The following is a 72,089-nucleotide window of genomic DNA, read 5'->3' as shown; positions in this document are numbered from 1 at the left end:
CGTAAAACTCTTCTTTTGCAACCCCCAATCAAATTTGGACAACTCAATTATACACAACAAATAAAAAATGTATGAAAACATCGGAACCAAACTCACTCATCGACAAAAGTACTCATTGACACACTATTGGAGGCTTTGGAGCCATCGCCCTGCCTCCTCCGCTCCTCCGCTAGATGATAGGTAATTTCTAATGAAAGTGATGAATAGTGGATGAATGTGGAAATGAGAATGGAAATAGTATTGATAATGAACTCCAATTAGGGTTGAAGACAGACCACAAGTGAATCCAATTGGAGCTCGATACATACGTCGTCTTTAAATAGAAATACAAGTAGATAAAGTTTAAAGGGATAACACCTAAAGTTGTAATATTCAAATTCAAAAAAACTCTAATTCTAATGACCTAATCTTAATATTAATTTAAATAATCTAATCCTAATTGAATTGAAATTGCATTCCAATTCAGCTATTATTTTATCTAATCATAACTTTATACTATCACTAGACCCCAACCCCAAATATTCCTATCACTAGACCCCAACGCCAAATATTCCTCCGCTGAACGCAACCTCTGTTCCACCCCCACTAGTCTCTATACTAAGCAAATTTCAGATTTTTAATGAGTGAAAAAAAACCCATCTTCCCAACCCATTCATACACAAAAGAAAATCGTCAAAAAAATCCCAACCCATATTCTCATCATATAACCGTTTTTGGTGAGTAGATGGATGTAGCACGCATTCTCCTAAAGAAGATGAGCATATTAATTCCATGCTATCATAGAGGGGTTGATGATTATTGGAGACTTTTATATACAGAAGATGATCAGATCCATCTCTTGATTTATTGCGTTATATATATATATATATATATATATATTGTTGTTTCTTTCACATGTATATATATGTGGGGTAACTCCATATATAGTGGAAATATAAATTAAATTTTATAATCATCGGCCACACAGCATTTCCTTCATGTGACAAAACATGCATGAATTATTTACATGTTTTTTTTACTATATAGTTTTCCAGGTAAATTATACAACAGTAAAATTTGGTGTTTGCTACACATATTCTCATTTTTACATCTAATTTTGTAATTTTTAAAACCACAATTGAATTTGTGATGAACTTGTATTGATTTTAATCTGATGGTAGCTTTAAAAGCCACATATATTGCAAAAGATCACTTGCTTTATTTCATTTCGGAGAGAAGTGTTTGTATAAAGATCATACTTACCAATTGATCATTTATTATTGTTGTAGCACGCACTAAGAGATTTTCCATTAATTAAATGTGCCATCTTATATAGTTGTAGACAGCTTAAACTTATTGGAGGTTTGTATTACATAATTTTATATAAAGTTTTACTGTTTCAAATAATACAGGTGGAGCTTAATTTATTCTCATTTAATTTGTTGTAAAAGATGAAAAGGGATACAGGGTAATATTAGACAACCTCTAGGTACCTTTATAGGATATAAAAGTTAATATGCCTTTTCATGTAGGATATTGAGATATGTTCTGAACTTTAGAAAGAAGTCGGTCGATCTCCTTGTGTGTTGTTTCATGTGGTTGGTTCATTCAGGAAGGAATTAGGTTTTGTTTGGCAAGCCATTTTCCACTTTCTCTTAAAGACTTAACTCTTTTTTTTTTTTTTTTTTTTTTTTTTTTACAAAAAAATTTTAAACTTATTGTTTTTTTTTTAAAAAAGTAAGTCCCTCCTATCATAATATGGTGTAAAATTATATTTTACTGATACATTAGGTAAAAATACCAAATATATGTTATATTATTTTTTGGTATTTCAAATGAGATGCCTTCTTCTTATTGAGTGTGCAAAACACCCGATTTACACCATGACCTGATTGAAGTTATTCTCTTCTACTTTATATCAAATCAATCAATTTTTTCATCATTTCTCTGCTCAAAATCATTTACCAAACACACCCGACTCTCAAGTCTAAAAATATAAACTTACTATCAATTTGAGTATATATATATATATATATATTCTTATACTTCTTTTCAAGAATGCCAAAGAAAAATGGACGAGTTGCTTGGCAGATTCGAGAGCACTTTAGCGGAAATAAAAAATGAACACCTATGTGAGCAGCAACAAACGATGTTGCGGGTGCAAAAGACGCATGCCCCACACCGCCACTACCAGCACGACAACGCCAAAACTCAGCCGTCATGTTCAAAAATCCGACCACACCACCATCATCACATCGAAATTCTACCACCAAAAATTTATTTGCACAATTCAGTCTACCAGCGAACACAATTTCACCATACCAAATCGGTCTTTAGTGGGACGAACCCGAACTTTTTGTTTGAAATTTTCTTTTGATTACATGCATGGAGTGGTTGGTGAACACTTTAGCAGTACTTACAAGAAAGATGATGAAGATGATGACGAAAATCCCAAAGAAAAGTTGTACCCTCTTGAAAAAATTTCAATATAAATGATGGTAGAGATTTGAACACCCTTGAAGAATTATTTTCTGTTTGAGGAAAACCTGCTCTTGATCATAGGCTGGTCAAATGAAATTCTTTCTTGCACGTGATTGCTTAGGTTGATTTTTTTTTCTGAGAATAGGTTGTGTTGATTTTGATAGCAAGTGACATGACATGCATACAATAAATTTATTTTCTCTTTTAATCAGCATACAATAAATTTATTGGTGCTTTGAGTAGTGATTTTTGGCACACAGATATGCTTGAACGCCGGTGTTAAAATATTATTCAAATAATATTTGAACAATAAAAAAAATAAAAAAAAATAATATTTTAACACCGGCATGCTTACTGTTCAAGCACGCCGGTGTGCCAAAAATTACCACTATGGTGCTTTTAATAAAGCATCCATGTATTTATTTTATCTTCTTTTTTTTTGGATATGTATTTATTTTATCTTTAGCATGTGCCAATAAATTTATTGGCACTTACGATAAAGTCCCAATTAAAATTAAACATATATGACACTATTTTAAAGACCCAAATTATTGGAGTTAAGGAAAATTAAAGATAATTTATATCAGCGCTTATTTAAAGCGTGAGCAAAATGGGCCATTAAAAGCGTCTTTTTATTTATTTATTTTTTAAAAAATAGTGATATTTTTGAGTATTGGTTCCTCCATCCTTCACGAATATTGTTGAGTGTAAGTGGGTTTTCAAGATAAAGTGTCATGTGAATGATATTTTTGATTGTTACAAGGTAGGTTTGTAGGCTAAAAGCTTCGCACAGTAGCCTTTTGGGGATACTTATAGTCGGGTACTTAAACCCTAGACAATTTGGTACGCATTAAGGTGGACATTAATTCAAATGCATTTTTACATGAATTTCTCTTTGAATTAGTTTATATGGTTCAATTTCCATATTTTGTGTACTCTCAATTTCCAACTCATATTTATAAGTTACAAAAAGTAATTTAATTATAGAGTTTAAAACAGGCTCTTGGAGCCTAGTTTGCAAGCATAAGCACACGCCTTCTTGAAATTGGTTTCCTGCATGGCTTCTAAGTTCTGATGAAGCTGATGATTATTCTCTGTTTATATATGATCAATTATCATAAGCAATTGATTTTCTGTTGTTACAAAAAGAAAGGATTAATTAATTTAATCAATATTTTAATAATAGGCAAGAGCTCCAAGCCTACAAGGACAGTTTTTTATTTATTTATTTGCATATTGTCGTATCTAGAAATTAATGATGGTCGCAATATTATTGCCGTTTATCTACAATTACAACTTATAAGCATATCGTTCTCGAGGGCTACCTCAATCGGCTGTGAACCACGTCTAATGAAGTGGAGGTCATTAGTTTGAATCCTCCCTCCTCTTTCCTTTGTATGGACATGTAAAAAAGAAAAGAAAAAAAAAAAAAAAAAAAAAAAAAAAAAACATATCCAATAGAATTTTTCGGTGAACAAAGTTTGGCTACATTCTATTGTTTTTTGCTTATGACGAGTGCCAGATATTCGAGGAAGATGCCGGTCGTAGTTAAAAATGTGTAAGATTACTTATCAAACAAAAACAAAAAAGAAGTCAGATTTGGCTTCTTTAATGTTAAAGTGTCTAACTTGGCTTCTTTGTTTAAGTGTCTAACTTGGCTTCTTTAATGCTAAAGTGTCTAAATTGGCTTCTTTAATTATTGCTTTCCCATCTTTCTGCAGTACTTCTAATTCCGATTTGAATTTTGTACTCTTCAGTACAAAATTGATTCCCTGGCTTTTTTTTATTTATTTTTATCTCCGCTACTAGTATTTATCAATCGCAATCCCCTTCGCTGTCACTACCATAATGACAATTCTTCTTTATGTCTAATAACTTCTTGATCATTTGTCTATGGCTTGCTCCTAGAAAAGGAACCATAAGAAAACAAAAGACCGATCGGAAACCAATTCCGTTATTCTTAAGGATTCATGAAATCAAAACACAAAAAAATAAATAAAACTTCACCACATAAATCGCTACTAAAATTAAACATATCTAGAGAGAATATATTTTTATTTTAAAAACAACAAAGATACAATAACAAAAACCAATCACACCCTCATGCGTTCCACGCACCACCACCGACCAACCACCCACAGCTAGAAAGCACCCCGAGGACCAATGGTAGAGAGAAAGGGAGTCGGGCACGAGCGCCTGCCCCTACAAAAATTTTAAAAATTTGTTGTTATTATTATTATTATTATTATTATTATTATTTTGTATTTTTAAGCCTTACGAGAGGAAGGATTCGTAACTCCCTTGCCACTCTGCTATGCTTTCTTTGCACAACTCTCTTTTTAAACTATAAGACAATATCTATAAAATTAACCCTTTTATTATTAAATTATTATTATCATTTTAGTAATGATACTCTTCACTTATTTATAACATTCTTTTTATACTCCTAACGTGATTTTTTTTTATGAGTAATGCTAAATACTTAATTTTTGTCCTACTTTTATATAACTGGGATGATGTGGCAGTGCTCATCAATTGTAATTTTTTTTAAAAAAAAATAAAGGCTAATCAAATTACTTATGGGTTATGTATTAACCTAGTTATATGAAAGTAATATGAGAGTTGAGTACGCAGTATTACACTTTTTTAAGTAGTTGATAAAAAAAAAAAATAATAATAATACAAAAAAAAAAGAAAAAAAGTTGGTTAAAAAGTGCCAGGTCGCCAATGCAAATTCCATAATAATGCTAGTCTTCTCACCTATTTATCACACTCATTTTATACTGATGTTGTATGTTTTAAGTAACTTTCTTATCTAAAGTAGTTGACATAAAAACTTATTTAGAACACATCAATTAACCAGAATAGAATAAGTGTAATAGATGAACATGAGTTCAACGATTAATCCAAAAAATTATAATAAAAGGGGTAGAAACAAGATATATATAGTTTCAATTATTTTGTAGACAGAATTTTCTAGTCAAAAAGTCCAAATAGATAAATTTCATTTCGGAAGAAAAACAATATATGAATCATTCGTAGGACCAGCCCCCGGTTCGGTGCATTTGTCGTGCATCTAGAACGTGCGTTATAAATCAACTGGGACTATGACATTCTAATTAAGCCAAAATTGTGATGATCATCAAATAGGTCTATTTATAGATACCATGAATCTGAAGATAGCACATGAGAAAGAGAGAAGGAAATGGAAGGAGCAGATCAAAAGCCTCATGCAGTTTGCGTTGCAGCCCCTTTCCAAAGCCACATAAAGGCCATGCTCAAATTTTCAAAGCTTCTCCACCGCAAAGGTTTTCACATAACCTTTGTGAATACCGAGTTCAACCACCAACGTTTTTTGAGATCAAGAGGCTCCAACTCCTTGGATGGCCTCCCTAACTTCCGATTCTTTACTATTCCCGACAGCCTCCCTCCGTCGGATCTCAACGCCAGCCAAGACGTCCCTTCCCTTTGCGATTCCATTATGAAGAACTTCTCGGCTCCTTTTTCCGACTTGCTCCGGAAACTCCATAACACTGAAAACAATCCTCCGGTGACTTGCATTGTCTCCGATGGTTTCATGCCATTCACTATCACCGCTGCTCTTGAACTTGGAATCCCTATTGCAATGCTCTTCACTATCTCTGCTTGCACCTTAATGGCTTGTATGCATTTTTCTCATCTCAGGGAGAAAGGCTTCACGCCACTAAAAGGTGTAACAAAAAGGACAATTCCCTACTGAAATCTTCCGATTCCCCCCACCCTTCCCCCTTTTTTTAGTCTCTTATTGTTTGTTTTCTATAAAACTTTTTTCTTATTTTTCAGTATTTAGTACCATCGAAAAATGTTTATGTGATCAACAAAAATATTTTCTTTGACCACAAAAACTTTTTTTTAATTTTCGTAAAATGATTTTTCTTTTTTAAAAGCGTAAACCATTTTTCGAGTTTGAACTTCTCCATCTTGCACATGCATTATCTCTCGCAGTTTTCTCATTTTTCTTCACTGAAAATATTTTTCGTTCGAAAACATTTTACGTCTAAACAAACAGAGCCTTAATTGCAATTTGTTGAACTAAAAAACATTATTTGTTTTTGCAGATGAGAGCTATCTCACAAATGGATATCTAGACACAATTATAGACTGGATTCCAGGTATGAGAGATATCCGACTGAGTGATCTCCCGAGCTTTATTCAAACCACAGATCCCAATGATGTTATGTTCAAATTTATCGTTGAAGTAGTAGAGAGAGCTCCCAAAGCTTCGGCAATCATTGTTCAGACATTTGATGCGTTAGAGCATGAAGTTTTGGATGCTCTCTACCCCATGTTTCCTCGGTTATATGTCATTGGCCCTCTCCAACTCCTGCTCGATCACTCACACAATGACCATTTGAAATCAATTGGGTATAATTTATGGGTAGAAGAAACCGAGTGCCTTCATTGGCTCAACTCCAAGGCACCCAACTCAGTATTGTATGTAAATTTTGGTAGCATAACCGTCATGACATCACAACAGCTCACTGAGTTTGGTTGGGGACTTGCAAATAGTAAGTACCCTTTCTTGTGGGTAATTAGACCAGATTTAGTAATCGGTGAATCGGCGATTTTGCCGCCAGAGTTCCATATAGAAACAAAAGAAAGAGGTCTAATAGCTAGTTGGTGCCCTCAAGAGGAAGTGCTGAACCACCCCTCAATTGGAGGATTCTTAACTCATTGCGGGTGGCATTCAACAGTCGAAAGTATGACCGCAGGAGTGCCAATGCTTTGTTGGCCATTCTTTGCAGATCAGCAAACAAACTCCAAGTATACTTGCAATGAATGGGACATTGGCATGGAGATTGATAATCGTGCCAATAGAGATGAAGTGGAGAAGATTGTGAGAGAGTTGATGGAGGGAGACAAGGGTAAGAAAATGCGAAAAAAGGTCATGGAGTGGAAGAAATTGGCCGAGGAGGCCACTGGTCCACTTGGATCTTCATCCATCAACCTAAACAATTTGGTGAATGAAGTGCTTTTATAAAAAGCCTAGAGTTTCGCAATAATAAAGTGTGGTGATGATCATATATATATATATATATATATATATATATATATATATGTGTGTGTGTATGTATGTTTTATTTTTGTTCAATTTGTTTGTTTTGATAATCGGCAAGCTGTTGGACCTACTTAATTATATTACTATTTTTCCACCTTATTGTTGGTGATGATCGAATTGAGTATTTCCTATGACTAACAATGAATTAATTAACATCCATGATAGAAGGAACAAATAATTACAATAATAATAATAATTATTATTATTATTACAAACAAAACTAGAAAAACTAAGGAGCCCGCATTACTTCTTTTAAGAGAAACTTCACTTACTCATTCCCTTGCCCTGGTTTTTCTTATTTGAATTAAAAAAAATAAAATAAAATAAAATAAAAAACTCTTCACTTACATACTCCTCTAATATTTTCTTACTATTGCGATTGCGGTTTTAAACTTTAAAAACTCTAATGTCTGTCGGGTACCAAAGTTTAAAAAGCTTGCAATGTCACATTTCCGTTAGAATTTTTCTTTTAAATCCCAACCAAGGCCACCTCATGTGTGCTGCGTGTGTTTCATGTCTATCTGGAAGGTGGGGGATAAACAAAATTACGAGCGATAACTCCAAAGGTTATGAAATCCATAAAAGAAATTAAAAAAAAAAAAAAAAAGGGTGGAATCCACCAAGAAAATAGAGAAACTCTCAAAGAAAATTTTATTCAATGAAAACATACACCAAAGCATCAAGCATGCCTTTCTATGGGCTACAAATCCTAATAGAAATTAAATTAAGAATTCTAATCCTTAAAGGACAAGAATTCCTACTTATTATAAATGAAGAATCCTGATTTCTAATGAACAAAGGATTCCTAATGGATTTATTTTGAAAAAAGCACCTTTTAAAAAAACTAGCAAAGCATAACAAAATTCATGAAAAGTGGGTCTTTTGTCCTACATCAGTCTCCAGACTCTCCACTTCGCGAAAACTCATCCTTGAGTTTTATCATCTCTCTTGATCTACTGGAATGCCAATTAACAACGTCTATGCTTTTCTTCCTTTTCTCTATCTTCTAACCAAAATCAACATATAACCATGTAGCCTTGTAAAAACTCGTACCTTACCAATTGGATCCCAAAAAATCTTTCTCAACTTTAGACACGAACCAAGCAACATGCTATAATCGTCATCACTAAATCTTTTTCCAAGTACTGGTGAGTTTCAATTCTTGTAATCTTAGAAATTTGTTGTATCGAATAAATTTTTTTCTTGATAAGTAATAACCATTCTTCTTAAAATTGAATCAATATTGCGAAAAAATCCTCTCAACTAAGAAATAACTATCTTTTTTTTTCCAAGAAATATTGCAATGGTCATCTTTTGAAGAAAATAAGGGGTAGTTCAGCAAAATTGTTCTTTGAAGGATTTCATTTAACACTGTAATAGTATTGCAAATTTGAATATTGTCCGTACTCCATACCTTGTGATAGGGAAATTACGTCAAGAATATCCCTGTGGTGAATTAATGTCTTTAACTTATTTGACTATGATTTCTTCATGATCTTCTTTATTTCTTTCTCATTCTCCATTTTCTCTATACAAACTTCCTTCACTTCAACTATGCTCCCTTGGTTCCTCATCATCAGATCCATTGTCGCATGTGATCTGTGGTTGAGATAGAACCTAATTTTCTTGCTTCACATTGCATGAAATGGCTTGATATTGAATATGCTTGTCAATAGGCTGACCACGAGCAATTTATCAGGCACAAAACCTATTGGTGGGTTGATGATAAATAGATCTATCAACAAGTAGGCTGTGAGCTACATCACCAGCGCGTATCCTATTGGTAATGAGACCTCGGTTATCGATGAGTCTAGTGAGCATAAAGCGAATATCTGCCATCTATTGTTTTAGGTCATCAACCTCAATTCTTGAAACTTTGTTCCCACAAGTACCATCGATGGAAAATCTTTTTCTAGCTCCATAATTTGCCATACTTCTCTCTCTGATACCAATTGTTGCAGTGGGAAATAAATTGTGTTATCTATGGAATCCACAAGTAAAAACCAATTGTTGCACGATAACTCCAAACGTTCTAAAACCCTCCAGGAAAATCTATGGAATCCACAAGTAAAAAAGAGAATCTCTCAAAATAAATTTTATTTAATGAACAACAATGATAACAAACACCAAAGCATGCCTTTATATTGGTTACAAATCCAAATCCTAAGAATACTAGAAATCTTGATAAAAATTTAATAAGGACTACTAATCTTTAAGATATAAGAATTCCTAATTATTATTAATAAAAACTCCTAATTCCTAATGAACAATTCCTAATGGATTTACTATGACAAAAGCACATTTTAAAAAGTAACCAAACATAACGAAATTCATGAAAAGTGGGGTTTTTGTCCTATATCACTGACCTATGCACATAGACCACAAATATCATAGCTCCTAATTAGTGAGACTTAACTGTCCATTGATTATTACATACACTCATGTCTGATTCCATTATTTTAAAGAAGTCAAAGCTGGTGACAACATAATTGAGTCTGCATTTGCAGGATTGTTTAGCAATGAATTGTTCTTGTTCTTGGAGCAACAAAGAAGTCATGCTTGTGTTGGACAGTGACATGACTGGTGTGAGAGAGTACATGCTGGTCAATGCCATGTGCATGTTCTGATTTTTTCAATTTTTCAAAATGAGTGTTTTTTTTTTTTTTTTTATGACGGGGAACCCACCTCTGCAGAGTAAACCTCGGACCCGTGCACCGCACCCTCGGAAGTTTTCTTACACGGATTCAGGTAAATCGCTGGCTTCTACACCCTCTAAGGGGAAGTTTGCACCTAGTGAGTCTAGAACTTGAGATCTATGAGGTGATATTCCCTAAGATCACAAACTTCAACCACTAAGCCAACTAGGGGTTTTTTTTCAAAATGAGTGTTATCCCCCGCTGAGTGAGGAATGGTTATAACCATACTTTTTTTTTGTATTGGGGGGGGGGGGGAGGTGGGTTTGGTGGGGGTTGGGGGTTATCCAATAAAATATATATATATATATATATATACATATATATATATATATATATATATATACACATTGATAAATTATAGTGTGCCTAAATATGAGTATTGGCAGACAGGTGCCAATGTGTCCTGATTTTGGAGGAATGTCCTCGTTTCATCAAATTACATCTTGGTTACGAAAATATTGTAAATGCTTTTTGAAAAAAAAAATCCATGTACTAGAATTGAAGGTAAACCTTAACAGATGTCTGCAAAATTTAGTAAATTGTATTATTTCAGCACTAATTATTTCAGAGGAATTCTCTCATGTGCCTGTTGAAGCATGCAATAAACGTTTTGATCTTATTATTAGTGAACTCCAGCCAGGGAATTGGAACAGTGATTGATAATTTTCCAGTAATTCTTCTTTGTTTGGGACAATGGTACATAAAATGAGAACTGAATCAATTTCAAGTCGAACAATGGCTTTCAAGTCGCATAATTGAATCAATTTCAAGTCGCACAATGGCTTTGCTGTTTTGTATTGTTTCTGTTTTGATAAACATTGGTACATACAATGTTTTTTCAGCAACTATAAGCAGGGTAGGTGAGTTGAACCTGACATGGTAACAATACAAAACAATTGAATCTATACTGGAGTCATTCATCAAAACAATTTGACTCATTTACACAGCATTTCTTAACAAATTTCACAAGCACATGTTATGCGTGCCTTGAATTTAGGGGTGGGACCCAACTGGGTTTGTTGTGTTATACAAGGTTTTGAATTCCCTTGCATAGTTGGAGTTGGAGTTCTTTATCCTACACAAAGTGGGTCTTCTTGTTGGACTTTTACTAAGAAAAAAGCACCGACTATGTACTCCTATATAAAGGCAAGTGCTGTGCAGCAATGATGTGTGCAAAAAAAAAATCAAAGCAATATTTGCTTTGGTGTGTCAAAAGCAATTGAGAGAAAGAAAAGGTGAGAGCAAGAAAAAGAAAGAGTGTTTTCTTTTCCCCTTTTGTTATTATTCTCCTTTGGGCAAAGTGAGAATTGGGTGTATTTGGGGCTTTGGGTTTGAGTGGTTTTCTCACCCTGTTACTCTCTTGTACTCATCTTTTGATAGTGAATTTTCTCTGGGTCGTCTCCGCCAGTGGATGTAGGCTTGTTAAGCCGAACCACTTAAATCTTTGTGTCGTGTGTGATTGCCTAATCTTTGTTATTCCGCATTCTTCTTATTTTTTCGCATCTCACGGGTCTTGGGAAATAGGATTAATTTCCTAACAACTGGTATCAGAGCTGTTGGTTCGAGTGGGAGCGATGGCAAGTGAAGAAGGAAAGATGGGAATCGAGAAATTCGATGGCAAAGATTTTGGGTATTGGAAGGTACAGATTGAAGATATTCTTTATGGGAAGGACCTTCATCAACCTCTTCTGGAAGAACAACCCGACGACATGTATGATAGCGAGTGGGCTCTGCTTGATCGTAAAGCCCTAGCAGTTATCAGGTTATCTCTGTCAAAATCAGTTGCACACAACTTTGTAAAGGAGAAGACCACAGCAGGTCTAATGAAGGCTTTGTCAAGCATGTATGAGAAGCCTTCGGCTAACAACAAGGTGCATCTGATGAAGAAATTGTTCAACCTAAAGATGGCGGAAGGAGCTTCGGTGGCACATCATCTCAATGAGTTCAACACCATCACAAATCAATTGTCCTCAGTGAAAATTAATTTTGATGATGAGGTTCGTGCGTTGATCGTCTTGGCATCTTTGCCAAATAGCTGGGAAGCAGTGAGGATGGCTGTGAGTAACTCTGTAGGAAAGAGTAAACTGAGCTATGAAGACGTCAGGGATTTGATTCTCAGTGAAGAGGTTCGCAGAAGAGATGCGGGTGAAGCCTCTTGTTCTGGTGCTGCTTTAAACCTCGAGACTCGGGGAAGAGGACAAGACAGAAACTCTGTGAGGGGCAGATCTAAGTCCAGGAAGGGTAGGAGCAAATCCAAGTTTGGACGACAACCTGAGTGTTGGAACTGTGGCAAGACAGGCCACTTCAAGAAGAACTGCAGAGAGCTGAAGAAGAAGACCGAAAATGACGCCGCAAATGTCGTGGCAACAGAAGAAGTGCACGATGCCCTACTTCTATCTGTTGATAGTTCTCTTGATTCTTGGGTCTTGGACTCAGGAGCTTCTTTTCACACTACACCGATCCGTGAAGTTCTCGAAAATTATGTTGCTGGAAATTTCGGGAAGGTGTACTTGGTTAACGGAACGGCGCTGGATGTTGTGGGTATAGGCAATGTTCGCATTAGAGTCCACAGTGACTCGATATGGAAGCTACAAAATGTCAGGCATATCCCAGAGCTGAAAAAGAACCTGATTTCAGTAGGACAGCTTGATGATGAAGGGCATTCAATTCATTTCCACGGTGGAAAGTGGAAGGTCAGCAAGGGAGTCAGGATTTTGGCTCGTGGTCATAAGACGGGTACTCTCTATATGACGACGAATAGCAGGGATACAATTGCTGTTGCAGATACGGGTGCTGACTCAAAATTATGGCACCTAAGGCTTGGGCACATGAGCGAGAAAGGGATGAAGGTACTTCTGTCAAAGGGAAAACTACCGGAGCTGAAGTCAGTTAAGTCTGATCTGTGTGAAGGCTGCATCTTAGGAAAGCAGAAGAAGGTGAGTTTCGCGAAGGTTGGCAGAACACCAAAGCCGGGAAAGCTGGAGTTGGTACACACAGATTTGTGGGGTCCCGCACCAGTGGCATCTCTTGGAGGCTCGCGGTATTACATCACATTTATTGATGACTCAAGCAGGAAGGTATGGGTTTACTTTTTAAAGCTTAAATCTGATGTATTTGAAGTTTTTAAAAAGTGGAAGGTCATGGTAGAGACAGAAACTGGTCTGAAATTGAAGTGTCTAAGATCAGACAATGGGGGAGAATACGAAGACGGGGGTTTCAAACAGTTTTGTGCAGTGAATGGGATTAGAATGGAAAAGACTATCCCAGGGACACCACAACAGAATGGCGTGGCTGAGCGCATGAACAGGACCCTCAATGAGCGTGCAAGAAGTATGAGGTTGCATGCTGGACTACCGAAAACTTTCTGGGCGGATGCAGTAAGCACTGCTGCTTACTTGATAAACAGAGGACCATCAGTTCCTTTGGGCCATAGACTACCTGAAGAAGTCTGGAGTGGAAAGGAGGTAAATCTTTCTCATTTGAAAGTTTTTGGTTGTGTTTCGTATGTCTATATTGAATCTGATGCTCGTAGCAAGCTAGATGCTAAGTCTAGAAAATGTTATTTCATTGGCTATGGGGATGAGGCATTCGGGTATAGGTTTTGGGATGATCAAAACCGGAAGATCATTAGAAGTAGAAATGTTACTTTTAATGAGATGGCAGTGTATAAGAATAATTCAAGTGCAGAACCAGTAAGTACAGAGTCAGAGGCTGAAAAGCCTGAATTTATCAACCTAGATGGAATTTCTAAAGGTGCAGCTCAGAGAAGGAATTCAGAAGTTGATAAGGATTCAGAAACTGAAGATGGTCTAGAAGTTGAAGAAGCAGTAGATCAAGAGACTGATCAGGGTACACCGACAGTGGCTGTTCGTAGATCTACTAGAACCATTAGATCTCCACAACGTTTTTCACCCTCCCTATTTCATATTTTGTTGACGGATGGCGGTGAGCCAGAGACGTTTGTTGAAGCCTTGAAGGTTGAAGATTCAATCAAGTGGGAGTTAGCCATGAAGGATGAGATGGACTCATTATTGACTAACCAGACCTGGGAGCTGACTGAGTTGCCAGCAGGTAAAAAGGCTTTGCACAACAAATGGGTGTTCAGAATAAAGGGTGAACATGATGGTAGCAAACGCTACAAGGCAAGATTGGTAGTCAAGGGATTCCAGCAGAAAGAAGGAATTGACTACACAGACATATTCTCTCCGGTGGTGAAGATGACAACCATCAGAATTGTGCTGAGTATTGTGGTGGCGGAGAACTTACATCTAGAGCAGTTAGATGTGAAGACGGCGTTCCTTCATGGTGAATTGGAGGAAGAAATTTATATGCAGCAGCCACAGGGATTCGTAGTGCAGGGGAAGGAGAGTTTAGTGTGCAAACTGAGAAAAAGCTTGTATGGTCTGAAACAAGCTCCAAGACAATGGTACAAGAAGTTTGACAGTTTCATGTGCAGTACTTGTAACATCCCCAGCCCGTTAAGGCTGAGTTTGCCACTTTTCTTCTTTTACAACAAAAGTTCTTGCAAAGATTTATAAGGTCTATCAGAGTACTTGATTTTAAAGGATACGAAAAATGTATAAAACATTATTCAAGAGATTTTATTACAAGTGAAATTAGAAAACATTAAACTTTAGTTGCGGAATATCATATTATTACAATCACTGATATGAAAAGACTTTGAAAATTAATAATTATTCCCATCCCCATTCCGGCCTCCTATTCCAGCATCATTTCTACCTGAAAACAAGAAATAAAACTGAATGAGCCCAAAGGGGGCCCAGCAAGTAAAATCCACAACCATAAATAGTTTTACTCCTTGTTCTCAGTTTTAAAAATCATTTTCGCAAATAAATATAATTCTAGCCATAATAATATCTGTATGTACGGTTGCATCTCCCGTAACATATACATACTATTACATCTAGTAATAGATCATCGTTGTAAATCATCTTTATAAATTATCATCATAATGCATCATTATAAATAATCTCTGTAAATCATCATAGCATATCATCGTTGAAAATATAGTATCATTTTCTCATAATAAGGCCCATGTACACTATTACCCCTGTGTACGAGGGTTGCGGGTCCTTGTGACCATGGCACTGAACTGTGGCCACAGCCATGCCCGACCGTCAATTAACTCTTTCTTGGTGCACTCAACGGTCTAGTTGATGGAATACCACCTTCTGGCATAGCCTCCTTCAGTGGTTTCGCCTCCATCCGAGTATCGGTACCGAACTCTCATCTTATCTTATCTTGGGGCCAAAAATACTCTCCTCCATACATGTGCCCTCATTTCATAAACATTTATCTCATCTCTTGTACTTTTCTTTGTACTTCTTTTGATGCATCTTAGGGCAACATGTAGGAGGGTTTATCATCATTTTTCTTTCTTATAATCATCATCATTTCTCAACTTTCTTTTCTTAAAATGAAAACTTTTCCAAATATAAACTTGTTGTGCTTAGAAAGCATTTAAACAAATAGAAACTTTCTAGATAATTCTTTTAGAAATCCTTCATCATGCATGCAACATAACTTCATAATACGTAAATAAAATAATCATTTACAATTTGATACAAGAATATATAAATAGCATGACATGAAGTAATTTTAGAAGGGGTAGTGAATTTACTTACCTCTAGACTGAAGCTAGAAGTGGTATGAAGGAATCTAGTTGCTCCAATATGACTAACACCACTAGTATATCTTTTGAAACTAATTTCTAAAGTCCGCTATCTCTTGTGTTCTTTCTTTCTTGTAGCGCTTGGTCTCGCCCTTTCTCTCTCTGTTCTGAGTAAACACTCTTAGAAAGAAGAAAGACCGAGTAAAAAGCGGAAGAAGGAAGAATATATGCAAGAGATGGGAGAGGAGATGAGTTGTGAAAATTGTGAAGGAGAAGAGCTCTATTTATAGGAGAAAATCAAACACTATTCTACCTTCAATTTACAATTATACCCTCATTTTACTATTTCACCTACCACTTACTATTCTACCTACCACTTACTATTTCACCTACCACTTACTATTTCACCTACCACCTACTATTCCACCTACCACTTACTATTCTACCTACCACTTACTATTTCACCTACCACCTACTATTCCACCTACCACTTACTATTCTACCTACCAATTACTATTATACCTACCATTTACTATTCTACCTACCCTATACTATTCTACCTACCAATTTCCAATTACCATTCATACAATATCATAAATTTCTCAAGAATTAATATCATTGCCTAATATGAAAATTAATATAATCATAGCATCAAATTAATATCTCTAAAATAAGACTTTCAAAATCTGAGGTGCTACATATTTACTATCCTATTATTTCACCAATTACCATTCTCTAATTACCACTCTTATAAATTTCCCAAGAATTAAAATCCTTAGCTACAATGGATATTAAAATAACATCATTATCATAATAATCTATTTAAATAGCTTTGAAAATTCTGGAGCACTACAATCTTCCCTCCTTATTAGAATTTCGTCCTCGAAATTAAAACCTATAATATTATCGTCCAATCTTCAAGTTGAGGGATTCAGATTTAAATAATCCTTTCAATCCTTCATCAAAGCCTACTCTCTTTTATCATATTGAAATTTTATCTCCTTCTACTAGGAGTAAATCTTATTCACAGTCTAAAGTCACGATTTCTGCAATCATTCATCAATTCACACTAAAATCTTACCTCAAAATCTTTTCTATTGTTTCTTTCCAACCTCAATAACAACAATCGAGTTATTCATCAACAGTCTACAATCAAGGTTTAAACATCAAATTAATAAATCATGTGATCAATAGTTCATACCTCCAAACATCATAGTCCTCATTTCAAGCCTGCAATAATTTTCTCGATCTAATTTAATCAATCTTACCAGAAAGGTGTAAAAATCATTCCTGCCTATATTCTATTTAGTATCTCAGTATTCCAAATCATGCATACGAAATTTTAATATGATGCTCTAATAATTATTAACTTCTCACCATCATATACCTGTAAAAGTAAATAGCACCAACATTCAAACATCATTACATGAATATACCTCAGAAGTGACATCATAATTCGATTCATTCTAAATACACAACCGTTTCTATTTTCTCATCCCAAATCTTGCGTCGATGTTACAATATCAGCAAAATCTCTCTGTACTACATCTTTACTTGATAACTCGTAACTCAGCAAAAGAAACTTGAAATTATTAGTCCAACTCAATTTGAAATGCAAGATTCTCATCCATTCTTGACTAATACATGTGGTGCCTTGCTACGCTCTAGAAATTAAATTGATCAGCAAGCAAAGCAAGATATGGGTAAGTTTTCAAGCTGGAAGTTCCAAAGTACACATGCTAAAATCTCTCTCTCTTGGGTCTTGCAAGGTCAAGAAGAGAAAAAGAGAGACTGATAGTCCTGTTGTTTTCCAGAAAAGAAGATTTGATAAGCATTTCAGGACCTGATGTGCATGTGACTCCTTCTGAGACTATCAAAATACCCACATCGGAAGCTCTCTCTCTTCTGTCATGTATGAAGACTTGAAGAAAAGAGAGATGCTTTTCCTGAGAGGCATGATCAAGGATAATCTTGCTTCAATGGTTTACTACTGAGAGTATAAGGAGTTGGGTTTGTGAATCAAGTCGTGAGGCTGCATTTTTCTCTTGAGGGTACGCTCAACTAGGAGAACAGTCGAGCTTTCATTGTGTGGAAGGCTATTAGCAAAAGATTTCAGGTGAAGGGGTATGATCAGAAGGCATGCGTTGCAATGGAGAAAGATGTGTGAATTTATATGAAGGGTTTCTGGATAACGAACGAGCGCGTGGTGCGCGTTGGCATGACATTTCATTCAGTTGCCCACGCATGGTATTCGAAGTCGTTGATTGAACAGTGGGTTTGAAAAATGAGCTCAGTCGAATTATGACAGGAGACAAGATCCTACTTTCACGGGATCTTTTGACAAGATTTCCCTCGCGGCCCGAGGTCGCCTAACGCTTTGTTGTTTACTGTTCATTTCGCTTGAAGTGAAAAAATTTCTTTAAGGCTACTCGTCTGCTGCTTCCAGAATCTTCACAAAAATTCCTTTAGTTCCTAACGCTTAGTCTCTTCTCAGTACTTCATCTCTCCCAAATTCTTCGTATTCTCAACTATCTTCCTTACTCTCCTAAATATGGCAGCATCATTGTCATCCGTTAACAACATCGATTTGAATGCTGCTCCTGCAGCACCACCCAGTGTTATTCCTAATGTGCAACCGGATGTGCTTGCTGTTCCCCCTGAAGTGCCTGCTATTCATCCCGTCGTACCTATTGCACACCCTAATGAACCTGCTACATATCCTAACGTATGGCAGCCAACTTTTGTCTTTGACAATCGTCCTATCACTATTCACGATTCTGTCATGCTCCACGATTCTACTGCTATAGCGGTGGCCAAAGGTTTCGTAATTCCACGGGATCAGACATTGTTAGCTGATAGATCGGATATTGAGGCTATTAACGATTCACTGGCGTTCAGTATCCAAGATGCTGCTTTAGTTTCTGACTTGGCACGACGTTTGCATGTCAGAGCTGATGAGCTGAAAGTCTTAAGAAAACAAATTGGGGTCATACAGCGACTACTCAAATACTACAAACGAAGACACGTGGATTTGAAGCAGGAGAATACTCAGCTGAAAAAGATTGTGTTGTCTTATGCGGAAGACATGGGATCAAAGATGCTAGAAATGGAGAAAAATACCGAACGTCTCCAGCGACAGTACGATAAACTCTGGGTCGATTTTCAGGGGTGTAGCAAGTCTTCCCGCACAGGCACTAGTCGGGTACCTCATTATAAATAAATATTCTCTTTGATAATTCAATTATATAAATATATGTGATTCTGCTCACACTAGGTTTTCTCTATGCAGAAATAATCTTCCTGGAGCAGCTCTGAAGAATCATCCGCTCATCATTACCACATGTCTCTTTATGCAACAAATTTCTCTTTTTTTTTTTTTTTTTTTTTTTTTTTTTTTTTTTTTATGGACACTGGTATGTAATATTATAAGGAGCTTGTTCTCCAAACATTTCTTTTCGTAATTATTCAGTACTCATTCAATATCCATTATATAATCATCCTGTCATTATAATAACTTCCTTTAAACAAACAATCTGTTTAAAAAAAGTTAATCACTCAATAAAACATCTAAGTATGCACCATCACATGTTTTCAACCTCTAAAATACCTTAATATCATTGAACATATATCTTATAAGAGAAATTTAGATCATGTCACTATATTATATCACTGTATTATATTGTCTTTCAACTCTTACCTTTATGCTTCAATTTACCTCAAGAATAATAATCCATTATCTCTACTTAGTAAAAGAAAATTATATCAAAAGCTTTGGCATGTAACTAAAATTTCTCAGAATTTCATATCCACTAATGCCTCAAAATTTAAATATTATCCACAACCTAGGAGCATCAATTCATCCTCAAAACTTTAAGCATCACTTCAATATAATTTACCTCAATTACAGAAAACCTAGCACCTCAAATTCTAAGAATCACCTCAAAGATTTCATGAATTGTACCTTAAAGTCATCACAATCATTTGAAAATATCAAAATCCTTAAACCACAACTTTATATATCAAAATATCTTATAGATTCTATGGTATACCTCATTTGCATTTATCCCTGCAATACTTAGGCATTCACTTCATGCCACTACGTAATTCTTATTCATCAATCCATATATTATAACATCAATCATAGTATCATTATTGTCATCGACCAAACCTTAGCCATTACCAAAAACTCATATAAACTCTTATATCATTAATTTAGTTCAAGAATCATTTCACAATCGACATCCATAAGACCATTCGTTACTAAGTCACTTACACCATTTGTCTCACAACCTAAATCAATAAAACCATTTTGTCACCAAATTAATTTCACAAATTAGCTCGCAACCCAAATCTATAAAATCATCATACGATTTTTAAATCATGATCAATAATCTTTTCTAAATCCTCGAGACACCTTAAAATATACCCTTATCAATCGATACTCTAGAAAACTGCCGCAAATCCAAATAGGCAGATACTATAGATCACAACCTATCTATAAAATAAAAATTCATCTCCGTCATTAACATGATCACAATAATAAAATCCTCTAAATTAATCACACTAAGATGATTTTTTTTTTTTTTTTTTTTTAACAAAAAAAATTAACCATTAGAAAAATGCTCATGCATCATTTATTAGAGACCACACAACAATGCACACTCTACTTGGCCGGAATGTGGCTTCTCATTAACCCCCCCCAAATTATTATTATTATTATTATTATTATTATTATTATTATTTTTTTAATTAAAAAAAATCTGCCAGAACCTTATAACCTTTGCTCTGATACCAAAATTGTAACATCCCCAGCCCGTTAAGGCTGAGTTTGCCACTTTTCTTCTTTTACAACAAAAGTTCTTGCAAAGATTTATAAGGTCTATCAGAGTACTTGATTTTAAAGGATACGAAAAATGTATAAAACATTATTCAAGAGATTTTATTACAAGTGAAATTAGAAAACATTAAACTTTAGTTGCGGAATATCATATTATTACAATCACTGATATGAAAAGACTTTGAAAATTAATAATTATTCCCATCCCCATTCCGGCCTCCTATTCCAGCATCATTTCTACCTGAAAACAAGAAATAAAACTGAATGAGCCCAAAGGGGGCCCAGCAAGTAAAATCCACAACCATAAATAGTTTTACTCCTTGTTCTCAGTTTTAAAAATCATTTTCGCAAATAAATATAATTCTAGCCATAATAATATCTGTATGTACGGTTGCATCTCCCGTAACATATACATACTATTACATCTAGTAATAGATCATCGTTGTAAATCATCTTTATAAATTATCATCATAATGCATCATTATAAATAATCTCTGTAAATCATCATAGCATATCATCGTTGAAAATATAGTATCATTTTCTCATAATAAGGCCCATGTACACTATTACCCCTGTGTACGAGGGTTGCGGGTCCTTGTGACCATGGCACTGAACTGTGGCCACAGCCATGCCCGACCGTCAATTAACTCTTTCTTGGTGCACTCAACGGTCTAGTTGATGGAATACCACCTTCTGGCATAGCCTCCTTCAGTGGTTTCGCCTCCATCCGAGTATCGGTACCGAACTCTCATCTTATCTTATCTTGGGGCCAAAAATACTCTCCTCCATACATGTGCCCTCATTTCATAAACATTTATCTCATCTCTTGTACTTTTCTTTGTACTTCTTTTGATGCATCTTAGGGCAACATGTAGGAGGGTTTATCATCATTTTTCTTTCTTATAATCATCATCATTTCTCAACTTTCTTTTCTTAAAATGAAAACTTTTCCAAATATAAACTTGTTGTGCTTAGAAAGCATTTAAACAAATAGAAACTTTCTAGATAATTCTTTTAGAAATCCTTCATCATGCATGCAACATAACTTCATAATACGTAAATAAAATAATCATTTACAATTTGATACAAGAATATATAAATAGCATGACATGAAGTAATTTTAGAAGGGGTAGTGAATTTACTTACCTCTAGACTGAAGCTAGAAGTGGTATGAAGGAATCTAGTTGCTCCAATATGACTAACACCACTAGTATATCTTTTGAAACTAATTTCTAAAGTCCGCTATCTCTTGTGTTCTTTCTTTCTTGTAGCGCTTGGTCTCGCCCTTTCTCTCTCTGTTCTGAGTAAACACTCTTAGAAAGAAGAAAGACCGAGTAAAAAGCGGAAGAAGGAAGAATATATGCAAGAGATGGGAGAGGAGATGAGTTGTGAAAATTGTGAAGGAGAAGAGCTCTATTTATAGGAGAAAATCAAACACTATTCTACCTTCAATTTACAATTATACCCTCATTTTACTATTTCACCTACCACTTACTATTCTACCTACCACTTACTATTTCACCTACCACTTACTATTTCACCTACCACCTACTATTCCACCTACCACTTACTATTCTACCTACCACTTACTATTTCACCTACCACCTACTATTCCACCTACCACTTACTATTCTACCTACCAATTACTATTATACCTACCATTTACTATTCTACCTACCATATACTATTCTACCTACCAATTTCCAATTACCATTCATACAATATCATAAATTTCTCAAGAATTAATATCATTGCCTAATATGAAAATTAATATAATCATAGCATCAAATTAATATCTCTAAAATAAGACTTTCAAAATCTGAGGTGCTACATATTTACTATCCTATTATTTCACCAATTACCATTCTCTAATTACCACTCTTATAAATTTCCCAAGAATTAAAATCCTTAGCTACAATGGATATTAAAATAACATCATTATCATAATAATCTATTTAAATAGCTTTGAAAATTCTGGAGCACTACAGTACTGGGTTCACGAGATGCAATGCAGATCATTGCTGCTATGTCAAGAGTTTTAAGAACTCTTACATTATTCTACTTCTGTACGTAGATGATATGCTCATTGCAGGGGCCCGTATGGAAGACATCAACAAATTGAAGAACCAGCTGTCAAAGCAGTTTGCAATGAAGGATTTGGGTGCTGCTAAACAAATCCTTGGAATGAGAATCATGAGGGACAGGGCCAATAGTACACTGAAGATTTCACAGACAGAATATGTGAAGAAGATTCTCAACAGATTTAGCATGAATGAAGCTAAGTCAGTGAGCACACCCTTGGGGAGTCACTTTAGACTAACCAAGGATCAGTCACCGAAGACGGATCAAGAGAAAGCATACATGAGCAAGGTACCTTATGCCTCAGCTATCGGAAGTCTGATGTATGCAATGGTCTGTACTAGACCGGATATTGCACATGCAGTAGGAGTTGTGAGCAGGTACATGAGTAATCCAGGGAAGCAGCATTGGGAGGCAGTCAAGTGGATTTTGCGATATCTGAGAGGAACTTCAGATATGTCCCTTTGCTTCATAGGTGCAGAATTGAAGCTGCAGGGCTACGTGGATGCTGATCTAGCGGGTGATGTTGATAGCAGGAAAAGTACTACAGGGTTTGTATATACTCTAGGAGGTACTGCTGTGTGTTGGACCTCAAGGTTACAGAAAATTGTAGCCCTTTCCACTACAGAGGCAGAGTATGTAGCCGTGACAGAAGCTGGAAAGGAGATGGTTTGGCTACAAGGTTTTTTGGATGAGTTGGGAAAGAAGAATGAGAAGGGCGTTCTACACAGTGATAGTCAGAGTGCCATTTTTCTTGCGAAGAACCCAGCGTATCATTCAAGAACAAAGCATATACAGTTGAGGTATCACTTCATTCGATCTCTTCTTGAAAGTGGACAATTGTTACTTGAGAAGATTCGTGGAACTGAGAATCCAGCAGACATGTTGACAAAAGGTGTGACTATTGAGAAACTGAAGCTGTGCGCAGCTTCAGTTGGTCTTCGAGCTTGAAGATAGGTGGAGGAGACATCCGGAGGAGATTCACTGTGTTGCGACTTGGTGGAATTCAAGTCAAGTGGGAGATTGTTATGCGTGCCTTGAATTTAGGGGTGGGACCCAACTGGGTTTGTTGTGTTATACAAGGTTTTGAATTCCCTTGCATAGTTGGAGTTGGAGTTCTTTATCCTACACAAAGTGGGTCTTCTTGTTGGACTTTTACTAAGAAAAAAGCACCGACTATGTACTCCTATATAAAGGCAAGTGCTGTGCAGCAATGATGTGTGCAAAAAAAAAATCAAAGCAATATTTGCTTTGGTGTGTCAAAAGCAATTGAGAGAAAGAAAAGGTGAGAGCAAGAAAAAGAAAGAGTGTTTTCTTTTCCCCTTTTGTTATTATTCTCCTTTGGGCAAAGTGAGAATTGGGTGTATTTGGGGCTTTGGGTTTGAGTGGTTTTCTCACCCTGTTACTCTCTTGTACTCATCTTTTGATAGTGAATTTTCTCTGGGTCGTCTCCGCCAGTGGATGTAGGCTTGTTAAGCCGAACCACTTAAATCTTTGTGTCGTGTGTGATTGCCTAATCTTTGTTATTCCGCATTCTTCTTATTTTTTCGCATCTCACGGGTCTTGGGAAATAGGATTAATTTCCTAACAGCACATTGGTCCACGTACAAAATAATTTGCAACTTCAAACGACACATTCTCTTATTAAAACTCAAAATCAAATCAGAAAAATGGCTAATACATATACATGTAGTTCTTGAAAATCAAATCAAATCCCATCGTTTTCATCCTCCATTCCAGGCACCAGAACACTTGATAGCAAAGAACCTTGCAGACCCCTTCCCTTTGGCTCCTCAAGGAACCTTTTGTCTTCAATGTAGGATTGGATCATGACGACGGTTGCCCTTAACCCGGGCTCTTCACGTGCTTTCAATGCTTCCAGAAAGTCGTTAGAGATGATGCTAAGCATTTTCATGAATTGAGATTTGTATTTTCTGAAGAGAGCAAAGCCTGCCATCTGTGGAAACATGCAATTTTTTAACCTCAAAGGTTCTAAAACCCTCCAGGAAAATCTATGGAATCTACAAGTAAAAAAGAGAATCTCTCAAAATAAATTTTATTTAATGAACAACAATGATAACAAACACCAAAGCATGCCTTTATATTGGCTACAAATCCAAATCCTAAGAATACTAGAAATCTTGATAAAAATTTAATAAGGACTACTAATCTTTAAGATATAAGAATTCCTAATTATTATTAATAAAAACTCATAATTCCTAATGAACAATTCCTAATGGATTTACTATGACAAAAGCACATTTTAAAAAGTAACCAAACATAACGAAATTCATGAAAAGTGGGGTTCTTGTCCTATATCACTAACCTATGCACATAGACCACAAATATCGTTATTAAGACACTAGAAGATATTGTGCCACAATCCTCTCCTACACTCAAGACCACACCTGTCAAGGAGAACTCAACAAGGAAACATACAGCTGGAAGGAAATATCCAGCTCAAGTTATTGCTCCAGAAGCTTCTAGTAATCATACAAGGAAACACACACAGCTGGAGATTCATGAGTTATAGCCAATAGTCAAATATACCTTCATAAGGAAAACATTAAAGACAAAACGCTCCAGCAATTAACATGACGCTCCTGTCATAAATTAGATTTTCAATCAGTAGAAATTTCCTTGTAAAAGTCTCTCTCGTGCTTGTATATAATGTACCACATACACTGGCTGTAAATTAACAAAGAAAGAAGATTATCACCAAGAGAATTGTTTGTCATTATATGGTATCAGAGCCCTTCTAGGACTCACGTCTTTTTTTTTTTTTTTTTTCTTTTTCTTTTTCTGATCCTCAAAATGTCTTCCTCCACCAATTCCACCAACGTCACTCCCTCTGTCACCCTTTCCCCTGCCTCTCTGTTTAACAATCTTCCTCATCGTGTCACTGCCCAACTTACTATTGAAAATTATATCACGTGGCAATGGCAGATGGTAACTTACCTCAAAGCCCAAAATGTCTATGGTTTTGTCGAAGGCACCATCCCTTCACCCACACAAACAATTCCTAACCCCACCCCATCTACGGATTTCCTTGATACAATTGTCAACCCATATTTTCTCACTTGGCTCCAGCAAGATCAAATGGTCCTAAGTACCATCTTGTCCACCCTCACTGAGAGTATTATCTCTCAAGTTATTGGTTATTCCACCTCAAGTGAAGTCTGGCATGCTCTTGAACGCATGTACTCTTCCCATTCACGGGCTCGGATCATGCAAGTTCACTATCAACTTGCTACACTCAAGAAAGGAGGCTCCTCCATTTCTGAATTTTTTTTCTGAAATTCAAGACTCTTGCTGATACTCTAGCTTCTGCTGGCCAGCCACTCAATGATTTTGAGATGGTTTCATTTTTACTTGCTGGTTTGGGCACTGAGTTTGACTCGTTTGTAACCTATGTTACCACCCGTGTGGACCCCATGTCCATTGAAGACTTATATGCGCACCTTTTGACTCATGAAATGCGCCTAGAGCACAACTCCAGTGCTGTTGAATCTGTTTTTCCCTCAGCAAACGTGTCTACAGCACGTCCTTTGACCCATAAAAATAAGGGTGCATACCGTGGGCCATCCCCACCCTTTCGCCAGCATTCCACTCACAGATCCCATGGTTTCCGTGGGAGAGGCCGTGGCAGAGGGCCATCACACACATCAACTGGTCCCAATTCTCGACCAGTCTGCCAAGTTTGCAACAAACCTGGCCATACTGCCCTTAGTTGTTACCACAGGTTTGATTATTCTTTTCAAAAGGATAACTCACCTAACATGCAAGCTTTTTCTGCAGCATCCTCTCAGAACAACAATGATATCAACTGGTATCCAGACACGGGGCTACCAACCATGTCACATCGGAGCATGAAAATCTCAACCTTTATTCTGATAGCTACACCAGTACAGATCAATTGCATGTAGGCAATGGGCAAGGTCTGACTATAAGCAACACTGATTCTTCCAAATTAATCTATCCTAATGCTTCATTTTTATTGACCAATCTTCTTCATGTCCCACAGATTAAAAAGAACCTTTTGTCAGTTTCTCAGTTCACTCGTGATAATAATGTCTATTTTGAATTTCACCCCTCTTTCTTTTGTGTTAAGGATTCACTCACGGGCAACACTCTGCTTCGCGGCCATAGTAAAGATGGCCTCTACACGTTCCCCTCATGTCCTCCTCCACCTCGGTTAGCCTTCTTGGGTGAAAGTGCTTCCATGGACCGCCGGCATTGTCGTCTAGGTCATCCCTCCCTCTGTATTGTTAGTCAAGTTGTTCGCGCTCATCACCTTGCAATTCTCAAGAATAAAGTCTCTGGTCTATGTGCTGGATGTCGAATGGGCAAAAGCCATGAGCTACCATTTCATCTTTCTCCATCTGTTTCAAATTATCCCTTGGATTTAATCTTTACCGATGTATGGGAACCTTCCCCTTATTATTCTAATAATGGCAATCGGTATTATGTGTGTTTTATTGATGATTACAGTAAATTTGTGTGGTTGTTTCCTATTGCCGCTAAATCTGATGTTACTTCTATATTCTTACAGTTCCAAACACATGTGGAAAATTTTTTTGAGTGTAAAATCAAAGCCATTCAATCAGACTGGGGTGGAGAATTTCGAGCTCTCAATCCCATTTTATCACGCCAAGGGATCTCTCATAGGATCTCTTGTCCTCACACTCATCAACAACAAGGTTCCGTGGAAAGAAAACACAGACACCTTGTCGAAACGGGTCTCTCCTTACTTGCAACCGCTTCCATGCCACTCAAATTCTGGGATGACGCCTTCCTCACTGCAGCCTTTTTAATTAATCGTCTCCCTTCCTCAGTTACCCACAACAAATCGCCATTTGAATTACTATTCCACAAGGCTCCTGACTATAATTTCTTAAAGGTTTTTGGGTGTGCATGTTGGCCTCATTTGCGCCCTTACAACCAACACAAACTTGCCTTCCGATCTCAACTTTGTGTTTTTCTCGAGTATAGTTTTCAACATAAAGGTTACAGGTGTCTCCATGTTCCTTCAGGCCGCATTTATGTGTCCCGTAATGTTATTTTTGATGAAAATTCTTTTCCTTTTTATACTAACTCTGTGATTGCAGCTTCTCCTAAGACTAATTCTGTGCCATTACCTTCCAACCTCACGGTACTACCAACTCCACTTGTCACAGATCTTCCATCTCCACAACCCTCTCCTCATGCACCTCAAGTTACACCTAGCCCACTACACTCTCCCTGCTCATCAAATTCAGAACCTGCTGCGTCACCTAATGCCCATGTGCTGCCGGTTCCCCATGTGCCTACTACTGCACCTAGTTCCATTACTATGCCAGGTGCTGCTCACTCCATGCAAACAAGGTCCAAGAATCAAATCCATAAGCCACATGCATTCATAGATGGGACCATTCCCTATCCTCCACCAAAGGCACTTCTCACCACGATTGATGCTTCCTATGAGGAACCTACCTCATTCACAATTGCACACAAATCCCTGCACTGGAGGGAAGCCATGACATTTGAATTTAATGCTCTCCTTCAAAATGGGACATGGACGCTTGTTCCTCGAGAGCCCCACATGAACCTTGTTGGGTGCAAATGGATCTATAAAATCAAGCGAAAATCTGATGGCACTATCGATCGCCACAAAGCTCGACTAGTCGCCAAAGGATTTCACCAACAACCTGGGATTGATTATGTTGATACTTTCAGTCCAGTGGTTAAACCCACAACCATCCGGACTGTCCTTTCTATTGCTGTCTCATCCAATTGGTATATTAAACAATTGGATGTAACAAATGCTTTTCTCCATAGATTTTTGCAGGAAGATGTATACATGGTTCAACCACAAGGATTTGTTCATCCTACTCTTCCAGATCACGTTTGTCACCTCAAAAAATCCCTCTATGGTCTTAAACAGGCTCCGCGAGCATGGTTCTCCCGCCTTAGCTCTCGCCTACCGAAACTTGGTTTTGTGGGTTCACGGGCAGATACTTCGTTATTTCTTTTTGGTACCGGTGCTACCACTATTTTCATCCTCATCTACGTGGATGAAATAATCATTACAGGTCCAAATACAGAACTCATAGCCCGTCTTATTGCTAAGCTCCAAGGTGATTTCCCAATCAAGGACCTGGGCACTCTTAATTACTTCTTAGGTGTGGAAGTAACCCCTGATGCACGTGGACTTTTTCTCTCTCAACAAAGGTACATTTTGGACCTCTTCAAGAAATCTAATATGCTATCTGCTAAGACAGTGACATCCCCTATGTCTTCTTCCAAGACATTGTCCCGCTTTGATGGCGAAGCATTTGAAGATCCTTCGTTATATCGGAGTATTGTTGGTTCCTTACAATATCTCTCACTCACTCGCCCAGACATCTCTTTTGCCGTCAATAAAGTTTGTCAATTTCTCCAACGGCCAACAATCCCACATTGGACTGCTGTAAAGCGAATATTGAGGTATTTGAAACATACTTTGTTCTATGGGTTACTCATTCGCAAAAACTCAACTCAGTCTCACAATTACATGCTTACTCCGATGCCGATTGGGCTGGCTGCCCCGATGATCGCCGTTCTACTGGTGGCTATTGCATTTTTCTTGGGAGTAATCTTATATCTTGGAGCTCTCGTAAACAAGCCACTGTCTCACGCTCAAGCACCGAAGCCGAATACCGCTCACTTGCCAATACAACGGCTGAAATTCAGTGGCTCCAGTCCCTTCTCAAAGAACTTAGTATATTCCTATCCGCACCTCCCATCCTATGGTGTGACAATCTTGGCGCACCCTACCTAACAGCCAATCCCATGTTTCACGCCCGTACCAAACATATCGAAATAGATTTTCATTTCGTTCGTGATAAGGTTGCAGCAAAATCCTTGATGGTCCGATTTATTTCCACAAAAGATCAAAAAGCCGATATCTTTACCAAACCTTTGGTCTCTACACGCTTTGATGTTCTCCGTAGCAATTTCAGCATCACTGAAATTCCGCTTCAATTGAGGGGGGATATTAAGACACTAGAAGATATTGTGCCACAATCCTCTCCTACACTCAAGACCACACCTGTCAAGGAGAACTCAACAAGGAAACATACAGCTAGAAGGAAATATCTAGCTCAAGTTATTGTGCCAGAAGCTTCTAGTAATCATACAAGGAAACACACATAGCTGGAGATTCATGAGTTATAGCCAATAGTCAAATATACCTTCATAAGGAAAACATTAAAGACAAAACGCTCCAGCAATTAACATGACGCTCCTGTCATAAATTAGATTTTCAATCAGTAGAAATTTCCTTGTAAAAGTCTCTTTCGTGCTTGTATATAATGTACCACATACACTGGCTGTAAATTAACAAAGTGAGAAGATTATCTCCAAGAGAATTGTTTGTCATTATAATCGTAGCTCCTAATTAGTGAGACTTAACTGTCCATTGATTATTTCATACACTCATGTCTGATTCCATTATTTTAGAGAAGCTAAAGCTGGTGACAACATAATTGAGTCTGCATTTGCAGGATTGTTTAGCAATGAATTGTTCTTGTTCTTAGAGCAACAAAGAAGTCATGCTTGTGTTGGACAGTGACATGATTGGTGTGAGGGAGTACATGCTGGTCAATGCCATGTGCATGTTCTGATTTTTTCAATTTTTCAAATGAGTGTTTTTTTTTTAAATTTTTTTTTTTTTTATGACGGGGAACCTACGTCTGCAGAGTAAACCTCGGACCCGTGCACCGCACCCTCGGAAGTTTTCCTACACGGATTCAGGCAAATCGCTGGCTTCTACACCCTCTAAGGGGGAGTTTGCACCTAGCAAGTCTCGAACTTGAGATCTATGAGGTGATATTCCCTAAGACCACAAACTTCAACCACTAGGCCAACTGGGGGTTTTCTTCAAAATGAGTGTTATCCTCCATTGAGTGAGGAAATGTTATAACCATACCTTTTTTTTTTGGGGGGGGGGGGGGGGTGGTTTCCAATAAAAAAAAAATAAAAATATACACATTGATAAATTATGGTGTGCCTAAATATGAGAATTGGCAGACAGGTGCCAATGTGACTTGATTTGATTTTGGAGAAATGTCCTCGTTTCATCAAATTACATCTTGGTTATGAAAATGTTATTAATGCTTTTTGAAAAAAAATCCATGTACTAGAATTGAGGGTAAACCTTAACAGATGTCTGCAAAATTTAGTAAATTGTATTATTTCAGCACTAATTATTTCAGAGGAATTCTCTCATGTGCCTGTTGAAGCATGCAATAAACGTTTTGATCTTATTATTAGTGAACTCCAGCCAGGGAATTGGAACAGTGATTGATAATTTTACAGTCTGAATCAATTTCATGTCGCACAATGGCTTTGCTGTTTTGTATTGTTTCTGTTTTGATAAACATTGGTACATACAACGTTTTTTCAGCAACTATAAGCAGGGTAGGTGAGTTGAACCTGACAATTCCAATTGAATCTATACTGGAGTCATTCATCAAAACAATTTGACTCATTTACACAACATTTCTTAACAAACTTCACAAGCACATTGGTCCACATACAAAATAATTTGCAACTTCAAACGACACATTCTCTTATTAAAACTCAAATCAAATCAGAAAAATGGCTAATATACATGTAGTTCTTGAAAATCAAATCAAATCCCATCATTTTCATCCTCCATTCCCGGCACCAGAAGACTTGATAGCAAAGAACCTTGCAGACCCCTTCCCTCTGGCTCCTCGAGGAACCTTTTGTCTTCAATGTAGGATTGGATCATGACGATGGTTGCCCTTAACCCGGGCTCTTCACGTGCTTTCAGTGCTTCCAGAAAGTCGTTAGAGATGATGCTAAGCATTTTCATGAATTGAGATTTGTATTTTCTGAAGAGAGCAAAGCCTGCCATCTGTGGAAACATGCAATTTTTTAACCTCAAAGGTTTTCAAATATTATGTTGTGAAAGTGCATTATGTTTCTATACCAACTCGACTTACTTCCAGGAATGCATACAGAGCAACACCCGTATATCGATTAGCAGGAAGAGTGTTCAAGAACCTTGCAATCCATGCCCAACCTTCTTTCAGACCATGTACGTTCTGGACGCCATCTACTTCCGTCTGCCAAAACAGTCATTCTTGATAAGCTGCTTTTGTTTTCATGAATAAAGAGACTAAAGATGGGTGTGATAGTAGTACCATATCAACAAAGCTTGCTTTTCGTGAATTGCCTATAACTAAAAATAAAGCACTTCAACACATAAAAAGTCTAAAGCATAAGATCATAGATACAAACCTGAATCAAAGCCCCATACAGTTTCATGTAGGACTCTAACCGTCTCAAATAGTCCTCGCTGCTCTCAATCTTTCCGTCACTTTCTTTGTATCCAATAGCCTTGAAATAAGCCTCTTTGGATTCAAATGCCGACTGAAATAGTAAAAAAATTAATTTAAATTCCATACAGTCACAGCCAAATCCAAAACAAGAGCAGCAGTAACAAGAGAGAAGGCCAAGCAATTTAAAACTTTCCACTTTACTATTTTATTGGATTCGTCAAAAACTTGAAAGAATAATTATAAAAATCACCATAGCACAATGATACCAAACATTAATAAATAGCGTCTTTGAGTTAATAAACGTCACCTTTGAGTACATTATGTGCTTTGGAACAGTGTAAATGCAAGCTCTGTGGAGCTCAGCTAGAAGGAGATCCATTGCAAGTGGAACCTGAATCGAAAGATGGGCAAATATCAATGCAATTGTACAGAGAAAACTCTATATCTTCAGTAAATTTAGAAATCAATATTGCTAAATGGATGAGTTACTTTGGCATAGCAAGACTTTATTATTGCATAAACACTGATTCCAAGGAAAGGAGCACACAATTTCTTCCTACAAACATGCATGTACGTACATATCAAATGAAGAAAAGGCATTAGCTTTCTTCGTGATTAGGATTACTATGATTAAAATGTTTGATGTGAGGACTTGTGCACTTTACTAGTCATATCAATGTATGTGTCGGCATGTGTATTTCCAGAAGTATAGGAATACAAGAACAAACATCTAAATCCTGATGTGAGGACTTCTTCCAATTTCACAATAATACCTTCCATGAAACCCCTCTAGGCTTTGTTTCATTAAGATATCCCTAAAAGGTGCCCACATCAAACCCTCGCCATAACAATTATACCGCTACCATCTGCATCAAGCTGACATCACTCTCAACTTACAGAGCGTACACATGTTTTCTCTCATAAGCACAAAACAAGTCAAAATAGTCCGTAAAGTAGCAATATTTTGAAGTTTTGAAATGGATCCTTTGGTTTTCCAACCTTTGAATATCATCCTAATGTGTAAAAGAAAGTTAAAAAGAGCATCCAACAGCCATTAACCAATGAAGGATCTCTTTAATCAACATCTAGCAATACCAATCAATTCAACATGATGTACCTGTGAAGTAACAAGAACAATGACATGGCCACATGCAAATGCATTGTTTTCAGGGCTTTCACAGCGTGAGACAACCTGTATCAAAATTGAATAAGGAGTGTTTTATGTAAGTATCCTGTAATGGCAAAATTTCAAACCAGAGCATAATAGTAGAAAGTCTAAAGACTAATCAAATATGATGACAAAAAATATATGAGCAGAACAGCCTCTCAAGACTAGATCCAATTAATTTCTTAAAATAAGAGGAAATGACTATTTAAATTCCATTGTCAAACAATCTCAAACTGTTAAGGCCTTACATGGTAATAAAAGTCATGTTAGATTTTTTTTCTCTTTCTAAACCCATGGCGAGTTCATGGTAGAGAACTTTTACAATACAATGGTAAACCTAATTTCTAAGTTCTACCTTCTCCGTTGTTTTGATTTGCACGTACGCTTACAGAGTATTTAGATCAACTTCTAAATGTTGTCCTTCAACTCTATTTCCATATACCAAATAAAATCCCATATTTTCCAACATTAAGCATATTTAACATGCATGTTTCAAAGTTTTCCCTCTATCCTTCCCATTCTCATGACTTTTATGATACAAACAACAAATAAATCAAGGAAGAAAAAAAATGCACGTCTTTGGCCAAATACTTGAAATTACCTTCTTTGCAAACGCTGCAATGCTGATGGATTGAGGGCAAAGAGGATCATTGACAATCTTAAAAATATCATGCGACTTTTCACTGCAAGTTGTAAATTGATAAAAACAAAGATACAGAAGTATTAATTACATTATTGCAAAGAATTTTAACCAAAATGAAGATCATGAATGAAACCAAAATTTGAGTTCTTTAACAATGAGACTTGCTCAGCCTTAGAAAGAAACTCATCTTCTCTACAGCTATGCAAGCTAAAGATGATGGATTGGCTAACCAGAGCCAATCACAGAGCCTTAGAAGACAATCAGCTATCATGCCAAAAGCCATAAAATGCCTCAGTAGTAAGTTCATACAGGCTCCAACCTAAATCATGCCACTAGATCAAATCATCTCAAAAATAAGAAATCCCTCATCTATCTTAAGAGGCTGAAGCAGTAAGTACATTCTTCACAAATGAATAACAGAAGATAAATCAACCAGTCCGATCAGTTACAATCACTTTATTAGTTTAGTGTCTTGAATGATGCAAACAAAAAAAACCAAAAAGGCCAAGGGGTTGGCACTTAATTTACCGTTCCAACCAGCCAATCTGGTCCACCAAAGTCAAGGGTAAAAATCCACTTGAAGGCAGGCAAAAACTAAGTCCTTCATATCACTGTTAGGGCAAGTCCCAAGAAAAGTTGTGATTGGCTAGTATGAAGGGAAAAAATTGATGTCATTTGCATACTTATCGTGATAATATAATTTAGGGTGTACTAGTCAATGAGCTCTAGCTCAAAAAATACGTACTCCCACAATAAAAATGAGGTGGAGGGTGAAATAGTCGGTTCAAGAACCATTGGGTGTGTGTAACTTAAGAATTGAATGAATGCCAAAAATAAAAATAAAAATTAGGTACCCTCACCTGACAATCTCTTTGGTCCCACTTATTTGTCTGATCAACCTAGAAATATGTCTTTCAATGCTGCTGAAATCCTAACAAAAAAAGAGAACATGTCACTCACTATATAAAGGAAGCAGGTCAACATACCCCAAAGGAAAAATTGTAGGAGATCCTATATATCGTATACTTTGAATTCAATAAAATAACTTACTAACAATTAGAAATCTAATCTACAAACAACATTATCCAGGCGTCAATAAACTTAAGGAAAATAAATATTCAAAAATCTCAAAACTTAATATCTGTAGAGCCTAGCAATACCTTATTGTAAGTCAACCTTAAAGCGTTGTTTCTTTCGTCTATCTCATTCTGTAGTCTCCCCTGTGAAGTGTTGACAACCATTTTCTACAAAAAAATACACACAAAAAGTTAATGCATATAAAAAAAAATGGCAAAATAAATGACTATTGCTGCAGAATATTTCTTCACTCCATCAATTGCTCTCACCCAAAAATAAATGATTTATTTTTTTATAGTGTTTATTTATGTGCTTGATGATTTTCTTGGTGGGGTTTTGTATGGATTTTTGACAATTTTTTGTTTGAAACAGAGGTTTATCAAAGGATCAAGAGAGGGAGTTACTGCACTTTGCTTTTGTATGCTTCAGATGTGCTTTTGCAGAGATTTGATGCGGTTCAGCAAACAAGATGTTTGTTTACAAAAGAATCCCTAAAAAGTGACAACACTTCACACGAAAGGCCCATATATTTCCCTAAAAATGAGAAAACCTAGATTTAACCCACAAAAAATCTGAGATTCAGATTTAGAACAATCAAACTCATATTAGAAATCCAAAAACAACTAAAAAAACGGGATCTATGTGCCACTACCAGAGGAGGAGAAATCAAAACGAAAAAAAAAAAAAAAAAAAAAAACAGAGAAAAAAGGGTAAAGACTACACATATTACACACAAAGTAATTCAAAATAAGTTACTTCAAGACTTGTAAATGACACATAATCGCACACCCAAATGAAAGCAAACAAACACAGATCAAGATATCAAATTCATTATACCAAGTGAACCTACAAAACCAAAAGTGATCACATGGGCAAAAAGAACGCTACCCATAAACCCTAAATACGGCTTACCCATCAACAAAAATCAACCTTCAAATCACATTCCGATCTAAATGAAAAAACCCAGACTGAAAAACACGCATTACCGTTACACACTGGTTGAGAGCGTTGAGGTCAGACTCTGAATCTCAACAAGATGGGCTGAAAACCAAACAAAACAAAAGAAACCGTGAGGCGAGAAAACCATGAGAGCCTCTGAATCTAAACAAAACCAAAGAAAACCAAACATACCTCAACTGAGAGGCGAGACGAGACAGACCGTGAGAGGCGAGGAGAGCACGGAGCGTCAAAGCACAGAAGCGAGGCCGCGAGGCGCGAGACGCCGAGAGCACAGAGAATCGTCGGTCTGATTGGTGAGAGAGCGAGACGTCGAGAGCGTCTGAGAGAGAGAAGGGCGGCAGGTGATACTCTCCGGAACAATTAAATTTAGGTTAGGGTTAGGGTTTTTTTTTTAGGTCGGTTCCTCATCAAGATTCCCGGTTAGCCGTGGATTTTTTTACAAATCTGAGCCATTGAATGCATCTAATGGCTCAGAATGAAACACCTACTTTTTTAGTGGATGGTTAAAAAAAATTCCCTCCAAAGGCTTTTCTTTTTCCGTCTAAAAAAAATTTCCCTCGTATATGGGAAAGGGGAAAATGAGATCCCTTGCTTCTTATTTTTCATCTCTTTCTCAAGAAAAAAAAAAAAAAAAAAAAAAACCACCAAAAAGCTTCGACATTTTTGCAGATGTTTCAAACGGCAACTGGTATTTCTAAGGGAGAATCTGAGAAAATAACACTATTGAACTGGTATTTTTCTTTTGAATAATTTGTCCATATTTACTGTTTATTTTGATCTTTTAGTGGGTTTGCTGCATATGGGTTTTGGGTTGTTTTCTGGTATTTGTAATTTATCGTCTATATTTAGACTGTTTCTTTTTGTTTTGTTTTGTTTTTTTTTTTTTTTTTTTTTTAGTGTTTTTAAAAGAGCACACTTTAATCTAAACCTAATTGTAAGTCGATTAAAAAAAACAAAAGGGATTTAGAGGGGGAGTGGGAGGAGGAGGGAGCCAAAACTCCCTCCCTTCATGGCAGCAGTTGGAGGGAGAGTATGGAGGGTCTGAGGAGAGAGAACATAGCGTTTTTCTCTGTGTTTGTTTTGTGCCATAATTTGTAATATTTATTATCTTTGCATTAGAATGTACTTTTGAAGGATGATTTGTTTTTATCTATTATTGTCGATGCTCTAAGGCTCTTTCGATTTTAAGAATAGATTTTCATAAGAATACCTTCCAACTGCTATAAGAATGGAAAAAAAATAATAAAAATAATATTTAAATGAAGTTGATAAATATTTATAGAATTTAATGTATAAAAGTACTATTTGCAATCTCATCAAAACCATTTTTTGGTTATTTTGGTGAGATAATTTGATAAAAGTGGCTAAAAACTCTTTTTCCAGTTTCACAATTTTAATAAGAAAAAAAATGGTGAGTAAACAGTGCTCACTATTAATAGTGAGTATTTTTTTTTTTTTTAATTCGTATTGAATAAAAAAACAATTTCACTCTCTCGCTCTCTCTCTTTCCCTTTTTGTTTTTTGTTTCTCTCTCATCCTTTAATAGTTAGAGAAAAAATAAACAAATCTTTGAAAAATAATATTTAAATAGAATAGTGAAAATTGATTATTAAAATAGTGAGGCTGTTAGAGCATTCCTAGCAGTCTCACCAAATTTTACTCACAAAAATAACCAAAATATTTTTTGTTATTTTGATAACTCACCTTTTTAGAGTACTCAGAGCACGCTCACTACTTTAACAATCCACTTTCACTATTTCATTTAAATATTATTTTTCAAAAATTTATTTATTTTTTTTCTAATTTTTATATTTGTTTAAAATGAGAGAGAAACAATAAACAAAAAGCAAAAAGGGAGAGATAAATTATATTTTTTTAATCAATAGGTGAGTGAATAGTATTTTTTAAATTTGGTGAGTACTATTCATCTCAATACTTTTTTTTTTTTTTTGTTAAAGTAGTGAGGCTAAAAAGTGAACATGTATGCCATTTTGGTTAATTTCATCACCAAAATAACCAAAAAATGGCTTTGGTGAGGCTGCAAGGAGTGCTTTTAGAGTTGTTATAAAAAAAATGAGTAGTTAAAATAGAGAAAAATGTACTTTTAGTTATTTTGGTGAGTAAAATTTGGTGAGGATGCTAACAATGCTATGATGCTTTTGGGAAGTGGCTAGCTAAAATAGCAAAAATTAGGGCTGAAATTCAATTTTACTAACTGCTTAGGCAATTGAGATTAGCGGTTTTAACTAATAATAGTTAACCGTAACCATTTTTTTACCCCTAACAAAAATGAGTTTTCTAGCTTACCTTGCTAATCCCATTAAGAATGCTCTAATGGGGTTCAAATACTTACATCAGTTACATGTAAGATCCAAATGAAACTGGGCTGAACTGAGAAACAAAGCGGCCATGAAACCCATGTTAAAGCAATTTTAGCATACCAGCAAAGGATAAACGAAACTAACCCACAGAAATGGGCCAAATCTACTTTCATTGCAAGGGTACTTGCGTAATCTGAGTCAAGACATTGAAAACAAGGCGGTCTCTAATTCCTGTTAACCATCAAATGTTTTTTCTGTTCTCCCCGTTTCAGTTCCCTCACAACAAACCCATCAATATTTCAATATCCGGGCTCCCAGAAATTTTCTCAGCAACCAAACAGCTTCAATACTCTCTCGCGCGCTTCACAAACATCAACCAATTCATGTCCCGATCGTCGACGCAATGATTTTCTCAAGAATTGGACGCTCTCTGTTTCGCTTGGTTCGCTCCTCTTTCCAAAGAGTAACACCTTATTCATTCCTTCTTCTTCTTTTTTTTTTTTTATATATTTTCAGATGAATAATTGAATTTATTTTATGTTTGGCTGTGCAGAATGTAATTTCCAGTAACTATGCCGAGAGGGCTGTGTTAGCGAGTGAATCGCTCTTGCCCTCGACCGGCAATGCGTGCTTCTCACGCGCCGATGGTGGGCTAGGGCTTGTGAGGGGCTATGTCACATCTGTTGGAGCTGGAAAGCAGCTCGTTGCGAATTCGCACTTGTCGAATTTCAGCTCCGTCCTCGCAAACCCTAGGGTTCGGCGCTTTTTATCGAGCCAGGCGCCCAAGAAGAAGAGTAAGTGGATAATGAGGGTTTTTTGTTTTCAATCTGTTTTTTTTTTTTTTTTTTTTTTTTTTTTGGTTGGTTCGGTTTGATCGTTTGTAATGCTTTAACTTTTTGTGTGTGTGTGTGTGTATATATTTGGTCAATGTAGACTATGAGAATTACTACCCGAAGGACATGTAGGAAATTCCCAAAGCGAATGACCAGAAATCTGAGTCGAAAGGTACGTTTTTGTTAGTTCTAGTGCTTTGTGTGATATGTTAATTTTTGTTGAAAATGGATCAATTATAATGTGCATTTTCTTTGGTAGTTTGTATTTATGGTTATATTTTTTTTTTTTATGCTGTCGACTTTTGAGAGGTGATTATTCATAGAGAATAAGTAGAAGATTTATGTTGGAGGCTAATATCAACTGGAGTCCTGTAGTTTACGGTGACCCAAGACGGTCATTAAATATTTTTTTTAATAGTACTAAAATTTTCCAGCAATCATCTTCCAGGGTGCATGAGTGATTTTTGGCTACAACTAATCAATTTTTTTTTTTATTCGTATATAAATGGCTACTTCGTTGTTTTCACTTATTTGATGTGATGAACTGAAGCCGTGCAGTGGGTATTATTCTATAGACGACACCATTGGTAGCTAAATATGATGTTAAGACTACAATTCAATGTACAGGTATTTCGATTATTACTTATCAAAAAAAAATTCAATGTACAGCCTCATGGTAGTCATTACTTTGTGCTACAGCTGCATTTTCATTATTCGTCCTGTTCCAGGGGACTCAAATTCTGGTGTTCATGGGAATTCCCAGGAGAACTTGGTGAAGCAGTTCCAAAATTTAATTGCTCCATTACTGTTCCTTGCCTTTATATTTTCGCCAATTTTTGTCGGTCCTCATGATCAGAAGCGGTCATTGTTTTTCAGCACTCTTTCAGTCGGTTTTATGGTTTCTAATAGATATGTGGGTGGTCTAAGTCATTGCCTTTGGTGACTTGCCATATTTCAAATAGATTGCAATAGTAATCGGTAATTTATATTGCATGAACTTTTTTACACTTTGTAACACTCGGGGTGTTGATGCCTCCATCCATCCTTCTTGTGGCTGCTAATAACTAGTATTGCACCATTTTCACCTTGGTATGATGATGTTGCTATACATTTGGGTATCAGTTAATTTGGTGATTGACTTTTGAGTGGTGATGGCATCATCATTAATTTGAAGACGGATCTAAACCGCTAACAATAGAGCCATTCCTAAGTTCATGTATCAAGACATGTAAACCATTACTTGTCCTTTCCACAGGTAATAAGCAAACTAGAGTGGCGTACTGTTGCTTACCATGAGTCAGGTCATGCTGCTGCTGGTTGGTTCTTGGAACATGCGGAACCCTTGGTTAAAGTCACTATTGTTCCTCGTGGTACTGCAGCACTGGGGTTTGCTCAGTATGTTCCCAATGATATCTAAGAGCAGCTCTTTGATATGACTTGCATGACCCATGGTGGTCGAGCTGCTGAGCAGGTAATTTTACTGTTCCTCTTTCCCTTCTTTCCACATTTTGCTGGATGTGTTAATATGGACTTGTTTAGAAGTGGAAATATTGATCTGTTATGAAAGTGCTTATATACATTTAACAAGAAAAGAAAAAAAGAATTTTCTCTTAATTGAGACGTTCAAGGTGGGTTTAGCGTCAACGCTTCAATGGACAATAAAATGAGCCATGAGGTGCAGGTTTGGACTGTGATGTTCATAATTTATTGATCATGTGATTGGCTGCACATAATGTACTCCATTCTTTCTCACTAAATAAGTTTTGTTATATTGATTCATTTCTTATGGCTTTTATACATTGATGGATGATGATCATTTTCATTGCTTAGAAGCTCTAAGGAATGTGAACTTCAAATGCTGAAATTATGTAATATTCTAACCTCCTCTTTCCCAGTGACATCTTAACAATAAACAGAGCATACAAGTTCATATTTGTGTGTAGAAAGTGGATGAAACCACTAGCACAAAGTTGTTATCATGACCATTCCCTAACCATTGACCGCAGAGCTGCTCTCTCTTTCCCCTCTTCCCTCTTTCTCTCAACAACGTGTTGATGTTTGAATATTCTGTAGATACAAATAATTATTTGGTCTTAAATGGATATTCTTTTACAATTGGTTTACCAGTCAGATGATGATGGATCATGATACGGAACACTCGGGCCTTGAGTTTTACATCTGAACATTAGACAATGTATATACCTGATCCCTCACTTTCTCATTTGAAGATATTACATGTTTTTTCGAGCAAATTGTTCCTTGCAGAAGGGAGGGAAGGAAACAGCATTTCTTTTCCTTAATTGATGTTGTATATATTATCCATTTTGTGGATAGCTTGTAAATGGTACTCAAACAGGGAGGTCAGAAATTTCATGATTGTCACAACATTTCTTATAGGTGTTAAAGTGTTTTAAGTCCACATGGTATAACACAATTTTGGGGAACGATTTACTATCTAAGAGCATTTGAAGTGCTTCAAATCTTGAGCCAAAATTCCGGGGTTTTCATCACTAAAGAGAGAAGCAGTTTAATGGGGGCTCATGCCGGTCTGCTTGATTGGCTTGCTTCTTGAGCCTAGTAAACTATGTTATGTTTGGGCATGATAGATAGACTTCTGATAGAGTTAATTAAATGTGGAACTCTTTGTTTCCTTCAATCAGGTTTTGGTGGGGAAGATCTCAACTGGAGCCCAGAAGGACTTGGAGAAAGTGACCAAGATGACCTATGCCCAAGTTGCAGCCTATTGTTTCAGCGACAAGGTGGGTCTTCTGGATTTCTATAGAGATTGCAAAGAGAAAATGTGCAACTCCTTCCGGATTTCCACCCTAACGTGAACAAAACATTCCTTAGTATTTTTCATCAAATTTTTGACACTAATGTAGCAATTCACATGGTATTTTTGTAAAGGTGTTGTAGTAAAAAAGTTGTTCCCATGCTTTTTCCTCTACCATATAGTTCTCTACAAATGGATACCGTAGTTTACGTGACATTTAATAAGTCAGTCACTAAATAATTAAATTTACTCGTCAACTCTTATTGTTTAATTTTTTATTCATATAGCCCCACGTGGGAAATAAATTGTGTTATCTATGGAATCCACAAGTAAAAACCAATTGTTGCACGATAACTCCAAACGTTCTAAAACCCTTCAGGAAAATCTATGGAATCCACAAGTAAAAAAGAGAATCTCTCAAAATAAATTTTATTTAATGAACAACAATGATAACAAACACCAAATCATGCCTTTATATTGGCTACAAATCCAAATCCTACGAATACTAAAAATCTTGATAAAAAAATTAAGGAAAATTATATCTAAAATTCTTAGGTAAACGCGTTTTTTTAAAAAACTCTTTGGGTATTTTTTTTTGAAAATTTTGTCCCTGGGTAACTCGAAACTATTAGAAAACTCTCTACCGTCAATTTTTGTTAACTTCCGTTAGTCTACTCAAAACTCACCGTTTTATCTGATTAAAATATTATTTTTTTATTAATTTAATTTAAAAAATTCAATCTAAAAAAAAAAAAAAAAAATTTCAAGGGTGGCCGGCCACCCCCCTCAACCCCTATGGGGTGGCCACAAGCCACCCCAGGGGTGGGCGAACCACCCTTGGGGTGGCTTGCGGCCACCCCCAAGTGGTTTGGGGTGGCCTGCGAGCCACCCCAAACCACCCATGGGGTGGCTCGCGGCCACCCCTTTCCACCCATGGGGTGGCCGCAAGCCACCCCCTTGGGGGTTTGGGGTGGCCCGCAGGCCACCCCTCCACCCATGGGGTGGTCGCGAGCCACCCCTTGGGTGGAAAGGGGTGGCCGCGAGCCACCCCAAGCCACCCAAGGGGTGGCTTGCGGCCACCCCATGGGTGGAAAGGGGTGGCCGCGAGCCACCCCAAGCCACCCAAGGGGTGGCTCGAGCCACCCCATGGGTGGTAAGGGGTGGCCCGCAGGCCACCCCAAACCACTTGGGGGTGGAACCCCATAGGGGTTGGGGGGGGGGGGGGGGGTGGCCAGGGGTGGCACGGCCACCCCTGGCCACCCTTCAAATTTTTTTTTTTTTTTTTTTTAAATTTTAAGATTGAATTTTTTAAATTAAATTAATAAAAAAATAATATTTTAATCAGATAAAACGGTGAGTTTTGAGTAGACTAACAGAAGTTAACAAAAATTGACGGTAGGGAGTTTCTAGTAGTTTCGAGTTACCCAAGGATTAAATTTCCAAAAAACATACCCAGGGAATTTTTTAAAAAAGCGCGTTTACCTAAGGATTTTAGATATAATTTCCCAAAAATTAATAAGGACTACTAATCTTTAAGACATAAGAATTCCTAATTATTATTAATAAAAACTCCTAATTCCTAATGCACGATTCTTAATGGATTTACTATGACAAAAGCACATTTTAAAAGGTAACCAAAGATAACGAAATTCATGAAAAGTGGGGTTTTTGTCTTATATCACTGACCTATGCACGTAGACTACAAATATGGTAGCTCCTAATTAGTGAGACTTGACTGTCCATTGATTATTTCATACACTCATGTCTTATTTCATTATTTTAGAGAAGCCAAAGCTGGTGACAACATAACTGAGTCTGCATTTGCAGGATTGTTTAGCAATGAATTGTTCTTGTTCTTGGAGCAACAAAGAAGTCATGCCTGTGTTGGACAGTGAAATAAGACAAGTGTAAGAGAGTACATGCTGGTCAATGCCATGTGCATGTTCTGATTTTTCAATTTTTCAAAATGAGTTTTTATTTTTTTATTTTTATTTTTATTTATTTTTATGACGAGGAATTAACCCTGCAGAGTAAACCTCGGACTCGTGCACCGCACTCTCGGAAGTGAACATGGGATCTATGAGGTGATATTCCCCAAGACCACAAGCCTCAACCACTAGGCCAACTGGGGTTTTTTTCAAAATGAGTGTTATTTTCCGCTGAGTAAAGAATAGTTATAACCCTACTTTTTTTTTTGTAGGGGGGGGGGTGTGGCTTATCCATTAAAAAAATAAAAATATACACATTGATAAATTATGGGGTACCTAAATATGAGTATTGGCAGACATGCGCCAATGTGGCCTGATTTTGGAGGAATGTCCTCATTTCATCAAATCTATGTCACATCTTGGTTACGGAACCATTAAAAAAATAAAAATATACACATTGATAAATTATGGGGTGCCTAAATATGAGTATTAGCAGACATGCGCCAATGTGGCCTGATTTTGGAGGAATGTCCTCGTTTTATCAAATCTATGTCACATCTTGGTTACGGAAATATTATTAATGCTTTTTGAAAGAAAAAAAATCCATGTACTAGAATTGAAGGTAAACCTTAAAAGATGTCTGCAAAATTTAGTAAATTGTATTATTTCAGCACTAATTATTTCAGAGGAATTCTCTCATGTGCCTGTTGAAGCATGCAATAAACGTTTTGATCTTATTAGTAGTAAACTCCAGCCAGGGAACTGGAACAATGATTGATAATTTTCCAATAATTCTTCTTTGTTTGGGACATTGGTACATAAAATGAGAACTGAATCAATTTCAAGTCACACAATGGCTTTCACGTCGCATAATTGAATCAATTTCAAGTGGCACAATGGCTTTGCTGTTTTGTATTGTTTCTGTTTTGATAAACATTGGTACATACAATGTTTTTTCAGCAACTGTAAGCAGGGTAGGTGAGTTGAACCTGACAATTTCAATTGAATCTATACTGGAGTCATTCATCAAAACAATTTGACTCATCTACACAACCTTTCTTAACAAATTTCACAAGCACATTGGTCCACATACAAAATACTTTGCAACTTCAAACGACACATTCTCTTATTAAAACTCAAATCAAATCAGAAAAATGGCTAATACATATACAACATGTAGTTCTTGAAAATCAAATCAAATCAAATCCCTTGTTTTCATCCTCCATTCCCGGCTTGCTCTCACACCAGAACACTTGATAGCAAAGAACCTTGCAAACCCCTTCCCTCTGGCTCCTCGAGGAACCTTTTGTCTTCCATGTAGGATTGGATCCTGACGACGGTTGCCCTTAACCCAAGCTCTTCACGTGCTTTCAGTGCTTCCAGAAAGTCGTTAGAGATGATGCTAAGGTTTTTCATGAATTGAGATTTGTATTTTCTGAAGAGAGCAAAGCCTGCCATCTGTGGAAACATGCAATTTTTTAACCTCGAAGGTTTCAAATATTATGTTGTGAAAGTGCATTATGTTTCTATACCGACTTGACTTACTTCCAGGAATGCATACAGAGCAACACCCGTATATCGATTAGCAGGAAGAGTGTTCAAGAACCTTGCAATCCATGCCCAACCTTCTTTCAGACCATGTCCGTTCTGGACGCCCTCTGTCTAAAAGTCATAAATGCCCTTAACCTATATTGTCTCGATATTTCAACACAGAAAATGCAAATAAAAGACAACAAGCTCGGATACTTTTTCCCTTTAAAGTCATTTTGAACTCCTGTGACCTTGACGAACCCTAACATCTTGTTCGACTTGTGATTTGCCGTACGTTTTACTTTTCGATTTGCAACAATATAATGAGATATTCTTCGTGACAAAGTTGATCACCAAGTAATGAACTATTTTCCTTCTTTAGTGTAAAAATTTAGTACTTTAAGTTCGATACTTTAGGCGTGTCATTTACTTGTGACGATTGATCCTTTATGATGTTATGTGTTTTGTATTTAGTAAAGGGAACACTTTAGTCCCATGAACTATTACTTATTTTTACACTTACACTTCCAAACTTTAAAAAGTGACATTGGAGCCTCTCATACTACCACCTAGAGGTGAAAATGCGGTTACGGTCAATAGTTATTGGCTAAATTACTAATCTTAATCCCCTAGGCGGTTAACCAGTGGTTAGTGGTTAGTAATTCTAAGAATTGCTAACCGTTCATTAAAAGAAAATTTTTAGGGCAAAACTTCATAAAAGACTCTAAACTATCGAGCGTTTTGAGAAGACCTTCATAAATTTCAAAAACTCTTAATTTCACCCCTCAAACTTTCAATTTGATGCAATTTACCCCCTTGGTCAATTTTTACCGTTAAACCCTAGCGGAAAACTCTAAAAAGATAAAATTACCCTTCGATTTTTTTTTTTTAAAAAAAATGGTCACAAGGTGGCCCGTGGTCACCTTGTGATTTTTTTTTATAATAATTTTTTATTATTATTATTTTTAATTTGAAATTAAGGGTAAATTTAAAATTTTATAAAAAATTTAGGGGTATAATGGTCATTTTATCACTTTTAACGTTTAAAAATTGACGGAAGGGGGTAAATTGCATCAAATTAAAAATTCAAGGGATGAAATTGAGAGTTTTTGAAATTTATGGGGGTTTTCTCAAAACGTGTTGTAGTTTAGGAGTTTAAAGTGATGTTTCCCCAAAATTTTTTAAAAATTAAAAAAATATTTTTTTTAAAAAAAACGATGTCGTTTTTATAGTAATACGATAATATCATACTATATACGACATCATTTCTAGATTTTTATACATTTTTATATATATTAAAAATTTTAAACACAAAAAATACGTAGTTTCATATATATATATATATAGGCGGTTAGCGATAAATAGTTATCGGTTTTGAAAAAACCTAAAATAGCTAACCATAATTACCTAGGCGGTTAACAGTTTTTCCCTTCAAAGTTGGTTAGCGGTTAGCGGGCGGTTATTATCTGCCCACTTTTGCATCCCTACTACCACTGCATGTCAAATTAGACATTTTTCCTTTGTCTCCCAAAAATACCCATAAAGTTAAAATAAAAAAAAAATAAAAAAAATAGGGTTTTTCATGTTTAACCCCCTTAATTTTTTTTTTTTTTTCTTTTCAAATAGCTTTTTATATATTTTTTAATTTTAGTTATTTAATAACTTCAATGGTATTTTAGAGAGAAAAATGAAAAATTGTTTAATTTGACATGCAATAGTAGTACATGAGGCTTGGATGTTAATTTTTAAAGTTTAGAAGTGTAATTGCAAAATTGATAATAGTTCATGGAGATGGAGTTAAAGTCTACTTTTCCCTTTTATAAATTTATGTAATTTTGAAAATATTAGGGTTTTCTTTTAACTTTTTTTGTTGATTGTTGTGTGACGGATTTGGTTATGAAATTATGGGTTTCAACTTTTGGGGCTTCTTGATGCTGCTGAAAGGTAGAAATATATTCTATGGTTCCCATAGTGGGCAGCCAAAACCGTTTCTCTAAGTGGGTATGCCATCTGAAAATGGAGAGCATGAAAAAAAAAAAAAAAAAAAATTGTTGAGATCATTGCCAATTTTTAAACATTAGAAGCTAAATTGAAAATAAGGTGAAACTTTGGTAGGTAAAAAGTATATATATATATATATATATATATATATATATATATATATATAAAACTTTTGGAGCCCATATCTTCGTCATTTCTTTTTCTACAAATGACTTAGCACTTATTGACATGGCATTGCATCGAATGCAGACATAAACACTGATGTGTCAAATGAAATACAAGTACCAGATGAGAAACCATTGACTTCAACAGTAAATTAAGTAATAGAGTGACCTATTTTAAACGAGTAATGCATTTAGTTTCATTATATGACTGACATATAACTTGATAATGTGACCGTAAAAATAGTTATTGGATCAGCACTTGCAAAAAAAAATGTTGATTTTTCCACTGACATGATCGTATAACAATTTACTAAAAAGATTTACTCAATTTAAATTGAGACAAAACACTGTATTCTCAAAATTGAAAACCCGAAAACTAAATTAAAATAAAATCAAAACCTAAGAATTAAATATAATTTTTCCCATCTTAAAAACGAAGAAAGAAAGAAAGAAAGAATGAAAAGCATGTTAATAATTGGCATTAGCTTTTCAAAGTTCTGCAAATTATTGCGTTTCCCTATATACAGAAGATGATCAGATCCATCTCTTGATTTACTGGGTTTTACATGTGTTTTTTTTTTACATGTATGTGGGGTAACTCCATATATGGTGGAACATTAAATTAAATTTTATAATCATCTGCACACAGGATTTCCCTCATGTGACAAAACATGCATGAATTATTTTACATGTTTTTTTACTATATAGTTTTCCAAGTAAACTATAGAACATTAAAATTTGGTGTTTGCTACACATACTCCCATCTCCGCATCCAATTTCCTACATCTATAGGTAGCTTTTAAAATCATAATTAAATTTATAATGAATTTTTATTAGATTTTAATTTAACTGTATCTTTAAAAGCCATCTATATTGCTGATGCAGCAAGGCATGGTGGTTTTGCAGAATTAACAAATACGTACTAGTGTTTATAACTCTTCCTAAAACCAAGAATGAAGAACCAATCATAGAATTGAGGCAAACAAATAATAAACCACTCCTCAAGTGTTTCTTATTGATAACTAATCAAAATTCAAAATACACCCGAGGCTCTAGACGATCATAACCTATATTTATGCTACCTAGACTCTTAATCCAAATAACAAAAAAAACTAAAAGAAAGTTGATTTACAAAAATTTGCCGCAATCAGTTCTAACTACGTCATTTATTAGTTCTAACTTGGGATGAGCCTTTCTGGATCATCTCGTTCCAAGTCTCGTTCGAACTGAACTTGGAATGCATCAATTGATTTATTTCATTTCTAAGAGATTTTCAATTATTAAATGTGCCATCTTATGTAGTTGTAGACGGCTTAAACTTATTGGAGGTTTATATTACATTATTTTACATAAAGTTTTTACTGTTTCAAATACAGGTGGAGCTTTCTTCTCTTTTTATTTGTTGTAAAAGATGAAAAGGGGATGCAAGGAAATATTAGACAATCTCTAAATACCTTTATAGGATATAAAAGTTAATATGCCTTTTCATGTAGGATATTGAGATATGTTCAAAGAAATTAAGAAGTCTGTCTCCCTCATGTTGTTTCATATGTTTGGTTCATTCAGGAAGTAATTAGGTTATGTTTAGCAAATCATTTACCTTTTTTTTTTTTTTTTTTTTTTTTTTTTTTTTTAAAGAGTACAGTAGAGATGAAAATACATATGGACTTTTCCATTCAATCTAACCCAATGCCCACAACCATCTCCGAGCCCCAACATTAGATTCTCCAAAACAAACTAATTAAGACGGTGGTCCCGATGATTTTATCAATGAAATACTTTGTCAAAAGAAGTAAAATTAATTGGTGTGAAATATGTAATTATTTTTTTAGTGTTTTAAGTGAGATATCTTCTTTTTATTGGAGTGTGCAAAACACACAATTTACATCACGACCTAATTGAAGTTATTTTTTTTTTATCTTACATCACATTAATCAATTCTTTCATCGTTTATCCGCTCAAAATCATTTACCAAACACATCATTCTTCTACTTCTTTTCATTCTTAGCTTTTTGTTTGAAATTTTCTATTGATTACATGTTGGAAGAAAGATGACGAAGATGATGACGAAAATCCCAAAGAAAAGTAGTACCCTCTTGCTAAAATTTCAACATATAAAACCTGCTCTTGAAGATTTATTTGCTCTTTGAAGAAAACCTGCTCTTGATCGTCGGGTGGTCAATGATTACTTATGGGTTTTGGCGTGAAATTCTTACTTGCAAATGATTGGTTGGGTCGATTTGATAGCAAGTGACATGACAACCATAAAATAAATTTATTGGTGCCTTTAATAAAGTGTCCATTTATTAATTTAATTTTTAGTATGTGCTAATATATTTATTCGCCGCTTGCCACAAAGTCCCTATTAAAGTTAAACATATATTTAAAGACCCAAATTATTGGAGTTAAGGAAAATTAAAAATAATTTATATCAGCGCTTATTTAAAATGTGAGCAAAATATGGGCCAATAAAAGTGTTCTTTTATTTATTTTTATTTTTTAAAATAATGATATTTTTGAGTTTTAATTTTTCTTTCCTTCACAAATATTGTTGGGTATAAGTGGGTTTTTAAGTTAAAGCGTCGTGTGAATGGTATTTTTGATTGTTGCATGGCAAGTTTGTTGGCTAAAGGCTTTGCTCAATAGCCTTTTGGGGATACTTATGGTCGAGTACTCAAACCCTAGACGATTTGGCTTGGTTTCTCGTTGGCTGTTTTCGGTGGTTACATTCAAATGCATTTTTACGTGAGTTTCTCTTTGAATTAGTTTATATGGTTCAATTTCCAAATCATATTTATAAGTTACAAAAAGTGATTTATAGAGTTCAAAACAGGCTCTTGGAGCCTAGTTTGCAAGTCTAATTACGCACACGCCTTCTTGAAATTGGTTTACTGCATGGCTTCTACTGAAGCTGATTATTCTATGTTTATGCTCAATTATTTCTGTTTACAATAAGAAAGGATTAATTACTTTAATCAATTATTGCCTTTTATCTACCGTTACAACAAGCATATCCAATTGATTTTTTTGGGTGCACAAAGTTTGGCTGCATTCTATTGTTTCTTGCTTATGACGAGTGCCGGATATTCGAGGAAGATACACGCAATAGTTAAAAAAAAGTAAGATTATCATGTCAGAGCTGGCTTCTTTAATGTTAAAATGTATAACTTGGCTTCTTTAATTCTTGCTTTCGTATCTTTTTGCAATTCCAATTCTGATTTGAATTTTGTCCTCTTCAGTTCCGTCCTAAAAAGAAAAAAGAAAAAAAAAAACGGTGGTTGAACTAACCCTTTTATTATTATTATTATTATTATTATTAATTATTGTATTCTTCCCACCTGCTTATAACATTTATTTTATACTGCCAACGTGATATATGTTGAAGAATAATGTTAACTACTTAACTCTCACTCTTCATGTAATTGGGATGATGTGAGAATGCCTATCAGATCTTAAAATATTTATTTTTATTTTTCAATAAAGACTGATTCAATAACTCTTGGGTACTGCTACATCAACCTAGGTGTATAGGAGCGAAATGAGAGTTGAGTATGTACCATTACAATTTTTTTAAGTGGCTGATAAGAAAAAAATAAGTAAGTTAAAAAATTAACATCATCTCGCCAATGCAAATTTCATAATAATGCTAGTCTTCTCTCCTATTTATCACACTCATTTTATATTGATTGACGTTGTATGTTTAAAGTGACTTCTTCCATCTATTTTTTAAAGTAGTTGTTGATATGAGAAGTTACTTACAACACATCAATCAACCGAAATAGAATTAGTTTCATAAATGAACATGTAGTTGGGGGGTGCCGTGGATTTTAATTTTTTTTTTTTTTTTTTTTTTTAACCCATGGCACCCTCAAAATAAAAAATAAAGAAAATTTTTCTTTTTACAAAAAATTCTATTCTTTTTACCCTCAAAATTCTTTTTTGTTTTAACTAACGGCACCTTCAAAAAATTGTTTTAACCCATGGCACCCTCAAAAAATTCTAGACACTTTTTTTTTTTTTTTTTTTTTTTTAATTTCTATCTTTTTGATATAATATCGACATATTACATTTCTAATATATCAATTTGAGCACATATTTATGAACCTTTATAAATATTTTTTATGATGCATATATTGTGTGAATTACCAAATTTTTAGAGTGAAAAATTTTTTTAAGACGCCAACAAATATTTAGCGGCACCCCCAATATAAAATGGCTGGCTCCGCCACTGTGAACATGGACTAATGTAATAAGTTTTCTTAGAGTCCTCCGATATATGATGTGCATTTTAAAATCACCGATAGATAAAAATTTAATAACAATCATCTCAAATTTAATAATAATTTTAAAAGTCACGTTACATTTTAGAGGGCCTGAAAAACTCTAGGAAGACTTAAGTACAATGAGAAGTCCAAAAAATTATAATAAAGGGGCAGAAACAAGATATAGTTTCAATTATTTTGTAGACAGAATTTCAAGTCAAAAAGTCCAAATAGATAAATTTCTAGGACCAGCCACCGGTTCGGTGACGGTGCATTTGTCGTAAATCTAGAACGTGCGTTATATGCCAAGTGGGAAGATGACATTCTAAGCCAAAATTGTCATGGTCATCAAATAGGTCTATTTATAATCCAGTAGATTGCATCATTTTGCAAGAGAAAGAAAGAAAGAAATGGTGTCCGAGACGGTAGCAGCTGATCAAAAGCCTCATGCAGTTTGCGTTGCAGCCCCTTTCCAAAGCCACATAAAGGCCATGCTCAAATTTTCAAAGCTTCTCCACCGCAAAGGCTTTCACATAACCTTTGTGAACACCGAGTTCAACCACCAACGTTTTCTGAGATCGAGAGGCTCCAACTCCTTGGATGGTCTCCCTGACTTCCGATTCGTCACCATTCCCGACAGCCTCCCTCCGTCAGATCCCAATGCCAGCCAGGACGTCGCTTCCCTTTGCGATTCCGTTATGAAGAACTTCTTAGCTCCTTTTTCTGACTTGCTCCGGAAACTCCACAACACTGAAAACAATCCTCCGGTGACTTGTATTGTTTCCGATGGTTTCACGGCATTTACTATTACCGCTGCTCATGAACTTGGAATCCCTATTGCAATGCTCTTCACTGTCTCTGCTTGCAGCTTAATGGCTTTTATGCATTTTTCTCATCTCAGGGACAAAGGCTTCACGCCACTAAAAGGTATAACAAAAACAGCAATACCCTACAGAAATCTTCAAATTCCTTTTTTTGTAGTCTCTTATTGTTTTAATATAAAAGGTTTTCTATAAAACATTTTTCTTATTTTCTAGTATTTAGTACAATAAAAATTGTGATAAAAAAAAAATATTTTTCATTGACCACAAAACTTCCTTTAATTTTCGTAAAATGATTTTCCTTTTATAAAAGCGTAAACCATTTTTCGAGTTTGAGTTTCACATTCTCGCACAAGCACTATCTCTTGCAGTTCTCTCATTTTTCTTCACTGAAAATAGTTTTCATTAAAAAACATTTTACGTCGAAACAAACGGAGCCTTAATTGCATTTTGTTGACCTAGAAAACATTATTTGTTTTTGCAGATGAGAGCTATCTCACAAATGGATATCTAGACACAGTTATAGACTGGATTCCAGGCATGAGAGATATCCGACTGAGGGATCTCCCGAGCCTTATTCAAACCACAGATCCCAATGATGTTATGTTCAAATTTATCGTTGAAGCAGTAGAGAGAGCTCCCAAAGCTGCAGCAATCATTGTTCAGACAGTTGATGCGTTAGAGCATGAAGTTTTGGATGCTCTCTACCCCATGTTTCCTCGGTTATATGTCATTGGCCCTCTCCAACTCCTGCTCGATCACTCACACAATGACCATTTGAAATCAATTGGGTATAATTTATGGGTAGAAGAAACTGAGTGCCTTCATTGGCTCAACTCCAAGGCACCCAACTCAGTTTTATATGTAAATTTTGGTAGCATAACCGTCATGACACCACAACAGCTCACTGAGTTTGGTTGGGGACTTGCAAATAGCAAGCACTCTTTCTTGTGGGTAATTAGACCAGATTTAGTAATCGGTGAATCAGCGATTATGCCGCCAGAGTTCCATGTAGAAACAAAAGAGAGAGGTCTAATAGCTAGTTGGTGCCCTCAAGAGGAAGTGCTGAACCACCCCTCAATTGGAGGATTCTTAACTCATTGCGGGTGGAATTCAACGATTGAAAGTGTGACCGCAGGAGTGCCAATGCTTTGTTGGCCATTCTTTGGGGATCAGCAAACAAACTCCAAGTATACTTGCAATGAATGGGGCATTGGCATGGAGATTCGTAGTCGTGCCAATAGAGATGAAGTTGAGAAGATTGTGAGAGAGCTGATGGAGGGAGACAAAGGTAAGAAAATGAAGAAAAAGGCCATGGAGTGGAAGAAATTGGCCGAGGAGGCCAGTGGTCCACATGGATCTTCATCCATTAACCTAAACAATTTGGTGAATGAAGTGCTTTTATAAAAAGCCTACATGTTTCAAAATAATAAAGTGTTATGGTGATCATATATATAGATATATAGATGTTGTTATTTTTGTTCAATTTGTTTGTTTTGATAATCCGCAAGCTGTTGGAGACCTACTTAATTATATTACTATTTTTCCACCTTATTGTTGGTGATGATCGAATTGAGTATTTCCTATGACTAACAATGAATTAACGTCCATGATAAAAGGAACAAATAATTACAATAATAATAATTATTATTATTATTACAAACAAAACTAGAAAAACTAAGGTGCCTGCATTAATTCTTTTAAGAGAAACTTCACTTACTCATTCCCTTGCCCTGGTTTCCCTTATTTACAAAATAATAATAAAAAAAAAACGATTGCAGTTTTAAACTTCAAAAACTCTAATGTCTGTCAGGTACCAAAGTTTAAAAAGCTTGTAATGTCACATTTCCATTAGAATTTTTCTTTTAAATCCTAACCAAGGCCACCTCACGTGTGCTATTTTTCTGGTTTTGTTCCCATTATACCCCTTTTGTTCATGTCTAAAAGTCATAAATGCCCTTAACCCATACAACACAAAAAAATGCAAATAAAAGACAACCAGCTTGGAGACTTTTTCCCTTTCAAGTCATTTTGAGCTCTTGTGACCTCGACGAACCCTAACATCTCGTTCGACTTGTGATTTGCCGTTCATTTTACTTTTCGATTTGCAACAATATAATGAGATATTATTTGTGACAAAGTTGATCACCAGGTAATTAACTATTTTCCGTCTTTAGTGTAAAAATTTGGTACTTTAAGTTCAATACTTTAGGCGTGTCGTTTACGTGTGACGATTAATCATTTATGATGTTATGTGTTTTGTATTTAGTAAAGGGAACGCTTTAGTCCCATGAACTATTATTTATTTTGCACTTACACCTCCAAGCTTTAAAAAGTGACATTGGAATTTCTCATACTACCACCTAGGGGCGAAAATGCAGTTACGGTTAGCAATTATTGGCAAAATTGCTAATCATAATCACATAGGCGGTTAACCGGCGGTTAGCGGTTAATAACTTTAATAATCGCTAACCGCTCTTTAAAAGAAAATTTTTTTGGCCAAAACTTCATAAAAGACTCCTGAACTATCGTGCATTTCGAGAAAATCCCAATAAATTTTAAAAACTCTCAATTTCACCCTTCAAACTTTCAATTTGATGCAATTTACCCCCTTTGTCAATTTTTACCGTTAAACCCTAACGAAAAACCCTAAAAAGATAAAATTACCCTTCGATTTTTTTTCTTAAATTAAAAATTGAAAAAAATGAAAAAACAAATTTTGAAAAAAAAAAAAAGGTCACAAGGTGGTCCATGGTCACCTTGTGATGTTTTTTTTTTATAATAATTTTATTATTATTTTTAATTTGAAATTAAAGGTAAATTTAAAATTCTATAAAAAAAGTTAGGGGTATAATGGTCATTTTTTCACTTTTAACGTTTAAAAATTGACAGAAGTGGGTAAATTTCATCAAATTAAAAATTCAGGAGATAAAATTGATAGTTTTTGAAATTTATGGGGGTCTTCTCAAAACTTGTGGTAGTTCAGGAGTTTAAAGTGAAGTTTCCCTAAAATTTAAAAAGAATTAAAAATATATATATTTTTTAAAAAAACGATGTCGTTTTTATAGTAATACGATAATATCATACTACATATAACATCATTTCTATATTTTTATACATTTTTATATATATTAAAAATTTTAAACACAAAAAATACATCGTTTGGTATATATAGGCGGTTAGCGGTAAACGGTTATCAGTTTTAAAAAACCTAAAATAACTAACCGTAACTACCTAAGCAATTAGCGGTTTTTCCTAACCGTCTTAAAAAGTGGTTAGCAGCTAGTACGGTTAGCGTTAGTGCAGTTAGCGGTTATTACCCGCCCACATTTGCACCCCTACTACCACCGCATGTCAAATTAGACATTTTTCATTTTTCTCCCCAAAATACCCATAAATTTAAATAATAATAATAATAATAATTTTTTTAAAAAAAAAAAACCTAAAAAGACCAAGAAGGGAGGCCTTTTTCATGTTAACCCTTCAGTTTTTTTTTTTTTTTTTTTTTCAAATAGCTATTTTTTTATTTTAGTTTTTTAATGACTTCAATGGCATTTTTGAGAGAAAAATGAAAAATTGTTTAATTTGACATGCAATAGCAGTACATGGGACTTCGATATTACTTTTTAAAGTTTGAAAGTGTAAATGCAAAATTGATGATAGTTCATGGAGATGGAGTTAAAGTATACTTTTTCCTGTTGTAAATTAATGTCCGGTCTTTGGGTTTTTTCAAAATTTTGCACTTTACTTTTCTGCAATTTTGAAAATATTAGGTTTTCTTTAACTTTTTATGTTGATTATTGTGTGACGGATTTGGTTATGAAATTATGGGTTTCAACTTTTGGGGCTTTTTGATGCTGTTGAAAGGTAGAAATATATTCTATGATTCCCATAGTGGGCAGCCAAAACCGTTTCTCTAAGGGAGTATGCTTAGGGCTGTTAAGAGAGCAAGCCGCTCGCAAGCGAGCTCTGACTCTCCTTGCATAAGCTTGGCTCGACTCGACTTAGCTCGTAAGCATATCGTATAAGGTTCGAATTGGTAGTTATTCACATAATTCATTATATTAATATTGAAAATTGATGATTTTTTTTTTTTTTAATAGCATCATTTTATTATAAAAATGATGCATATCCTCTTTCTTCAAAACCAAGTGCCTTGTTATATTGACTCGAGCTCCATAGTCCGTTAGCCAAACTAAGCAAATGCAAGCTGACTTCTTGAGCCGTTTAAGAGTACTTAAAGTTTAAATTTATAATAAAAATAAATAAATTAAATTAAATATAAGAGCCAGCTTGTGAACTGGCTCGGCTTGGCTAGACTTATTATGAGCTCGAACTCGATTTTTTGGCTCGTTCTTAAGCTCGACTCAAGCTCGAGCTCAAGTAAAATTTAAACAAGCCGAGCCCAAACAAGGGAAGCTCACTCAAGCTCGGCTCGTTTACACCCCTAAGTATGCCATCTGAAAATGGAGAGCGAGAAAAGAAAAAAAAAAAAAAAAAAACGTGGCACTTGCACTTTTACCCCCTAAACTATCCACCCATTTGCACTTTTATCTCCAATGTTTAAAACGTGACACTTGACCTCCTAAACTTTCAAATTGTTGCAATTCAACCATTCTGACCCTTTTTTTTTTTTTTTTTTTTTTTTTTTTTTTGGTTCAAAATGCCCCCATCACATATTTTATTTTTTATTTTTTATTTTACAAAAAACCAAAAAAAAAAAAAAAAAAAGAAAAGAAAAGAAGAAATATGTTGGGGTGGCCAAACCACCCATAGGGTCCAAGGAAGTGGTTCGGCCACCCCCTAGGGCCAAACCCTAAAATGTTTTTTTTGATGGTTTGGCCCAAGGGGCGGCCGAACCACCCCCAGATGGCCGGCCTGGGGGTGGCCAAACGGGGTGGCCGGCCACCCCAGCATTTTTCATCTTCTTTTTTGTTTTGTTTTTTTTTTTGGTTTTTTGTTTTTGGATTTTTTTTTTTAAAAAATAAAATATGTTTTTTTTTTTTTATATAAAAAAAATTACATTTTTTTTTTTAAACTTAGGATGTAGGCATTTTGGGAAGAAAAAAAAAAAAAAAAAAAAGAAGTCAGAATGGTCGAATTGCAACAATTTGAAAATTTTGGGGGGTAAAGTGTTACGTTTTAAACATTGAAGGTGAAAGTGCAAATGAATTGATAGTTCGGGGGATAAATGTATTTTCTTCAAAAAAAAAAAAAGTAAAGTGATAAGTTATTTTGTTTGTTTCCCGGCTTTGTGTTAAGTTGAGACCACGTATTGTTTCTTAATTTGGTTTCATAAAGACAAGGGGTATAACCGGAACATATGGGCAAAAGTAGCACATTGGGCGCATGTGAGGGGGGCTCTATTACGATTTAATAGAAAATCCTAACAAATGTGTGACATTGTAAACTTTTTAAACTTGATATCTGACATTTCTAGTTTTTAAAGTTTAGGCGGAAATGTCTAATGAATGGGTCACATTACAAGTTTTTGATACATTGTTGAGGTCATTGCCAATTTTTAAACATTAGAAGTTAAATTGAAAATAAGGTGAAACTTTGGGAGGTAAAAAGTGTGTATATATATTCAATAAAACTTTTGGGGCCCATATCTTAGGTTCTCAGGTTTTACATTTCTCTAAATTTTACACGTTAGATCGATTAGTTATTTAGGGTCATTTTTTTTTTTTTTTCTACAAATGACTTAGCACTTGTTGATATGGCATTGCATCGAATGCTGACATAAACACTGATGTGTCAAATGAAATACAAGTACCAGATGAGAAACCATTTACTTTAACAGTAAATTAAGTAATAGAGTGACCTATTTAATTTAAACGAGTAATGCATTTAGTAAACCATTATATGACTGACATACAACTTGATGATGTGACCGTAAAAATAGTTATTTGATCAATACTTGTAAAAAAAAATGTTGATTTTTTCACTGACACAATCGTATAACAATTTACTAAAAAGATCTACTCATTTTAAATTGAGACAAAACACAGTATTCTCAAAATTGAAAACCCGAAAACTAAATTAAAATGAAATCAATACCTAAGAATTAAATATAATTTTTCCCATCTTAAAAACGAAAAAAGAAAGATAGAAAGAAAAGCATGTTAATAATAATTTTTTTTTTTTTTTGGATGAATAAGAGATTTTATAAGCAAACAAATCAATCAACAATGAATAAAGCATGTTAATAATTGGCATTAGCTTTTCAAAGTTCTGCAAATTATTGCGTTTCCCTATATACAGAAGATGATCAGATCCATCTCTTGATTTATTGGGTTTTACATGTGTTTTTTTTTACTTGTATGTGGGGTAACTCCATATATAGTGGAACATTAAATTAAATTTTATAATCATCTGCCACACAGGATTCCCCTCATGTGACAAAACATGCATGAATTATTTTACATGTTTTTTTTACTATATAGTTTTCCAAGTAAACTATAGAACAGTAAAATTTGGTGTTTGCTACACATACTCCCATTTTCACATCCAATTTCCTACATTTATAGGTGGTTTCTAAAATCAACATTGAATTTATAATGAATTTTATTAGATTTTAATTTAACTGTCTTTATAGGATATAAAAGTTAATGTGCCTTTTCATGTAGGATATTGAGATATGTTCAAGAAATTAAGAAGTCTGTCTCCCTCATGTTGTTTCATATGTTTGGTTCATTCAGGAAGTAATTAAGTTATGTTTGGCAAATCATTTACCCTTTTTTTTTAAAAGAGTACAGTGGAGATGAAGATACCTACGGACTTTTGCATTCAATCTAACCCAATGCCTACAACCATCTCTGAGCCTCAACATTAGATTCTCCAAAACAAACCAAGACGGTGGTCCCGGTGATTTAATCAATGAAATACTTTGTCCAAAGAAGTAAAATTAATTGGTGTGAAATGTGTTATTATTTTTTTAGTGTTTCAAGTGAGATGTCTTCTTCTTATTGGAGTGTGCAAAACACACACTTTACATCACGACTTAGTTGAAGTTATTATTTTTTATTTTATATCACATCAATCAATTCCTTCATCGTTTATCCGCTCAAAATCATTTACCAAACACATCCCACTCCCAAGTCTAAAATATAAACCTACTTTCAATTTGAGTATGCAGATATATATTTTTCTACTTCTTTTCATTCTAATTAGCTTTTTGTTTGAAATTTTCTTTTGATTACATGTTGGAAGAAAGATGATGAAGAAAATCCCAAAGAAAAGTTATACCCTCTTGCTAAAATCTCAATATATAAGTGATGGTAGAGATTTGAACACCCTTGAAGATTTACATTCTGTTTGAAGATAACCTGCTCTTGATCATAGGGTGGTCAATGATTAGTCATGGGCTTTGGCGTGATGAAATTCTTTCTTGCAAATGATTGGTTGGGTTTATTTGATAGGAAGTGACATGACAAGCATACAATAAATTTATTGGTGCCTTTAATAAAGCGCCCAATTATTTATTTATTCTTTAGCATGTGCCAATATATTTATTCGCGCTTACGACAAAGTTCCAATTAAAATTAAACATATATGACACTATTTTAAAGACCCAAATTATTGGAGTTCAGGAAAATTAAAAATAATTTATATCAGCACTTATTTAAAATGTGAGCCAAATATGGGCTAGTAAAAGTGTCTTTTTATTTATTTATATTTTTAAAAAATAGTGATATTTATGAGTTTTGGTTCTTCCTTCCTTCACGAATATTGTTTGGTATAAGTGGGTTTTTAAGTTAAAGCGTCATGTGAATGGTATTTTTGATTGTTACATGGCAGGTTTGTCAGCTAAAGGCTTCGCTCAATAGCCTTTTGGGGATACTTATAGTCGAGTACTCAAAACCCTAGAGGATTCGGCTTGGTTTCTCGTTGGCTGTTTTCGATGGTTACATTCAAATGCATTTTTACATGAGTTTCTCTTTGAATTAGTTTATATGGTTCAATTTCCAATTCATATTTATAAGTTACAAAAAGTAATTTATAGACTTCAAAACAGGCTCTTGGAGCCTAGTTTGCAAGTCTAATTAAGCACACGCCTTCTTGAAATTGGTTTCCTGCATGCATGGCTTCTACTGAAGCTGATTATTCTCTGTTTATGCTCAATTATCATAAGCAATTGGTTTTCTGTTTACAATAAGAAAGGATTAATCAAAAAATACACTTCTAACTATGATTTGCTAAATAGAATAGCTCTCTAGGTGAGCTCCCTATTTCTCTCCTTGGAGAGACTCTTCGAAAAAGACTCTGGTCTTTTTATTTTCTGTGCGCTCAAAGATCTCTTTACAGGTTTTCATCATCTTCACATCTTAGTCGTTGGTCTGCTTGGGTTCCTTATTATGGCTGATAACCAAATCTCTCAAGATGATCTTCAAATCCTTATTGAAGAAACAGCTGCTTTGGGCTGGGACAATCTGGAGCAGCTTGAAGTTTTGGAGGAAGCTCCACCTCACCAAGAAGCGTTTGCAATCCTGGGTAGGTTACTCACATTGAAACCTGTTAATTCACAACTGGTTAGGTCTACTATAGCCTTAGCCTGGAGTTTTGCTGCCCCCTTGGCTGTGGAAGTCATGGCTCCAAATCTGTTTGTATTTGCTGTTTCACAAAAGTGTCACATGGAGCGTATTCTTCAGCAAGGACCATGGAATATTAGAGGTTCTCTTCTTCTTCTTCATCCTTGGTCTCCTGTTTTAGCCATTAACGAAATTGTGCTTGCCTTCTGTCCATTTTGGGTACAAATTCATGGTCTTCCTATGCAAAATATTACTACGCGTAATGCAATCATGATTGGTAAAGCTCTTGGTTCTTTGCTGGAAGTGGAAAATTGTTCCACTATGGGTTTTATTTGTAGGCAGCACTTAAGGATTAAGGTTGATCTCAACACCTCGAAACCTTTAATCCCTGGCTTCCACATTCCTCGTCCTGGTAAAGACCCATTGTGGGTTAATTTTAAATATGAAAGACTGGCAGATTATTGCACTCTCTGTAGATTAATTGGCCATAAGAAATTTTTTTTTTCTGCTCCACCATCCTCGAACCCTAACACTAGATATGGTATATCTCTAAAAGCACTAGATATGGTATATCTCTCAAAGCACTAGATATGGTATATCTCTCAAAGCACTAGATATGGTATATCTCTCAAAGCAACATCTTTTTCAAGCCCAAAGGTTGTTTCTACTACTTCAGGGAGTAATTCTGGTTCTGGGTTGTCTTTGGAGGGCCAAGGTATCCATTCTGAAGCTTCTGGTACGGCCTCTCTTGGTGGTGAGTCCACTAGGTTGCAGATAATTTCAAGAAACCCCATGAATCAGCTTGCTGTACAAGATTCAAATTTCTCACAAGAATCTGCCCCTTTGTCAACAAAGGCTGTAGGCAAGCAACATGTGGACCACTTTCAAAACTCTACTGGGTGTTGTGGATCTCCTTCATCCATGTCATTAGAGGCCAGCTTCTCTCCTTCATTTGATGCAACGCGTACAACTATGATTGATAAGGGTAAGGCTCCTCTCATTAATGTCCATCCTTTAAATTCAAACCTACAGTATCCTATCATCAATGCTGCAGATATTCCTCTTCAATATTATTATGGATATGCTTCATTTTATCTCATGGATTCAACTATTACCAATATCCAAGAAATATCAGAGCCCATGTATCTTCCCTTGCAGCACACTACCACTATTGGGCCTCCTGATTTTCATTTCTCAAATGTGCCGAGGCCCGTTTTTAATAAGTCAACCATATCGATCTTCTGTTAGGCCTCCTATAATATAATCACCTAACTTATCAAGGCCAGTTTCATCAAAGACCAATTTCTCTACTGTTGGGTCTCCTAAATCTTATTCCTCAAATATTGCAAGGTTGATCTTAAATATTTCACCCATCTCCACGGTTGGGCTTCCTAAACCTCACTCTCCTAATGCAACAAGGCTAGTTTCATCCAAACCACATATCCCCATTGTTGGGCCTATCAAATTCCCTCAACCTTTCACTTTTAGCCCAAAACAAAATCCAAACCATAAATTCACTCAACAACCTACCCACTTCACACGTTTCCATCCATACCCACCGAAAACACCTCCTCCTACCATCTGTCCATTTCGATCCCCTGCACCTTCTCTTCAACACTCTCCTTTTCATCTCCCAAATACTATTGTCCCTCCTTTAGCCCCTGACTTGAAATTGTTGACCAAAAATAAGAAAAAGAGGGTGGGTTTTGTGGACATTGGTGACGACTCGGCAGGATCTCCGAAAAAATCAAAGCCAATTCCTGTCCCCCAGTATGACTCTTTCCCCAGTATGGAAATGGCTGCATTATCTTTTTGGCTTCACTCAAGAGCTCGGTTGCAACAATGGGTCCTTTTACAGCTTTTCTGCACAGCCCTCTCTCTTCAGTTATGAGTGACCACTTTACCACCCAAGGCATGCAGATTTCTATAAGTGAAAGCTCTTTCTCTACTATTGAACAGGGAGGTCCCTTGGCTCAGTCTTGGTCGAGTCAGACTACTTCTATGACCCCTTCTCAAGCTGTTGGGAATATTTCTTCTTTTGGCAGTTCCTCTACCATGTCTTTTGGAGCCAGGACTATTACTGCTTAACAAGCTATAAATCCTGATCTCTCCCGTAGGAATTATCGGGCTTTAAGAGGAACCGGGTGCTTTGGCAAAGCTACTCAGGCTGATGGCGATTTTGTTATAGATGATGTGGAGGTTCATTCTTCTGATGTTGTTAGTCCTAGGGGAACAGGTCTGCCTAGGCCCCCTCCCAAGATATGATTTTCCTTACTTGGAATTGTAGAGACATATCCCGTGCCTCTGCAATTCGTAGTTTACGGTCAAAGGTTATGAAACATTCACCTGATGTAATTTTTCTTTCTGAAACTAAGACTAAGCCGTATGATGCTACTATTATACTGAATAGACTTGGTTTCTTTTTGATATCCCATGTTCCTCCTTCTAACTCTAGAGGAGGACTTTTGTTAGCTTGGCATTTTGGTGTTGACCTTGAATGTTTTACTTCCAATATAAATACAATAAGTGCTTGGTGCTACTCTGATCCTCCTCATAAACCTTGGATATTGTCTTGTATATATGGTTCTCCTTATAGTAATCATAAATTTAAATTATAGGATTCTTTGGATACTGTGGGTAAAGATTTTTCTGGGGCTTGGTTGTGTATTGGAGACTTCAATATGATTTTGAGTCAATCGGAAAAACAAGGTGGACGCCCGTTTGCTAGTTCTTCCAATGATTTTTTTTTTCACTCTTTTATGGATTCATACGGCATGGTTGATTTAGGTTTTTTTGGTAATCCATTCACTTGGTCTAATAATGGACAGGGTCGTCACAATATTAAAGAGCGATTGGATAGAAGTATTGCTTCTACTAATTGGATTCATCAATTTTCAGGTTTCTCGCTTCGCCAATTGTCTGCGCATGCTATTGATCATAATCCTCTATTGCTAAACACTTCTATGGATTCTTCCACATTACTCATCTATTTAGATTTGAAGAATTTTGGACTAGAGACCCTTCTTGTGAATCAGTTATAGCTATGGCTTGGGATTATGTCTCGAATGGTTCACCAACTTTTATTTTATCTCAACGTTTGAAATCTACAAAAGATGCTCTCAAGTGTTGGAATATAATGCACTTTGGTAACATACAAAAAAAGTATTACAACAACTCTTGGAAAGCGGGATGTTATCCAGCAAGCTTCTCCTTTGCTTTAGAATCATCTTGAGGAGTTGTTGCTTAAGAAAGTGCTCAATGATCTTTTGGAAAAAGATGAACTTCTTTGAAAAAATAAGTCTCGTGAACTTTGGTTGACCTACAAAGATTTAAATACCAAATTTTTTCATACCGCTACTCTCATAAAGTGAAGGCGCAATGCTATAAATTTCCTTAAGGTCCATTCTGGTGCTTGGATTTCTGATCGAAATGCTATTGGGAATTGCTTCACGAATCATTTCAAAACATTATTCTCCTCTTCAAGCCCTATTATTTCTAATGACATGCTATCTTTATTTGATAGCGTTATTTCGGAAAAGGACAAACAAATGTTATGCAATATTCCTTCAAAACAAGAAATATATACTGCTCTTTCTAGTATTGGGTCAACCAAAGCCCCTGGACCTGATGGCTATACTGCTCTTTTCTTCAAGAAATATTGGCATATTGTGAAAGAGGTGGTTCTCCAATGTATATGGGATTTCTTTTCAAAAAATCATCTTTTGAGTGAACAAAATCATACTTTTATTGCTCTTGTTCCGAAGCAGCTTGATCCTTTTTCTATGAATCACTTTAGGCCTATTAGTCTATGCAATATCATTTACAAGATTATCTCCAAAATATTGGCTAATAGGTTTAAATCTTTGCTTCCTAGTATAATCTCTCATTATCAATCTGCATTTGTGCCTGTAAGAAATATTCAAGATAATTCTATTTTAGCTCATGAGCTCCTTCACACTCTTAAATCAAAACAAGGACGAGGTGGTCTCAAGGCGGTTAAGATTGATATGGAGAAAGCTTTTGACCAGATGGAATGTAATTTTCTTCTAGCTATTTTATCCAAATTGGGCTTTCACCCAATTTGGATAAATTGGATTCGTATCTATATATCTTCCACGACATTCTCCATAATGATTAATGGCAGTTCTTTTCGGCTCTTCGCTCTAACTAGAGGCTTACGACAGGGAGATCCTTTATCTCCTTTTTTATTTATACTGGGTACTTAAGTTATTTTGCGACTTTTTCATTAACAGGAATCTCTGGGCTTACGCAAAGGAATCCGGATCAGTCATTCTTGTGCTCCTATTACCCATCTTTTATTTGCCGATGATTTGATTGTTTTTGCTAAAGCCACTTCCACTGAAGCATCTTGACTCAAATCTTGTCTAGATCAATATTGCAGCTGGTCTGGTCAAAAGGTCAACATCTCAAAATCCTTTATTCATTTCAGCAAAAATATGGCAGCTGCCACTCGGATAGTCATCTCTAATATTCTTTTGTTTAAACATCAACTTCTGCGGCTATTTATCTAGGGCTCCCTTTTCTCATGAGTCGTTCGAAATCAGCAAACTTTCAGTTCTTATTAGATGGGGTTGTTGGTAAAGTTGATGGTTGGCATGCTAAAACTCTGTCTTAAGCAGGAAGATATGTGCTTATTAAATCTACAGCGTCTACTATTCCTTCTTATGCGATGGGTACTTTTCTTCTCCCAAATACCATTTGCCATAAGCTAGATAAAATCTTTAAGAATTTTTGGTGGGGATTCCCAATAGGTAAATCTCGAAATCTCTCTCTAAAATCTTGGAGTTCAATTTGCTTACCTCGTCAAGCACGTGGTTTGGGTTTTAGGCTCATGAAAGATGTCAATCATGCTCTGATTGCCAAACTTGGTTGGAAAATCCTTTCAAACTTTGACTATGTCTGGGTTCGGCAACTCTCGGTGAAGTATATTAAATATGGAAAATTCTTCTCTTCACCAACCACACCCTCAGCTTCATGGTTATGGAAAGGAATTCAAAAGAGCAAGTCTGTTTTGCTTTCTGGAGCTTGCCTTCAGGTAGCAAAAACATCATCACTTCCTATATGGACTTATGCTTGGATTCCCACTATGAAAGACTTCAAACCTCCGAGGTTTCCTTGTAATAGAATTCAGCCTTCTTTGTGTATTTCTGACCTGATTCAACAATCTCCAGTGCAATGGAATCTGTCTACGATCTCAGCTATATTTGACCAAGCCATTGTTGAAGAAATTTTGAAGATTAAAATCTCCTTGAATCCAATACCACAATATCTCTGGACTCCTTATTGCTTAGGAAAATTTTCTTTAAATTCGGCTTATCTTTCCATTATTAATGCTTGTTCTCTCCCAGTTTCTATTCAAGTTCCCTCATCTTTTTGAAAATCTATCTGGAGGTTAAATCTGAATGATCAGTTGAGACTTTTTCTCTGGAAAATTGCTTGGAATATTCTCCCAACAAGAGCTAGATTGGATGAGTTATTTTCCACAAATAACTCCTTGAACCATTGCCCTTTATGCAAATTTGCTCTGGATTCGCTGCAACATCTATTTTTCAATTGCATCTTTGCTCGAGTTGTATGGCAGAATTCTTTTTGGCCTCTTAACTCTTCTACTCTGAATTTCTCAAACATGGTTGATTGGATAAATGTGATTCTTTCTCCTGGTATATCTCTAGCCATTCCACCAGTTGAACACCATAAATTCCAGATCTTTGCTTATGTAGCATGTGATCTTTTATGGTTCTATCGCAACAAAGCCTATCATGATGGTAAAATTGTTGATGCTCGTTCCATCTCTGCTTATATCAACAAAATTACTTTGGAACATTTTCATGCATGGAATATTAGGTTTTCTCTCCCAGAAGAAACTTGGACTCTTCTATCTGTGACTTGGTTTAAGATTAACTTTGATACAACCATTAGAGATTATTTTTCTGTTCAAGCAGCGGTTTGTCAAGATTCAAATGGCTCTGTTATTCGAATTCTCTCTCAAATTAGTCCAGCTTGTCTTCCTAATTATGGGGAAGCTCTTACAACTCAATTGGCAAATTCTCTCTCAAACTGTCGAGATTCAAATGGCTTTATTATTCGGATTCTCTCTCAAATTAGCCCGGCTTGTCTTCCTAATTATGGGGAAGCTCTTGCAGCTCAATTGGCAGTTTCTCTAGCTACTTCACTTCATATTGGTAAATTTATTATAGAAGGCGATTCCCAAGTTGTCATTCTTGGTCCCCAGCAGCCTTCTCTCTCCCTTGATTGGCGGATTTCTTCCATTATTTCGGATACCATTGACTTTATCCTAACATCTTTATTTTGAAAAGTTAGGAAAGTTACCAGAAGTGCAAATTTCTGCGCCCATTATGCGGCACGTTGAGCCGCGGCCAGAAAATTTTCTGGATGCATTCCCTGTCACTTATTTCCTTTTTGCTCGATTCCTATTGCCAGTGGGAAGGACCCTCCAGACCTTTTATTGCTTTCCTAGTTTGTAGTTTGTTTCTTTATTATGTACTCACAAAAAAACAAAAATTAATTAATTAATTTAATCAATTATTGCCGTTTATCTACTGTTACAACAAGCATATCCAATTGATTTTTTCGGTGCACAAAGTTTGGCTGCATTCTATTGTTTCTTGCTTATGACGAGTGCCGGATATTCGAGGAAGATACACGTCATAGTTAAAATTGTGTAAGATTATCATGTCAGAGTTGGCTTCTTTAATGTTAAAGTGCCTAGCTTGGCTTCTTTAATTCTTGCTTTCGTATCTTTTTGCAATTCCAATTCTGATTTGAATTTTGTACTCTTCAGTTCCGTCAAAAAAAAAAGAACGGTGGTTGAACTAACCCTTTTATTATTATTATTAGTAGTAGTAATTATTGTATTCTTCCCACCAATTTATAACATTTATTTTATACTGAGAACGTGATATTTGTTGAGATATTTGTTGAAGAGTAACGTTAAATACTCAACTATCATCCTACTCTTAATTATTCTACGCACTCTTATGTAATTGGGATGATGTGAGAATGCTTATCTGCTCTTAATTTTATTTATTTTTTATTTTTTAAATAAAGACCGATCCAATAACTTATAGGTACTGCCACATCAACCTAATTGTATAGGAGCGAAATGAGAGTTGAGTATTTACCATTACACTTTTTTTAAGTGGCTGATAAAAAAAGAAAGAAAAAAAAGTAAGTTAAAAAATTAACATCATCTCACCAATGCAAATTTCATAATAATGCTAGTCTTCTCATCTATTTATCACACTCATTTTATATTGACTGACGTTGTTTGTCTTAAGTGGCTTCTTTCCTTTTTTCTAAAGTAGTTGTTGACATGAGAAGTTACTTACAACACATCAATCAGCCGAAATAGAATTAGTTTAATAAATGAACATGAACTAATGCAATAAGTCTTTTTAGAGTTCTCCGATATAAGATGTGGCTCTTAAAATCACTAATAAATTAAAATTTAATAACAACCATCTCAAATTTAAGGATAATTTTGAAAGTCACGTTACATTTTTAAGGCTGACCGGAAAGACTCTGAGAAGACTTAAGTACAATGAGTAGTGCAAAGAATTCTAATACAAGAGGTAGAAACAAGATATAGTTTCAATTATTTTGTTGACAGAATTTCAAGTCAAAAAGTTCAAATAGATAAATTTCTAGCACCTGCCGCCGGTTCGGTGCATTTGTCGTAAATCTAGAACGTGCGTTATAGTCAAGCGGGAAGAAGATATTCTAAGCCAAAATTGACATGATCGTCAAATAGGTCTATTTATAGATTGCCTCATTTTTCAAGATACCATGAACCTGAAGATCAGCACAGAAAGAGAGGAAATGGAAGGAGCAGATCAAAAGCCTCATGCAGTTTGCGTTGCAGCCCCTTCCCAAAGCCACATAAAGGCCATGCTCAAATTTTCAAAGCTTCTCCACCACAAAGGCTTTCACATAACCTTTGTGAACACTGAGTTCAACCACCAACGATTTTTGAGATCGAGAGGCTCCAACTCCTTGGATGGTATCCCTGACTTCCGATTCGTCACCATTCCCGACAGCCTCCCTCCGTCGGATCCCAACGCCACCCAGGACGTGGCTGTCCTTTGCGATTCCAGTATGAAGAACTTCTTGGCTCCTTTTTCCGACTTGCTCCGGAAACTTCACAACACTGAAAACAATCCTCCGGTGACTTGTATTGTCTCCGATGGTTTCATGGCATTTACTGTTACCGCTGCTCATGAACTTGGAATCCCTATTGCAATGCTCTTCACTGTCTCTGCTTGCAGCTTAATGGCTTTTACTCATTTTTCTCATCTCAGGGACAAAGGCTTCACGCCACTAAAAGGTATGACAAAAAGGGCAATACCCTTCAAATTCCTTTTTTTTAGTCTCTTATTGTTTCAATATAAAAAGTTTTCTATAAAACATTTTTCTTATTTTTCAGTATTTACTACTACAATAAAAATTGTGATCAACAAAAATATTTTTCGTTGACCACAAAAACTTCTTTTAGTTTTCGTAAAATGATTTTCCTTTTATAAAAGCGTAAACAATTTTTCGAGTTTGAACTTCACATTCTCGCACATGTACTATCTTTCGCAGTTCTCTCATTTTTCTTCCCTAAAAATACTTTTCATCAAAAAAAATTTTACGTCGAAACAAACGGAGCCTTAATTACATTTTGTTGAACTAAAAAACATTATTTGTTTTTGCAGATGAGAGCTATCTCACAAATGGATATCTAGACACAGTTATAGACTGGATTCCAGGTATGAGAGACATCCGACTGAGGGATCTCCCGAGCTTTATTCAAACCACGGATCCAAATGATGTTATGTTCAAATTTGTTGTTGAAGCAGTAGAGAGAGCTGCCAAAGCTTCAGCAATCGTTGTTCAGACATTTGACGCGTTAGAGCATGAAGTTTTGGATGCTCTCTACCCCATGTTTCCTCGGTTATATGCCATTGGCCCTCTACAACTTTTGCTCAATCACTCACACAATGACCCTTTGAAATCAATTGGGTATAGTTTATGGGTAGAAGAAACTGAATGCCTTCATTGGCTCAGTTCCAAGGCACCCAACTCAGTATTGTATGTGAATTTTGGAAGTATAACCGTCATGACACCACAACAACTCATTGAGTTTGGTTGGGGACTTGCAAATAGCAAGCATCCTTTCTTGTGGGTAATTAGACCTGATTTAGTAGTCGGTGAATCGGCAATTTTACCACCAGAGTTCAATGTAGAAACAAAAGAAAGAGGTCTAATAGCTAGTTGGTGTCCTCAAGAGGAAGTATTGGACCACCCCTCAATTGGAGGGTTCTTAACTCATTGCGGGTGGAATTCAACCATCGAAAGTATGACTGCAGCAGTGCCAATGCTTTGTTGGCCATTCTTTGCAGATCAGCAAACAAACTCCAAGTATACTTGCAATGAATGGGGCATTGGCATGGAGATTGATAATCGTGCCAATAGAGAGGAAGTGGAGAAGATTGTGAGAGAGTTGATGGAAGGAGACAAGGGTAAGAAAATGAGGAAAAAGGTAATGGAGTGGAAGAAATTGGCCGAGGAGGCCAGTGGTCCACATGGATCTTCATCCATTAACCTAAACAATTTGGTGAATGAAGTGCTTTTATAAAAAGCTTATATGTTTCACAATAATAAAGTGTTATGGTGATCATATATATATATATGTATATATAGATGTTTTTATTTTTGTTCAATTTGTTTGTTTTGATAATCCGCAAGCTGTTGGACCTACTTAATTATATTACTATTTTTCCACCTTATTGTTGGTGATGATCGAATTGAGTATTAATTCCTATGACTAACGGTGAATTAACATCCATGATAAAATTAACAAATTATTACAATAATAATAATAATTCCAAACAAAACTGGGAAAATTAAGAGACCTTAATTATTTTAATCTGATTTCACTTATTCTCCTGATATTTTCCCCTTTTTGCAATTACTCTGATAAAACTTTAAAAACTCTCAATGTCAAATATTCAATTCAAGTTAAAAAAGTTTACAATGTCACCCCTACATTAGAATTTTTTGTTAAATCTTAACGGAAACCGCCTCACGTGTGCTAGTTTGTCCATTTTGTTCCCATTATACCCCTTTTGTTCATGTCTAAAAGTCTAAAATGCCCTTAACCCATATTGTCTTGATATTTCAACACAGAAAATGCAAATAAAAGACAACCAATTCGGAGAATTTTTTTCAACTCCCTTTCAAGTCGTTTTGAACTCTTGTGACCATGGCGAACCCTAACATTGTTAAATGAACAAATCTAGAAAATCTAAATTTAGGCTCTGTTCGTTTTGCCATAAAATGAGTTCCGTTGGAACAATTTTTCCAGAAAAATGATTTCCTAAAAAATATTTTACGGTATTTAACACACACACACACACACACACACACACACACACACACACACATATATATATATATATATATTAAATCATATTAAACTCTAAATTTATGAGCAAGTCTTGGAACTCCGCCGGGACCTGCCCAAGCCTCGCCGCGGACACGCCCGAGACTTCACTGGGACTTGACCAGACTTGCCTGGGACTTGACTGGGATCTGCCTGCGACCTGCACTGCACCGACCCGAGACTTGATTGGAGTCACCCGGGAATTGACTAGGGCCCGCCCGAGACTTGATCAGGACCCGCTCAGGACCCCACCGGGATTTGCTCGAGACTTGAAAGGACCTGCCCGGGACTCACCCCAGACCTGCCCGGGACTTGATCGAGACCTACTTGGGCAAGTACCGACTGGGTCCCAGGCGGGTCCTGGGCGTGTCCCGGTCAAGTCCCGGCGGGGTCCGGGGCGAGTCCCGGTCAAGTCCCGGGTGGGTCTCGGGCAGGTCAAGTGGGGTCCCGGTGGGTCCCGGGTGAGACCCGGTGGCGTCCC

At 35.9% G+C, this 72,089-nt stretch overlaps 5 protein-coding genes across 9 annotated transcripts; 4 read left to right on the top strand and 1 right to left on the bottom strand.

Annotated features, from left to right (window-relative positions):
• Window positions 1-5,665: 5,665 nt before the first annotated feature.
• On the top strand, window positions 5,666-7,480 carry LOC132192168 ((R)-mandelonitrile beta-glucosyltransferase-like). Its single transcript, XM_088510927.1, has 2 exons — window positions 5,666-6,170; window positions 6,558-7,480. The coding sequence occupies exons 1-2, from the start codon at window positions 5,666-5,668 to the stop codon at window positions 7,478-7,480; spliced, it is 1,428 nt and encodes a 475-aa protein (XP_088367053.1).
• A 23,831-nt stretch (window positions 7,481-31,311) lies between these two features.
• LOC132192170 (mRNA export factor GLE1-like) lies at window positions 31,312-36,361 on the bottom strand. The gene is made up of 10 exons (XM_088511183.1): window positions 36,151-36,361; window positions 36,006-36,060; window positions 35,103-35,186; window positions 34,803-34,873; window positions 33,901-33,982; window positions 33,249-33,323; window positions 32,439-32,522; window positions 32,091-32,222; window positions 31,793-31,915; window positions 31,312-31,704 (listed from the first exon to the last, which is right to left on the bottom strand). Exons 3-10 carry the CDS (start codon window positions 35,181-35,183, stop codon window positions 31,456-31,458), a joined length of 897 nt encoding a protein of 298 aa, XP_088367309.1. The 5' UTR covers window positions 35,184-35,186; window positions 36,006-36,060; window positions 36,151-36,361; the 3' UTR covers window positions 31,312-31,455.
• A 2,193-nt stretch (window positions 36,362-38,554) lies between these two features.
• LOC132192128 (uncharacterized) lies at window positions 38,555-43,844 on the top strand. 5 transcript variants are annotated; one of them, XM_088511214.1, is made up of 6 exons: window positions 38,555-38,763; window positions 38,854-39,094; window positions 39,234-39,305; window positions 40,389-40,604; window positions 41,794-41,892; window positions 43,734-43,844. In XM_088511214.1, the coding sequence occupies exons 2-4, from the start codon at window positions 38,972-38,974 to the stop codon at window positions 40,548-40,550; spliced, it is 357 nt and encodes a 118-aa protein (XP_088367340.1). In that variant the 5' UTR covers window positions 38,555-38,763; window positions 38,854-38,971; the 3' UTR covers window positions 40,551-40,604; window positions 41,794-41,892; window positions 43,734-43,844. The 5 variants fall into 5 exon arrangements, with proteins under 5 accessions (XP_088367340.1, XP_088367341.1, XP_088367342.1 ...); XM_088511215.1 differs by lacking the exon at window positions 43,734-43,844 and adding an exon at window positions 41,261-41,327 and having other exon boundaries at window positions 41,794-42,065; XM_088511216.1 differs by lacking the exon at window positions 43,734-43,844 and having other exon boundaries at window positions 38,555-38,742; window positions 41,794-42,065.
• Window positions 43,845-52,171: 8,327 nt separating this feature from the next.
• On the top strand, window positions 52,172-54,019 carry LOC132161954 (7-deoxyloganetin glucosyltransferase-like). The gene is made up of 2 exons (XM_059572182.2): window positions 52,172-52,718; window positions 53,097-54,019. Exons 1-2 carry the CDS (start codon window positions 52,202-52,204, stop codon window positions 54,017-54,019), a joined length of 1,440 nt encoding a protein of 479 aa, XP_059428165.2. The 5' UTR covers window positions 52,172-52,201.
• A 14,825-nt stretch (window positions 54,020-68,844) lies between these two features.
• Window positions 68,845-70,960, top strand: LOC132192217 ((R)-mandelonitrile beta-glucosyltransferase-like). Its single transcript, XM_059607490.2, has 2 exons — window positions 68,845-69,508; window positions 69,879-70,960. Exons 1-2 carry the CDS (start codon window positions 68,971-68,973, stop codon window positions 70,799-70,801), a joined length of 1,461 nt encoding a protein of 486 aa, XP_059463473.2. The 5' UTR covers window positions 68,845-68,970; the 3' UTR covers window positions 70,802-70,960.
• Window positions 70,961-72,089: the final 1,129 nt, after the last annotated feature.

Source organism: Corylus avellana, chromosome 10 (assembly GCF_965113065.1).
Source record: "Corylus avellana chromosome 10, dhCorAvel1.hap1.2, whole genome shotgun sequence".
Lineage (NCBI taxonomy): Eukaryota > Viridiplantae > Streptophyta > Magnoliopsida > Fagales > Betulaceae > Corylus > Corylus avellana.
Note: the sequence above shows the minus strand (reverse complement) of the source record. Positions and strands in the feature narration are given on the sequence as shown.

Coding starts and splice junctions, on each gene's coding strand:
- LOC132192168 (XM_088510927.1), top strand. CDS start 5,666: ATGGAAGGAGCAGATCAAAAGCCTCATGCAGTTTGCGTTGCAGCCCCT. Junction 6,171..6,557: donor AGGCTTCACGCCACTAAAAG/GTGTAACAAAAA, acceptor TTGTTTTTGCAG/ATGAGAGCTATCTCACAAAT.
- LOC132192170 (XM_088511183.1), bottom strand. CDS start 35,183: ATGGTTGTCAACACTTCACAGGGGAGACTACAGAATGAGATAGACGAA. Junction 32,223..32,438: donor AGCACATAATGTACTCAAAG/GTGACGTTTATT, acceptor TTACTATTTCAG/TCGGCATTTGAATCCAAAGA. Junction 31,705..31,792: donor CTCTGTATGCATTCCTGGAA/GTAAGTCGAGTT, acceptor ATGTTTCCACAG/ATGGCAGGCTTTGCTCTCTT.
- LOC132192128 (XM_088511214.1), top strand. CDS start 38,972: ATGTCACATCTGTTGGAGCTGGAAAGCAGCTCGTTGCGAATTCGCACT. Junction 39,095..39,233: donor CCAGGCGCCCAAGAAGAAGA/GTAAGTGGATAA, acceptor TGGTCAATGTAG/ACTATGAGAATTACTACCCG. Junction 39,306..40,388: donor CCAGAAATCTGAGTCGAAAG/GTACGTTTTTGT, acceptor TCCTTTCCACAG/GTAATAAGCAAACTAGAGTG.
- LOC132161954 (XM_059572182.2), top strand. CDS start 52,202: ATGGTGTCCGAGACGGTAGCAGCTGATCAAAAGCCTCATGCAGTTTGC. Junction 52,719..53,096: donor AGGCTTCACGCCACTAAAAG/GTATAACAAAAA, acceptor TTGTTTTTGCAG/ATGAGAGCTATCTCACAAAT.
- LOC132192217 (XM_059607490.2), top strand. CDS start 68,971: ATGAACCTGAAGATCAGCACAGAAAGAGAGGAAATGGAAGGAGCAGAT. Junction 69,509..69,878: donor AGGCTTCACGCCACTAAAAG/GTATGACAAAAA, acceptor TTGTTTTTGCAG/ATGAGAGCTATCTCACAAAT.